General features: G+C 35.3%; 2 protein-coding genes across 11 annotated transcripts in view; both read left to right on the plus strand.

Moving 5' to 3' along the window:
- LOC114162455 overlaps positions 1-2,277 on the plus strand; it is a 5,040-nt gene extending 2,763 nt beyond the window's left edge. For 7 of the 10 annotated variants that reach the window (XR_003599206.1, XR_003599208.1, XR_003599214.1 and 4 more), the window contains exons 6-8: positions 76-219; positions 684-720; positions 820-2,277. The gene's annotated coding sequence lies outside the window, so the exon portion shown is untranslated. Of the gene's footprint in view, positions 1-75; positions 236-683; positions 721-819 lie in introns of all 10 variants that reach the window. The other 3 variants (XR_003599212.1, XR_003599211.1, XR_003599207.1) reach the window with 3 other exon arrangements.
- A 25,656-nt stretch (positions 2,278-27,933) lies between these two features.
- On the plus strand, positions 27,934-28,664 carry LOC114163502. Its single transcript, XM_028047809.1, has 2 exons — positions 27,934-28,101; positions 28,365-28,664. The coding sequence occupies exons 1-2, from the start codon at positions 27,934-27,936 to the stop codon at positions 28,662-28,664; spliced, it is 468 nt and encodes a 155-aa protein (XP_027903610.1).
- The last annotated feature ends 43,425 nt before the right edge of the window (positions 28,665-72,089 follow it).

The raw sequence follows: 72,089 nt of genomic DNA on the forward strand, positions 1-72,089 counted from the left end.
TTATTTTTTCTGTTTTTTTATTCACTTTTATATTTAAAGAATTTTACTAATAGTTGTTTTTTCTTGTCTGTGTAGGCAAACTGGAAATGTATACAAGAATGTGCAAAGGAAGATTGAGAGAGGACTTTCTTTTCCCACATGTATATAAGTAAACAACTTAGTCTGCCATTTCTCTCCACTGGTCTCCACTGGCTAGTGATGAGGCAATGTTGGAAGAAGGTGATATATTCAAAATGTAAGATTAACTTGAATTTGTGATGTGTGGATGGAATATTGGGTTTGTGGTTCATGTGTATTATTTGGAGGAATTTAATTGCTCTCTTATGTTCCTTGTTGATTTTGATCTCTAAATGATGCAAACTATCATGTCATGAGTTATGGATAAACTCCGATAAAGCTTATTTGTCATATTTACACTGATAGAGGTATTTATGGTTCTCACATGGACTTGCCAATTGAATGCATTGCTCATCTTTGGAACTCATCTCGGTTGTAGTGTGTTGTGCATTCTACAATTTTTTTCTGTATGATGAAGAAATCATAGACTATGGATGCATTATTTGAAAGATGCACTATTTGAAAGCTGATTATTATTTATCCATCATATTAGCTTGCTCACCCTTTTCTATTGACAGTAAGCTTGATTCTTGGACTAGTGCTTAATGATTTTATTTGATGGACAGGGATGTTGAAGAATTGGCTGAAGTTGAAGCTAAATTGGTTAATATTTTACCTCTCTTTTTTTGTTTCTTAGTACATCAATCTCAATCTCAATTTCTTTTATTATTTTCATGTGATCCATATTTTATTTTTATCCAGATTTTAATTCAAAAAGGTTGGAAAGCACTTGTGTGGTTCAGATCCGTTCACCTTGACCCTGAAATATATCCTAATCCAAAGAAATTTAACAATTATAGATGGAATGTAAGTTGTCAAGCTTCATGTTTACCTCTTTTGAACTAAGTCATGGATTCTACACTTTTATATGTGCTTTATGGTTTAATTTTGAATTTGGTGATGCTTATTCAAAAAAATAAGACAAAGTGCAGAGTGTGTGATAAGAGGGGCATATTATGTTATTAGCAGGTTAAACATATTTAGGAGCCTTCTCCAGTAATATCTAATAGAATTGCTTTTAGTTATGCTATTTATATGCCTGGTATTCTTGCATTAAGGAAGTAAAAACCTTTGCTTTGTAAGCCTTTTATATGTTTTAGCTTCATAAAATTGAGACAATTGCTGACAGGATACGCATACCATTGATTTTGGATATCAATAAAGTTGTGGCTTAAAATATATATTAGTGACCTCAATCAGTAATTTGGATTATAGTCTCATGTCTAATTACGTAAGAACTTGTATTGGATTTGATAGCTTAGTGGGTTTAAAATTTAATGTCGTATTTTCTCCCTTATTTAGGATTTTTTTGCTATTGGCTCGTTTAATATTCTTTTTGTGATCTTGTGTTAAGATTACATCTTTTGAGTATTAATTAAAAATACCTTTTATATGTATTAAACTCTAACTATTAATTAAAAATATCTTTGATGTCTATGAAACTGTAGTTATAAAATAAAATATAACTTTGACGTTTATAAAATCATAAACATACTTGTGTTTCCTATTTTACATCAGTCTTAAGGTTGTGTTTTGTTGGGTATTTATGATACACCAACTTTACATGCGAAGGAAAAATTATTTCTGAATAAGGATGACAAATATATTTGTAGCTTTTGCTAGAAATATATCTTTGGTGTTTCTTGTACTTTTGAAGGGAATTATTCAAGGTAGTATCCAACACAGTCCTAAGGAACCACAGAGGTTGTGATTCAACATCATACCAAAAAGATTCAACATACTTTAACTACAGAAAGACACACAAAGGAGACATTTGATTGCAAGTGGCTAGTTGTTATGATCCTCAAGGTAGCATCCCCATGGTAGTATCTCTAGCTTTCGGAAATTGAGCAACTCACCATGGATATTCAGATTTTAATTCTGAAGATGTAAGTATTGTCTTTTTATCGAGCTAACAAACTTCAGTTAGTAAATTGGATTAGTTTTCCTAGAGTAGAATTTACTTTTTTTAAAGAATTAATAATAGATTTTGTCCTAGAAGTGAATTTGTAGTTGAGTTTTGGTTTATTTTTTCTTTATTTAGACTTGGTCTTTGCAAGGAATATAGTGGTAAGTAGGGATATTTTAGTGTATGCTAATGGAGACAACTTTATAGTGTGTATTGTACCCTGGTGTTAAGTTTTATCATTGTTGAGTAAATTAAGAGAATAAAGTTACTATATTTGGTGGCAGCTTTTACCATAAAAGATGTTATATTTTGTGGCGATTTTTAACCGTTAAAATATGATGTATTTTGTGACGTTTTTAACCGTCAAAATATGATAGAATATAATTAAAAATTAAACTATATTTGGTAGCAGTTTTTAACATTTTTGTCACTAACAATACCAGTAGTTAGAATATTTTTGTCACAAACAGTTTTTGACATATGTTATTCTGACGGTTTTTTAAACCGTTAGAAATATCATTTATGGCTGTTTTTAACTGCTAAAAATTATAATTTTAACCTCTAAAAATATGTTTTTTTTAGTGATATATATATATATATATATATATATATATATATATATATATATAAAATTTGAGATTCCAATTATTGCATAGTGTCATGCTGTATTAATCAAATTATAAAGATGCAGACAAATTACCCAAAAAAAATACTATATACTATCTATTTTATTATATTATATTATATGTTATCAACAATTTAAATTATATATTTATAATATTATTGATGATATTGTTTATATTTTAAGATTTACTTGATAAATATTGGTAATGACTATGATAAGAACAATTAGTATAAATATATATTTCATCTAAATTTTACTCAAAATTATTATCTTAACGAAAGCTATTAAAAAATTGTTCACAAAAATGTGGAGTCTACAGTTTTTTTTTATAATTTATTTAGTCATATATTTTGTTATGAAAATCTTTAACTAATGACGATAACTATAAATATGATAAAAATATTATTTAATATTATGATATTAAAATACTTATTTTTAGGCAACACTGTTAATATTAAATTAACATGAATTTAAATTTATTTTAAAACTAATATAATAATTTTTTTTTATCTTTTCATTTTGTGAAGTCTTACAATTTAAATAAATATCCTAAAAGTGATTTCATATTTTAAAATTTAAAAAACTATTGTAAAAAAAACTAAATTTATTTGATTTGTGTTTGAAATGTGTAAAATTATAGAAAAAAAGACAAATATATTTTATTTTAATGATTTTTGAGTTTTTATTATAAAGAAGAATGATTCATATTAATAGAAAAATCACTAAAAAAAACAGCTATTATCGATGGTCTAGGTTCGTCAATATCAACACATCCATCGGTAATCTAATTTTTTCGACGAATTTCTGACAAGCCAAAATCCGTCGGTAAAAGGGGCGTAGCTAATATTTACCGACGGATAATGTCCTTCAGTAATTACCGACGATCTTATCCATCGATAATTTTCGAAGGCCTGCATCCATCGATAATGCCATTAGTAATTACCGACGGACACTATCCGTTGGAAACTTCATGATTTTGACGTATCATTTTCTGACGGATTTGGCGACGGAATCATCTGTCGATAATTTCATTAGCATTTTAAAGTGCATTTTGTTTTTGCACAGCTCACAAAATTTATCAAACCTACAATTTCACAAATATAATTAGACTTGCCAATCTTATAATTATATCCCTAGCCAATCCAAATAGGTATCTTATACAGACATCACACACATATATTCTAAGAGTCTACATATGAAAGTGAAATAAAGGTAAACATCTATCAAGAACAATCTCATAGGTTATGTTTAACTAATGTAAAAGCATACATAAGTAACAAACTCAATATAGAAAAAATTCTTAATAATCTACATAATCATATGAATGATTTTCTTCTGCAGAGTCTTCTTGTTGCTTAGTTTGTGTCTAGACTATGGTGGACTGGACTAGAGTGGCCTGGACTAGAGTGGATTGGACCGGAGTGGGCTGGACTACAATGGGTTGTTGTTGGGGCGGTGTTGGGCCGGACTGTTGTTGCTGATACGGTTGTGGGCATCAACAGGTAGAAGGCCATGACAAGATTTTGGGCATCACGGCCTCCTCAGCATTGCTGGAAGAAGATGCTTGTTGTTTGTGGATACCTCTTCCAGCAGTGAAACCTTTGTCAAGTTCTCCAGTGCCATAAAGTCTTCCTTTATTTTTTCCGCCGACAACATCAACCCGGCACTGTGTCTTAATGACGTATTCCTTATCAGCATCATCATTATGCTCTGACGCATCAGCATGAGACCCTTGCTCAGATCTGACTTGTGAGAGTCTAATTGAAAATTCTTGTTGTTAAAGAAAACAATGACAAATTAGTTAAATAAGGTACGACATTTAAGTTTAAAGGAAATAATAAATAGTAAAAGGATTTCCTTACAAGTGTTCTATAAGACCTTTCATCAACAAACTGGCCACATCCCTTGTGAAGATGAGTTTGGTAAAATACCTCATCAATATATGCCTCTCGCCCCACCTCTTTTGCCTTTAACAAAATAAAGAGTTATATATATATACATAAGTTTTAAAAGAAGTAAATTATATCATAATATGAAAATAAAAAGAATTAAGGTTTATACCATACGAAGGGCATGCTCATGAGTGATAATGGAACTACCTGTGTGTAGGGTCCCACCCTTTTCTGAAGCTCTATTCCTCTGGGCTGTAATACATTTATTGCGATAAGAAGGAGAATTCCAATGTTCTAGCAATCGATTCCAGATATGGTCCCCAATCTAATAAGGGCGCTCTTCTGCAATCCGGGCATCTCTAAACATCTCAGATAGCCTATGAGATGCTCTGGTGTGGAATTTTTTTTAATTTGACCTTCGTGCTCAAGTCTCCACTGAACCGACCTCTGTAATAATAAATCAAGTACATATGATCTTAACAACACAATATGCATGGTATTTAAAGTCTAATAGCAATTAACATCTATTTTTCATTTGAAATACATACATAAATATGGAATGAAAATAAGTTTCATGACGTTTTACCTTAAATCGTTGCCAGAAAGGTTCTTTCTCTTCTAGAGGTATGGCTCCCCATGATGGCCAAGGTGATAACGCTGTCGTTAAGCGATCAAATTACCACTACTTAACTTTAGCAACCTCAGTATTGCCAAGTTAAGAGTGAACAAACTAGTTAGGGTTAAGCTAACCTTGAGTCGTCTCTTAATGAATACACAATTGATTTCAAATATTTAAGTTTTATAAAAATCTATCCTAAATGCAATTAAAACTAGTAATTATAAAAATATGGATTTTTGATATGCAAAGAATGAATGTCACATAAATAAAAGATTGTAAACACAGTAATAGAAAATAGGTCAATTCCGCTGCTTTTTCAAAATAGGATTCTTCATCGGTTATCTAGAGATTATTGTTGTTGATTTACAAATCAATCAATGTAAAGTATCAATTCATTTATTGACATTCTCACTTTTAATCAAAGTACAATCTCAATTAAAAGTGAGAATTTTTAGATTATCCATAGTAAATTCAACCAAAGTACAATCTTAATTAAATTTTACTACGCCTAATCATGTATATTCCTTTGTTTCCTTACCACATAGAAAATGTAAGACCCGCGAAAAATTAAACAGTTAATTAAATAATTATTTAATAAGTGCGGGTAATAGAAGCCCTTAAGGGATTTAATGCAGAGATCTATGATGTGAAAAAGTACTAGTTCAAATGGTTGAGAGTACTTAATTGTGTGAGAGGATTTGGGTTTGAGTCTTATGTGTGCCAATTGTGTGTTATTTTAATTTATGCATTGTTTTGGTGATATACTTGAATGCTATACGTGATAATAAAATCCTAAAATTGTAGGAATTATCACAAATATGAATTGGTTGATTTGGTTGTGCACTTGCCTTATGGTTGAAGGGTTGTGGGTTCAAACCTTGTTGAGAATTAATTAACTCTCTTTTTGCCAAATTTTCCTTTGGCATGAATGTGAAAGGGTTTAGAAACCCTAGCAGCCAATAGAGAGACAACTTGAGGGCTGGAAAACACTAGGTTATTATTTAATGATTAGCCTTAATCACCATTTTAATTAATTTTCGTTTAATGGATTTAAGAGGTAATTGAGATAGCATTAGCATTGAGAGAGAGAGAGAGAGAGGAAAATATGTGAAAGTAAGGCCTAGAACCTTCGTGTGAATTCTGGAACGAAGTTGGTTAGAGAATTCAGACTGGTGGGAGAGAAAAAGTGGAGTGGAAACCATTGTTGGGAGTGCAAGCAAAGGACAAGGGTGATTTTGGGTTAGGGACATATGAAGTTCGAAATTGGAGCAAGGAATCTAGGTAAGGGGAGTTGCTTAAAATGTTTTATTCGTACCTAATGTATAATGCTTGATTATGATCATAATTGCATGAAATTCCTCTATTTTCGCTGTTTTTCGTGAAGTTTCTGGATTCCGCCCAGAAACCACCTGACGGTAGGATGTGTGCCGCTAGGCAACTCATCTTCCCTGCCCAGTTTTGTGGGCTCTGCTATGAACCGCCTGGCGGTGGAGGTGAAATTGCCATGCGACTCATGATGATTGTTGCGGTTTTTGTGCAATTTGTGATTTCCTGCGATACTGTGATTCTCCATTTAGAATGGTGTTTCTGTCCATGTGTGTGATGATGTTTAATTATTATTTTTATGATGCTTGGGAAATAAGAATTGGAAATATAATTATGAAGCGAGGGTGTTAGATTGATGAATGAATTGGAATTAAGAACAAATCGAGGTTGAGTTTCGTTTTGGGTTTGAATGAGAATGATGTTGTTATTTTAGGCACTTGTAATTGGAATAATCATGAGCTGTGGTTTTGGGTATGAAATATTGGAGTTGGTAGGCTATGTAGAGTGGTGTCGTGGCATAGAGGAACCTCGTTTTTCCAGGAACTGATGTGCCGCCTGGCGGCCAGTACCATGCCGTCAGGCGATAATAGTGAACCAGCACTATTCTGGAAATTTTGTGTCAGTGACTGCGAGAGATGGTGCTAATGAATCGACTTCAGGGTTGGAGCAAGAAAAAGTTGGAATTGGAGGAATTAAAGAGTAAACTATGATGGAGGTTATTATAATTAGGTACGTGAGGGGTATGATAAAAAGGGTAATGAAGCGTAACTGATAAGGGTTTGTTAGGAATCAATACTCTGGTAAATATGAGGTATAGGAATTTCAGATGTTGATGCAGGTAAATTGGCTATAAAGATAACTGTGAATGTTTAATGATCAATCATGAGACTGTGTGGCTTAGAGTGGAGTAACAAATATTAAAGTAGAGTAGTGGTATTATGCCAAGGGTAAGCTAACGGGTGGTCCAAGTCCTTTTGTTACTGGATTGATGGTGTTATGTTCCAGGATTTAGATAGACAATAGAGAATGAGAAAAAATTGGGAAAATTCCATGCCTTAAAGAGAAGGATTTGGGGTTTTGTTTTGGTGATAGGCAACGAAATCATACATGAAGGGACAAGTTACTAAGAATCAGACCCTAAAGGATAAGCATACAAGTATAACTTTGAAGGTAGTATAAATATGTATGATACTGGGTTGTAGAGGAGCTAACATAGTAGCTGATACACTACTGGTATAGCACTTGGCTGCACGGGTGTGGCCGCCAGGTGAAAGACTACTTGGGATGTGCACTACAACATGAACCGGCTGGCGGCAGGGTGCGCCTCGCCAGGTGATGTTCGTGTAACAGTGGGGCTGGAATAGACGTAGCGTCTGGCGGCACGGAGTGACCCGCCAGGCGGTCTGGGCAGATTTTGCCTGACGACGCTCAGGCCACGCCAGGCGATAGCGTTGTTGTTCATGGCTTGTTGGTGTAATGTTTTAACTCAATGATATTATACTTGGATTGGGAGATGCTGTGCCATGAGCGAGTAGGTTCATGGATGGTGGTTAACATGTGATGATATGAGCGGGGAGGTTCATATCCAGTTACTCTCGCGTGGGGATACGAGCGAGGTAGGTTCGTATGTTCCGTGCTCACGCTTGAGAGATGCTGCGTGCGGTGAGGTACGTGGCTGGTGGATCACATATGTTGGACTACGGACGGGTAGGTCTATAGAGCAGGACTACGAGCGGGGAGGTTCGTAGGGCAGGACTACAAGTGAGGAGGTTCGTCGAGGCAGAACCATGAGCGGCCAGGTTCGTGTGAGCATCATGTTCTCGAGTCCAAGGCTAACCATTTTGTGTGATTTTAAGACTGTGAAGTCTTGGGGTTAAGGTCTTGGCCAAGAACTAAGTAGATTGAATAAGATGGGTGTATGACTTATATTGCATATTTTATATGTTATTTTTATTTTCTCAACTCACCCTTTTTGTTTGTGTATGGTGATGATCGTGTGATTCGTTACACGAGAGTAGATGTTGATACAGGTGATGCTAAGGATGCTCAGGCGACGGAGTGAGGGCTAGCTTGGGAATTAGAGCTAGGAGATTTTCATATATATTTTGTTATGTTTTCGTTTATGAATAAGAATTTTGGAACTTGTAACACTTTTGTTATTTATGTTATCAGTTTTGGTGCGTGTTTTCATATTTTAAATTTTCTCGCGTTTGGAAATTAATAATATTGCGACTTTTGATATTCATTTTTTTCTTTTTATTTATTTATTTAAGTAATATTCCTTAGGAATGTTACAGAAAACTTAATTAATCAAAGTAAAGTCTTGACTAATTTTAGTTAAAGTGATTACCTTTAATCAAAGTACAATCTCAATTATTGGCAAAAACTTATTTAATCAAATGAAAGTTTAAATAAAATCAAAGTAAAGTCTCAATTAAATTTAAAAACCTTTTAAGTCATATGATTAGCATGCGTGTAGATTTAAAATCATTATTTTCTATTCAATTAAGAAGCAAAAGACATAGATAAACAAAAACCACAACAATAATCAAAAGAACAAATAAATTAATTCATCTAACCTCAAAATCCAATTAAGAAATTATAGTGGAATCAACCCTAAAATCTTAGCCCTCCATGGCTTGGATGGAATACATGATAATATGATGAAGGAAAGAAATGTAAAAAGAAAGGAAGAATGAGAGATATGGTGGAGGACGGTATCTGCCAAAACCAAAGAGTTGTTAAGTCTCGCTCTTCTACTCCCTTATGCCTCTTTATATAAGTTTCAATTGGACTTGGACTTTATCTATCGGTTGCTAAAGTCTTTTATCTTTATTTAATTAATTAGCAACTTAATTTCTGTCCAATTTCCAATTTTGTCCAGAATTTTTATCTTTATTTTAACCATTTTTACAATATTGACCAGAATTTTACCAAAGTTGATTGTTGCTTTGACCAATAGACCTATTGACCAGTTTGACTATGTAATAGCAGACTGACACGTGGCAGAGTACTTTCTCTCTCAAAAATTAGGGTTTCTGCAGATGTAATGGAAGAATGAGGCTGACGGTTGTGCGGTGCAGATTTCGACGCGATTGGCGGTGGCGCACTTGCTAGCTCACGGTGCAAATGCAGCAGCGTGAATTCCCGGATTCGTTCTCCATTCTGCATCAGGTCATGTGTTGCTCACAATGCTTTGCAGGTTTGATGGTTTTGGCTCGCGTGGCTGACGGTGGAAGAGCGGCAGCTGCCGGCACGAGTGGTCATGGTGGCACGGTGGCTGAAATTAGGGTTACGGTTTCATTTTGGGAGATGGTGACGTGGCAAACTCCGATTGGTCAATTTGGTGAGTGGAGGACTATGACATGTGTCATCATGTGGTTGGACAAATTTAGAAGGTGAGGATTGCCATATGGCATAATCTGGTTGAGGTGGGTTTAAATGGTAGGAGGGGTGCAACTTAGTAAAAACTAAGGGTGCAGAACATGTTTTTGTGGTCCACTTGCATGAGGAGTGTGTAAATAAAAACTAGGGGTGTATTTAGCTCATAACTATTTCTTTCCGAAATTTGCTTATTTTGGACTTATTTTGTAACTGAGAATATTTCAAATCCACACTTTTAATGACCCATATTAAACTTCAGTTGCATTAACAAACGTTAGAATATCCAATAATATTTTATGCAACTAAAATCAATTTTTACGTCATTTTTAACTTATGTACTCAATAAATCCAATAATCACAAATCCTAATTAAATCAATCCTTAAACACAAAAATTCTATTAAATCCCTAAAGCTGAACATTAAATGAGGGCAAAAATTTGAACTCATCACATAACCACACTTATCCTTTATTCTGAGGTATTTTATTCCATTTCTTCATTGGATTAAAGGAATGAATACAAATGGAAACAAATCAATTGTCTAGAAATCATGTTGTCATCCACATACAAACGGAAAGATTCTATTTTTCACACATGAGTTAATCTTTTGAGTTTACAAGATAATCAAATATGAAAGAGAAACACTCAAGTTAAATGTATATTTTCTCACCAAAATTCGCTCAAGTGTTTTGGTTTGTGTTTCCACTCAAAATACCCATGCAAGTAAGTACTCCCAATGCTTAACAAGACTCTAATATTCACAGCTTTTAGAAAACATGCATTCAAGGATCATGAGGACTTTTCACAAGTTATAACAGGGCCAAGGCAAAGGTAGGAAACTTTTTTAGGATTTTAGTGTTTTTGAAATAGTAAGGTAGAAAGAATTATGGAGCATACTCACCCCCACACTTTATTTCTCAACCAATTTTAACATAATCCACTAGCTCCTTCTTTCTTCCTAAGGTAAGGAAAAACATGGTCTTTTTCTTTTTAAGGTTTAGCAATATGCTAGAAACAAGAAAAATAAGTTTAAAGCTCAAAGGGTTTACAAATGGATCAATGTCATGGTTAGCTTATTTGGCCAAGTAGCTAAAAACAAGAAATGCCTTAGTCATATCAAATCATGCATATTCACCTAGGAATGACACATGGTAGTCCATCCTTTACAATAAAGGTCAAAACTCTTTCACAAAAGTGTGTGGTGTGGAGGTAGGTGGTGTTGGAACCACAGTAGGGTGTGGTGTAGGTACCACAGTAGGGTGTGGTGTAGGAACCACATAAGGGGATGGTGACAGAATGGATGTAGATGGTGTGGTAACCCTAGCAGGGTGTGGTGTGGCTACCGCAACAAGTGATGGTGCCTGAATGGGCGTACTCTGTGGTATTTGGCCAGGAACCCTTATGGTATACTATGGTGGCTGTCTTCTTGGCTTTGTCTTCTTCTTCCCTTTATCAGAACCAGATGGACGTCTAGGTGACATTGCAGCAATCAAACTATATAAAACAACAAAATTGAACATCAAAATATGAACAAGATAGTTATTTTACAATTTAAAATGACAAGTGTAATTTCACATTACCAACCACAAAATAATACTTTTATAAGTGATATATTTAAAGTTTTCTAAAACATAATTAATGAATCTTTGACATAAATTTAACAATTACAACATCTCATAACAACTAAATAATTCAATCATCGTTGTCATCCTCCTCCTCCTCATTTTTGTCATGATCATCATACTCGTCGTCGTTATCATCATCATCATCCTCATCTTCTTCTTCTTCTTCTTCTTCTTCTTCTTCTTCTTCTTGGTCGTCTTCATCTCCTTCGTTGTCTTCTTCTTCTTCTTGTCCATCTTCTTCTTGTATTTCTCCTTCCAATTCTTCAGGAGAACCATCAAAGTCATGCAATGTAGATACACTTTCAACTTCAATTATTTCATGGGCATGTGACATTTCATCAACTTGATAGGGAATATCCTCTTCCACCTCATTTGACTCAATGCGAACCCTAGGCTTAGTTTGTATCGCAACACACCAACCACTTTTATCGATGCTTCGAAATGTTGGAAATGGGACATAGTAAACTTGTCTAACATCATTTGCTAGAATTAATGGATCAAAAGGTCGGTATCTTTTACTCATATCAAGTTCAACAATATTATACCTAGGATTCATCCTTGTACCATCTCTAGAAGGATCAAACCATTCACAATAAAAAACAATTTCTTTCTTTGGAGAAGTACAACTGTTGTACTCTAGCTCAAATATTTTATGAATTATTCCATAAAAATCATCATAACCACCCTCTGTAATGCCCTTGACGTACACACCACAATTAATTGTCTTCTTTCCTTTGGACCATTCATTAGTGTGAAACTTGTACCCATTAACAAAGTACATGTGCCATTCTTTTATGCATCTCATGGGCCAATTTGCCAAATCCCTTAAATCTTGATTTTTAGGACTTAATGGCGCATTATAAACCTACAAATATGCAACAATAAATTGTTACATGAATTTCGATAACAACAATTTGTTTAAGAAACAAGAGCATACATACTTGATGCTTGAACCAGTAAGGAAACTCTGAGTATATTCGAGCAGAAGAAGTTTCTTCATGTACTTGGTTAGCCAGAACGAATGAGGTATTAGATAAGAATACAATTAGTAAGTATATAAATTTCCTGATTAAGGTGCAGAGATTGAGATTAGAACATACTCAAGGTACGATTTAACTTTAGTGCAATTGATTAAAACATGGATGCCTGCGTGACGACCAACTTGTCGAAACATTGATAATGTCGAGTCACATGTTTCATTTTGCCAGTGTGTTTCATTCCTAACATTGCTAGGCGACAAGATGAAGTTCTTGAAATAATGAGAACAAAAATATGTTGTTTCACGATGCAAGTAGGCTGCACAAATTGATCCTTCCACTCTGGCTTTGTTTTTTACAGAACGTTTTGATTCCCCCATAAATCTATAAAAAGAAATGAATAGATTGTGATTTGAAACGAGAATAAAAGTCTAAAACATACAAAGATATAGTAATCATGGTTTATCACCTTTCAAATGGATACATCCACCTATATTGTACTGGCCCACCAAGCCATGCTTCATATGGCAAATGAACAGGGAGATGCTCTATTGAATCAAAGAACCCAAGAGGGAATATTCTTTCCAATTTGCAAAGAATAATTGGAATATTTTCCTCTAACATTTTCAGTGAATGCTCCTTTAGTGTCGTTGTGCACAAGTCTTTGAAAAAATGACTAATTTTTATTAGAGGATTTAACACGTGCATTGGCAATGAGCTGAACGCAACAGGGAGTAATGTCTCCATGAAGACATGGAAATCATGACTTTTCATACCGTGAATACTACCCTTTTTCGATATTAGCACATCTTGCCAAGTTTGAAGAATAACCATTTGGCATTCTTAGTTCCTTGATCCAATGACAAACTATTTTAGATTCATCTTTTGTGAAGGTGTAATTTGCTTTTGGTTTGAGCAACCACCCGTTAGATTGTGGCTTCAATTGCAAGTCTTTTCAACCACAATATAAAGATAAATCTTTTCTTGCCTTGTCATTATCTTTGGTCTTGCCACTAACATTCATCACGGTGTTGAAGATGTTGTCAAAGAAATTTTTTCTATATGCATGACATCGAGATTATGTCTTAGCAAGTTATCTTTCCAGTATGGAAGATCCCAAAATATGCTTCTTTTGGTCCAATTATGCCACTCTCCATACCCATCTATCCTTGTCACACCATTTTCAGTCACTTTTGGATAATCTTTGATTCTTCTCCAAACTTGTGATGGGGTCAACCTAGGAGGTGGCCTATTCATTTCAACTTCTCCTTTGCGAAATTCCTTTTTGTTTCTCCTAAATGGATGGTCAGTGGCCAAGAACCTCCGATGGCAATCAAACCAACAGCTTTTCCGACCATAATTCAATGTGAATGTCTTAGTGTGCTCCATGCAATGCGGACAAGCTAATCTACCATGTGTGCTCCAACCAGATAACATTCCATATGCAAGGAAGTCATTAATAGTCCACATCAAAGTTGCCCTCATAAGGAAATTTTGCTTCCTTGAAACATCATACGTTCAAATACCATTCCACAACTTATTCAAATCATCAATCAAAGACTCCAAATAAACATATATGGATGCCTTTGGATTAGATGAACCTAGTATTAGACATGTTAAAAATATGAAAGGCTTTGTCATACACATCTCAGGTGGAAGATTGCATGGAGTAATAATCACGGGCCAACAAGAATATGGTGAAGACGACACCTGGATGTATGGATTAAATCCATCCGAACATAGACCAAATTAAACGTTACGAGGATCACTGGCGAAGGATTCACGCTTTCGATCGAAGTGCTTCCAAGCTTCACCGTCATATTTGGTGCTAGATATTGTTATACTATTACCATATAATATATTTATTTAATTTTTTATCTTTAAAAATATAATCTAAAATTTTTAATGTTTTCATAAAATATAAATATTGATTTGAAATCAGTTTTAAAATATTTACAAGAATTTGTATGTTTTTTTCTTCAAAATTTCAACAATTTATATAGAGAATATATTTCAACCGAATCTTATCCAAAATTATTACTGTAAAAATTTATTAGAAAAAAAGACTTTTTTCATAGATATAGATACATTTTCAATTAGATACATTCTTTAAAGAATGATGTTAAAAGAAAATAATTTTAAAATACTACATACAATGTAAAAGAAATAAGGAACTCGTACCAATTTTTATTTTTTTTTTGGATTGAAATCTTTCAGATTTAAACATTTTTAACTTTTTTTTTAATTTAAAAATATGGTGCAGAATTTTAAGAATTTATTTATTTAAATTCATATGTTAACGTATTATTTTTATATTATCATATTATTTATATATATATATATATATATATATAATAATTATAAAAAATAATTTTGTATCGTATTTTATATATATATATAGATAAATAGATAAATTTGTAAATATGAAAATAAATATTAATCAAAGATACAAATTTAAAGAAATTGAAGATTATAGATACTATAATTAAGAAAACTATGATTCGATATTTCAGCATATCACCTTTGTGTTCATCATATAACAAATAAGGAATATTTCCAATTTAAAATCATTATAAATTAATCTTTTAAAAGTTTAAAAATATAATGAGGATTTTAAAATTTAGTTATTTAAATTCATATGTTTTCTTGTTATCCTTTCATTATTAAACACTAAAAAGATAACATTTATCAGATAATTGTGTATTATATATATATATATATATATATATATATATATATATATATATATATATATATATATATATATTTTGATAAAAATATCATTATCATGTATCGATATATCTATGTATATTTTCTAAATATGAAAATAATAAATATTTATTTTTAATAGATAAAAGATAAAATATTAGAGATATTATAAATAAAATTAAAGATTCAAAAATGCTATAAAAGTAGATTTGTTAAGGTATATTTGTATATTTTTTTGCTCTTCATCTTTCCTTCATACATTTGTGACTTTTCTTCGGTTAGTATCTTCACAATGAATTTGTCTTGTGACAACTTCTTTGAAATATTCTCTATATTACCTGTAAAAGCCATATACAAATTCATGTCTACATGCATGATATTGTCAAAGTTTCTAAAAGAAACTTATTTTGCATCCAAACAAGCTCGACATGCATTCTTGAGGGATGACACTTGTTTTTTCATCCAGCTAGAAACTCCTATTGAAGTAACTCGATGGTGCAATCTCCTAATTGAATTTCATCCCTTACCTGGAGAAGAATCATCATCTGAGGTGTCTAAAAATGTTCTAGCATATTTTTTCAAGCGGGTCAAGATTTTATGTTCAAGCAACGATTTAGTTCTTTGTTTTGTGGCTAGTGAGAATGAAGTAAACTTTTATATCATCAACCCAACAACACAATCTTGCTCACCTATTCCAACTCCTGACCACATTCAAAATAGCAGTTTTTATGATCATAAGATTGGTTTTCTTTGCGAATTAGATGGTAATTTTATGATATATCACTTTATTGATAATTTAGTTGAGTGGTCTTCTTATTTTGACTGCAAAGTATACAAGGATGGAGTGTGGAAAGGAAAAGAAGGATTTTTCAGTGGTAGTAGAAATTTAAGATTTGACATGCTTGTGCATCACAGAGGAGCTATTCATTTCATATCAGATTGTTCTGCTTACTTAACAAGAAACAACCCATATTTCAGACCTTACATTATGTCATACAATTTTGAGGATGGAAAATCAAGAATGTTAAGGGTACCCAATGTAAGGCCCATGAAAATTAATTAATTAAATATTTAATTAATTAATAAATGCGGGTAGAAAGCGCCTTTATGGCATTCATTAATGTTTAATGTGACGTGGAAAAGTGCTAGCTCAAATGGTTGAGAGTAATTTGATTGTGGGAGAGGATTTGGGTTCGAGTCCTATGTATGCCAATTATGTGTTGTTGTTTTATTATTGATTTTAAAGATATATATGATGATGTGATTTGGCATAGTGGTTGTGCTTTGGCCTTATGAGTGGAAGGTCGTGGGTTCAAACCTTGTTGGGCATAAAGAAGGCTTTATTTTTGCTAATTCTAGCTTTGAGTGGAGTTGAAAGAGCAAAGGTAAGAGAGGGAGGAGTAGCCAAAGGGCTGAAAAACCTTAGTTAACATTGAATAAGAAATTAAAAATATAATTAAGGCCATTTTCGTTTTACCCTTTTAGACCCTTAATTAAGACATCTATAAAAGGCCATTTTAAGGGAAAAGAAGGGTTTTTGGCAATGCTGATAATTGGGTTTTGAGAGGAGCACGAATTTGAGAGTGAGAGTGGGGTTGTGAGTGTACAAGGGCTGGACCAAAAGGGAGAGCGCGAATCAAGGATTTCATCTTCTCAAATTTTTGATCACTAACTCCAGGTTAGGGGAGCTGTCTTTATGTGTTGTGTATTAGTTGATAATTGTGTTATGATTCTGAATTATTGCTTCTTGATTGAATTCTGAATGGTGTCAATTTTCACATTCTATGTGCTGTGATTATAAAATGGAGGTATATGGAATTTGGACGTTTGTTTATGTATGCGGAATAGGTTGTGGGATGAAGGTTTGGATACTTTTAGTCTTATATTCGCAATTGGTGGTATAGGTGGTTGGAATGGATGATTCTGAATGACAATTACCATTATAATCACGATGGTATCGATTGACTGGTTTGTGGTACAATTTTGGGCATGGAGTAACCTGGTTTTGGGTAAAAGGCGTGTGTGACAGTGAGGGGACTCTGCAAGTCTCGCTCAAGCGAGTCTACCTCGTCTAGGCGAGAGTTGCAGAACCTCACGTCTGGTTTGGGTCGCGTTGCTCGCCCAGGCGACCTTGGTTTGGTGTTGAGCGACTTAGTCTCGCTCAGGCGAGGGACAACTCGCCTAAGCGAGGTCGCGAGGAAACTTGAGCGCTTTTGAGTGCGATATCTCGCCCAGGCGAGAAGTATTGGTATTTTGAGCGACTCTGTCTCGCTCAGGCGAGAGACATTCGCCTGAGCGAGGTCGCGATGTGATAAGACATGGTTAAGTGGTTCCTCGTCTAAGCGAGGGGAGGTTGTTGCTTTGAGCGATGGTGCAACTCGCCCAGGCGAGGGAATCTCGCCTAAGCGAGATAACGTGTAATTGTGGTTGTTTAAAGCTCGCCCAAGCAAGGCGAACTCGCCTAAGCGAAGTAGAGGGCTTAGCTTGGGTGAGGGGTTCCTTTTCTAGGCGAGTTCATGTGAACTGTTGTATTTCTATGTGTTTGTGAGTGTGTTTTGGTTGTTTACCATAAGGATAGATTGTATATGCATGTGGTGTGATGTATGGGCTTGAAGGACTAAGTCCATTAGGGGTCTGGGATGTGCTCGGTGCTTGGACACATGATGGGCATGAAACTGGTTGAGTTCCCGTCGGATACTAATGGGTAAGGAGTCCTTAGTATGGTGATTGCATGTGTCGGGCGCACGATGGGCAAGGAACTGTGATGTTCCCGTCGGCTACTATTGGGCGAGGAGTCCATAGTATGGTAATTGTGTGCGTGCCAGGGTCCAAGTGTGAGACTTGGATGTTTATACTACAGGCGAAAAGTCTGTAGGGCAGGACTATGAGCGGGATAGGCTCATAGGGTTGGACCACGAATGAGTCAGTTTCGTGGGAGCACAGGGAAGTCCCAAGACCTAATTCATGCATATGACTCATGAAGGACTATGAGGTCATGGTTGGGTGATTTGGAATTATGAGTTTGTACTTATATTGTTTTGGGTGGGGAAGCATATTTATTTCACATATATCTATTTATGTTTTATTGTGCATAGCTCACCCTATCTGTGTGTGTATGGCGATGATCGGATAATTTGTTCTTTGGGAGCAGATGATGTGACAGGTGAGCCAGGAGCTGCTTAGAGACGGAGAGCATGGGCCACTTGGGATTTTGAAAGAAACTCTACTATTTTGCTTTTGATGTAAATATTTTCTAAATGTTACATTTTAATATCATTTGTAAATAACGCTATGGTACATTCGGATTATGTATGGTACTAATTATGGTTTTAAATTTCCCGTGTTTTTGGGAAATGGTTTATATTAAATGTGGAATTTATTGAAAATTTCGTTTTTATTTATTTATTATCAAGTAATATTCCTTAGGGATGTTACACCCAAAGAAGCAAGAAAGGGTTCTCATGACAAAAGCTGTGAGATGAGAATTTTTAAATGGGGAAAAACCATTGATTCAGATCAATCCATTTGTTTGGTGAGATTACGAAAGGGAGTATTTACTGTATGGGTTTTGAGAAAGTATGAATCAAGTTTGTGGAGAAAGATTTTAAAGATAAGAGTGAAGGCAATGGGAGTGTTAGAGAATGATCCTTCTCAAATAGTAGTAAAAAATTTTATTATATTAAATGGAGAACTTTTGGTGTTTAGTACCCAAAAGAAGATTTACCTCTATGGTTTGAGTGATAACAAAATTCATAAATTTTGGGATTATGAATGTGAATTCAACTTTCTGCGCTTCACTCCTTACATAGATACCTTGCGCACATGTGATATTGGAACAAGAAATATATCTCTACCTATACATGACTAACAATTTTAGTATTTTTTCATTAATAATTTCACTTTATTATGTATAACTTCTATTATTTTAATTTTGATTCCTATTATAGTTCATATTGACTCCTATTACTATTTAAGCCCATGCATGTAGAAGACATTTGATTTCAAGGTAGTTTACTTGATTTCAAGGTAGCAATTATATACAGCAATTGGTATTTGCTATAATCATACTTCAATCATATATATTCAAACAACAAAAACAAATTACAATGAAAGCTACATACCAAAAATAGCAGAAAAGGGTTGAGGTTGAGTCAAAGAAGAAGGAACTACAAAAGAAGATAGTTAATGTACCTGCAAAACAAGAAGCCATTTAGAAAGTTGACTAAGCTTTGACTTAAATGCAAGTGCAAACTGATGGAGAATGTTTAGGGTGCTTTAATACACGTATTCTAATTAACAAAAGAAAGGTGGAGAAAAGATCACAACTCAGAATTAACAAGGTAATTCGAGTTTGCCTAGTCAAAACCTAAAAAATGAACTAGAAATTGGCCAAAATGAGCTAAGCCTACCAAATTAGCAAAGGAATTGTTAAGCAATGATGCAAACACAATCTAATTAGTATAAGAATGATGAAAACTAAGGCCAAAGTAAGGAATAACATGGAACACGAAAATTCATATGTGGAGGCTAACTTGTGTGACTTAGTTTATGCATAGGTAGTCTACCACTCACAACTTAGTTAATGTTTTTCTCATTTAATTAGAGTGACTAACTTTATGGCTTAGTTTGATGCAGAAATAGTGATCCCATGGCAGAAAATGCAGCTGAAACAGTGGCTAAAATAAGCACTAAATTGGATGAAAAGTTGCTAAGTTGACCATGAGTTGACTTTTTGCATTTTTGCTCTAATATGATATCTATGAAAACTGGTAAAAACAGCACCAAGAACCTACTCAACAAACTTAAAATGACAAAAGGAACCTAAGAAATAACTCAAAACTAAAATCCTTTCTAAAACTCAAACTTTCACTACCTAAAACCTCTGAAAAGACACTAAAACTAGGCTAAAAACTATGGTTATGCTAAATCATGGGTAGAAGTTGATAGAAACTACCTAGACAAGGCTAAAAGGACTTAAGAAAACTTAATCCTAACTCACAAACTGTCTCCTAAAAGATTTACACAAAATCACTACCTAGAACCAAGACTACTCTACTAAATTAAGTCTTTTCTATGTGCATGTACTACCCTAACCTATGCAACTTTAATCTAACTATCCATACAAGTTTCTAATGCCAAAATATGACTACAAAACAGCTCACATGACTAAAAATAACAACATCTCAAAATCTAAGTCCTTAAGACCTAAAACTACCACTAAACTATGCTAAAACTGTGAAAATTTAGAAATTAAGTACACTAGTGCATATAACTCTTATAAAACTACTTGGACAAGTTCTAACTAAGAAAAGAAAGGTGGAGAAAAGATCACAACTTAGAATTAACAAGGTAATTCGAGTTTGCCTTGTCAAAACCCAAAAAATGAACTAGAAATTGGCCAAAATGAGCTAAGACTACCAAATTAGCAAAGGAATTGTTAAGCAATGATGCAAACACATTCTAATTAGTATAAGAATGATAAAAAGTAAGGCCAAAGTGAGGAATAACATGGAAAACGAAAATTCATATGTGGAGGCTAACTTGTGTGACTTAGTTTATGCATAAGTAGTCTACACTCATAACATAAGCAGTTCAAAATACATGCATCTATATAGAGATGATGTTGCTTCTCAAATGGTTCCACTAACTCATGTGGTGTAGTGAAGGCAAGTAAATGTGAAAATATCAGCATTTGTTTGTGAGTTGTGAAAATGGACATGGTTGTTTTGTTGGGAAAACAAAAGGGTGAAGGTGAGTAAGAGTGATTATGGATAAGAGAGAGTGGGTGGGACCAACATGAAAAGTTCCACATAAACACAAGACATGAGAATCCTATATAGGACTAAAATAAAATTTGGAAACTGCATAGGTCGTTTTCTGCAGCAAATTATTATGGGTGTGTGCAAAAAGAACCAAAACACAAAACACTAGAAAGTGATCTTTTTGTCCAAATCAACCACATGCCATGATAAAAGTTAAACCTTATTAGGCTAATGCAGCAATAATGAAAACAAGCCAAAGTTGGCGTCTCCAAGTCAAGTACAACTACACTTTTGTGTTTTCCTTTCCATTTCTATTATTTCAATCTCATTTGCTTCACATTCTTATTATTATAGGTATTTAATTTTCAGGTTTAAGAGATATGTTTTTGATACAAATAATTATCATAAAATTAAGCTTCTAATCACAGCAGCAACATGCTCTATCACATTCAATTCAATTCAAATGCTTCAAATCACAATAACAACATGCTCTATCACATTCAATTCAATTCAGATGCATTGTAGTAGGAAGAAAAATTAAAGGAAAACGGGTACCTCCACGACAGCCCAGTAGCACCAAACCCTCACGGTCAGAGTCCCTCAACGGCTGGAGCACCTCAACGGCCGGAGCAGCACCAAACACAACACCCTCCTTCCACAACAACCCCTTCACCGTAGAAACCCCCCACTCACGTAGAAGCCCAATTCGAATTCCTCTTGCCACAAAAATGGAAGCAACTATCAACACAAAAATGACCGGTAAGGATGAATTAAAAGGTTGAATGATTGCTCGAACAACAAAACCCTTACCCGAACAATGTTACCAGAAACTGAGTTTTGAGTTTCGCAATGGGGGAAGGCCAGCGACAGCGATACTGGAAAGAGGTCGTCACGATGCCGATTGGGAGTGGCACGACAGCGGAAGTGGCAGCAACAATGGGTGGCGACAATGGCTGCGGCTACGGTGATGCCCTTGAAGGAGAAGAACTGCGTTTTGCAATGGGATAGGCCAGCGACAACGCTACCGAAAGGAGGCCGTCACGGCGGCGATTGGGAGTGGCGGAGGTAGCGGCAGTGGCAGCAGCAACAGGCGACAACAGGGGCGGCGATTTTGGTTGTGATGGTTTGGAGAAGAAGAAGTGAGTTTCGCGATGGGGGGAATGGGTTCAATATGTTTTTTTTTAAGTTTAATCCGCGAACTTACTAACGGATCAATCCGTCGGCCAACCGTCGGTAATTGTCTGGTCACCTTACAGACGGATAAATCTGTCACCAAATCTCCCATGTGTTATTACCGACAGATAAGTCCGTCGTCAGATGTTTCTTGTGTTATTACCGTTGGAAATATCCGTAAGTATTTTTCCCGCTCTAGATCCGTCGCTAAATCATAGTTACCAACGACTCTTCGTCCCTCGGTATTAGTCTGTCGTTAATTAGTAGATTTCTTGTAGTGAATAATTGAAGATTAAATCTTTTGATTTAATTAATTTTATTTCTATTAATTTTAACTCTTATTATTTACAAATTTCCTTTCAACTAACTTGCTAATTTTAAAATTTGGTAATTATTATAATAATCATAATTATGAATATATTTTATCTTAAATTTATTCAAAGTTACTATTTTATCAAAATTAGTGAAAATGAATAAAATTCAAAAGTTATTTCAAAATTTTCATCTTTATGTTAAATTATTGATTTAATTTTCACCCTTCTTTGATGACTTTGATAAAAAAAAAAGTAACAGCCCATAAATATAGATCAAACTAATATTTCATAAGTTATTTCATTTTGATTTTAAGCAAAATTAACTCGGCTCTTAATTAGGAAACATGCATAATATAGCTTTAGCGTTCACTACAAAATGTGAATACATTCTTTCGCTTTAAAGTTCAAAATATAATGATAACATGACCATATAACATGATCACTTTCTTGACTTAGTTAATATATTTTAATTACCTTTAACTCTTTTATCGTTGAGGGTGTAAACTTTTTTAACATTTTATTTTTACATTTGAAATTTATATTTCTTTGTATTAAAAATATTAAGTTATTAATTATTTTTAACACATTAATAAATATTTTTATTTTTTTATTTTAGTTATATATATATATATATATATATATATATATATTTTAAATTTATTGTTCAAGGTCTACTTTTTATTAATCATTTTTTTTACATTTCGAATATGTATTTCTTTGTATTAAAAATACTGAGTTATTAATTATTTTTCTATTTTTTTAAAACATTTATAAATTTTTTATTTTTTAATTTTAGTTTTTATAATTTTTGTGTTTTTGTTAATTAATTGTTTTAAGTTTTGTATGATTATGTTATGTCATATTATTGTATTATTACAGGTGATCATAATTATGGAAGATTTTTATTTGAGTTTTTTGGATTCTCAAATAAATTCGAGTTTGGTATCAGAATTTTCTTCTTTCATTAATGATATATGTGAAGAAGATTATATATCTAACTTTAGAACTGATGAGATTTTCTCCACACATACAGATTTAATTAAGTGTGTTTGCTTTTTATCTTGGTTTTGTTGTTATTATTCTAAGATGTGATAAATATAATGCACAATCCGAAAGAAAGACGTATGTATTATCAGGATGTGAAAGGTGTGGAAAATATAGGAAATACAAATCTGATGCAGAGCCTAGTATATTTGGCACAAGAAAATGCAAGTGCCAGTTAAATTGAGAGGCAAACCTAATTATAAAGGGGAGGGGGTGTTGAAGGTAATAAGTGGTTACCATAATCATGATTTCTCACGTACTCTAGTTGGTCATCCATTTACTAGTACGTTAAAGTCCAGTAAACATTTGTTGTTTGTTAATATTACTAAAAGTCAAGTAAAACCGACAAATATACTCCTTACTCTCAAAGAAAATAATAACTGTAATGTGACCACTATGAAGGAAGTATACAATGTAAGATACATGTATAAACAATCATTGAGAGGTTTGAGGACTGAGTTACAACAATTGATGATGATGTTAGAACATGATCAATATATCCATTTTAGTAGATGTGTAGATGAATCTAAGGTGGTAAGTGACTTCTTCTGGACACATCTTGATGTCGTGAAGTTGTTAAATGCTTTTAATATTGTTTCTTAATGGTTAGCACATGCAAAACCAACAAATATCGGTTGCCACTGCTTGAGATTGTTGGTGTGACATCAATAGGGTTAACTTTCTCAGTTGCGTTTGCACTTTTATGAACAGAAGGACAAAATAATTTCACTTGGGCTCTAACTTTACATTAAGGCCTCCTTTGTTTTCTTCTTTGGTGGCCTTATAATAATTCTTTTGTCCGATTGATAATGTAGATTTTTACCATTATCTTGGCTATCTTTTGCTAATAGAATGAACTCCTTTTGAGCTTTTAACCCACTTAATCCTCACTTTTCCTTTGCTTTTGTGAATAAATACAATATGGGTTACATAGATCTAAATATACCACTAATCCCCATTTTTTGTGTCCAATTTAAAGATAAGAAGCTTTTGTCTCAAGCCAAAGAAGTTGTTAACTAGAGAAGAAAGAAGAGAAAAACCAAATTGAAGATATGAACCTTGCATATAGTGCTGAGGGCCAGAAAATCAAGGCTCAATGCCAATCGTCTCGCTATTTCCAGCATGAGTGCCAGAAGCCAGCGTTGAGCACTGATTGGCTCGCAAAGTTGGACGCTGAGCTTTGTAGGGACAGCATTGAGCGACACTTATGCCGATGTGGCAAAATTTAACCTATTTCTTCTAGATTCTCGATGGGAAGGCATCTTTGGACGTGGAAGGCGAAAAAGAACACGTTTTGGAGAGCTTGGAGGTTTGTTAGGGATTGTGGGAATAACTCCTTGTTCCTCTTTATATCTCTTTTCCCTTCCATTCTTCTATTTGTAAGCTTGAGCTTTCCATGACAATGGAGAGCTAAACCCATTTTTGTTGGGGTTAGATGTAGCCACTGAACTCTTGTGTAAATGCAATATTTTGAATATATAAATGTCTCTTTCATTGAATGTTAGTCTTCTTATTTCTTTACTTAATGTTTGCATTGATTTGGCAATCCATTGCATGATATTTGGTTCATTGGGTGTGGAAATATCTTTTCACTACTGCAAGGAAGGGAAATGAGAGCGGTTATTTCCAGCTTTTGGCTTTGGGTCTGCAAACTGAGGCATATACGGCCGAGGTAAAAAGGTAGTACTTTATGCCTCAGTTACAAACACGAGGCATATTGAATATTTACTGCCTTAGGTCTATTTTAACCGCGGCAGAAAGATACATTTACTGCCTCGGGTCTGTTTCAACCGAGGCATATGACCATTTAATAAAAAAGAAAAATTTGAATAAAAAATAATTTTTGTGTCAATTAGAAAATTAAGTGCAAAAAGCGGTAAAAATGGGTGACAGGAGAAAGAAGCAACGTCGTCTGCAGGACTCGTCAACCTCCTCATCCTCTTCGTCGTCATCGGACTCAGATCGCTCTTCGTGGCGGCAGCGACGGCGTCGCGAGAAGGAGCGACACAGAAGGAGCGGAGAGAAGGAGGAGCGAAGGAGAAAGAGTAGAGACAGAGAGAGAGGAGAAAGAGGAAGGGGTTCCATGATTCCGATGACTCCTCCAACGCTTCGGAGGATGAAGACGAACAACCTAGGGTTCTGCCTGAAACTGTGGTAGTTGAAATGATGAGAGTTCCCCAACGTAGGCAACGATGAAAACTCAACAACATACATAAAAAAATGCAAAAAAAAAGTGATAAAGCTGAATCAAAAACGAAAAAAACAAAAAATGAACTGTACAAAGGGGCGAGATTCACGCCAGCAACGAAGGAGCAACAAGAACGGCCAATTTGATGGCCAATCGGTGCGGTGGAGGCGCAAAACAATGGTGGCAGAACAGCGTGGAGGCACAGGCAACGCTGATTTTTTAAGGTAGAAGATGCATCTATAGTGCAGCGGATTTGGGTTTTTAAAACCTAACTGGACTTACTGCCTTGGTTGATTCGAAACCGAGGCGTATACTCAAGCAAAAAAAAAAATCAGCCATGTGGAAAATTCTGGCACTGATAGGCCTTGGGTGAAACAACCCGCTGCAGTAAACCATTATATGCCTCGGTTCAGTGGGACCCGAGGCATAAAACTGCCCAATTATTTTCGAATTTAAAAAAAATGGGAAAGTGTAAGTTTCTGGCAGCATTACTGCCTCGGTTGAATTTATAATTGAGGCATAAACTTTCATAGGCCTCGGTTGTTTGGTTAACCGAGGCATACAAGTTGTTTGAAATCACAAAAATGCCACCGCATCCTTATCTACCTCGTTTGCACGAGAACCGAGGCATATAGGGCGTTGTTTAAACATGAAACTGCACTAGTGTTTGAAACCTTGATTTGGATTAAGAAAACTCAATGGAGCTTGCATTTAGGGATGGGGCTTAACTCGTTGGTTGTCTTAAACCCTAGTGGAAAAAGCGGGTTTGCTTATTAAGAGTTCAAGGGATTGATTCTTAATAAGGAAATTTAGGCTCATTCCACTATGGAATTAGGGTTTGAGTAGATTTTTAGGTTGACATTAGCATATTGAAGTAGAGGATGTAAAATTGTATTTGCATGAGAGCGAAGTAGGTGAATTCTAACTCAAGCAATATCAATTCATATCATTTCTAATCTTTTCCATTCACTAAGTGCCTTTAATCTCCAAAGTTCAATTTTAATCATTTATGCAAAATTTACTTTCTTACATGAAACTCAAAATTATTGATTCATTCTTTAGTTTAAATTAGTTATTAATTGCACTATTGATTAGTATTACATGAGTCTCTTGGGAAACAATATTCCGGTCTTACCGATTACTACTTGCACGACTTGGTACTCTTGAGGAGTCTTAACAAGTTTTTGGCGTCGTTATCGAGGACTTGTGTCTAATACTGACTTTTGTGTGATTTTTGACTTATTTAGACTTAATTCTTTTGTTCATATTTACTATTTTTGTTTATTTAGATATGCACGTTATTTGGGCTAACTTGTAGTTGAAGCTTGTCTTTGTTTTGTTCTATAGTGTATGTAGGGTAGGATCCGTACAAGGAGGATTTTGTCCTTAGAACCACTTCTTGTTGATCCCGAGACAGAGAAAACTGCCCATAAAAATAATAGTACCACAAGGAGACGACAAGCTCAAGCATAACAAGTTGCCCCTCACTCTTCAGTTTTAAACACTCTTCAGTCTACTTCTCAAAATTTTGATTCATCTTTAGATGAAGAAAGGGTTGAAAATCCTCATGGTGATGGTAGAGGTCGTGAAAGACACACTTTCGAAGATTATGCAACATTCACATGCCATATCAACTTCAATTGTATTGCTCGACAAATAGTCAATAGCACCAATATAGAGATGAAGTCGACTCTTATTCACCTAGTTCAGAGTAATCAGTTCAATGACTTGTCTCATGAAAATCCATACACTCATCTGACCACATTCTTAAAGATTTGCAACACTGTGAAGATCCATCAAGTTCTCGATGAAGCCATACGCCCGAGTCTCTTCCCATTCTCAATAGCAGGACCTGCTAAAGCTTGGCTAAATTTCTTTCTTGAGAATTGCCTCACTAAATGGGATGATATGGTTGCAAAGTTCTTGAGCAAATATTTTCCCTAGTCCAAGGTCAACAAAGGAAACCAGGGAACTATAATCAAGGATGGAGACCTCACCAAAACTTGGGCCAAGCAGGACCTTTCAATAGACTCCCACATCAACAAACTTACCAACACCCTTCTTTGTCTATTAGAACATCCAAGCTTGAAGACATGATGTAGCAACTCATGCAAATGTCAATTCAAAATTAAAAGAACACTGATGCATCAATTAAAAACTTGGAGGTGCAAGTAGGGCAATTAGCCAAGCAAGTGGCGAATCAACAAAGCAGTTCATTTTCCGCCAACACTAAAGCCAACCCAAAAGAGCAATGCAAGACGTTGGTCACAATGAGTGGTAACGAAGTGGGGTTGAATGTTAAAGGAAGTGATGAGACCAAAGCCAAGCCCAAGGATAGAGGAGAAGACAAAGATGATAAAGAGATAGATGAAGAAATTGTTTTAGAGGAGGAAGAGAATAAAAGTGAAAACAAAGAAAAAGAGAAAAATAAAGAAGTGGTAACAAGCTTGTGAAAACTCTCTGATACTCTCTCAAGCCTTCAAAGAAAGAAAAAGAAAGGAAATTTGCAAGGTTCCTATACATCTTCAAGAGGTTGCAAATTAGTATTCCCTTCTTGAAAGCCTTGGAGCAAATGTCGACCTATGCAAAGTTTATGAAGGAGATCCTCACAAAGAAAAGAAGATTTATAGAAGAGGAAACCATAGAGCTATAAGCAGGATGTAGTGCCATCTTTTAGAAAATGTTGCCTCCAAAATTGCAGGATCCTGCCAGTTTTACACTTCTAGTCACAATTGGGAGCCTAATTGTGGGGAAGGCCTTACTTGATTTGGGGGCTAGCATCAACTTGATACCTCTGTCTATGCTCAAGAAGATTGGGGAGTTGGAAATTAAGCCTACTCGGGTTACATTGCAATTGGCGGATAGGTCAATCAAGTATCTTCATGGAGTAGTGGAGGACGTGTTGGTAAAAGTCGATAAATTCCTATTTCTAGTTGATTTTGTCATAATGGAAATGGAGGAGGATATTGAAGTCCCTCTCGTATTGGGGAGGCCATTATGAAGACTGTGAGAGTGTTAATTGATATTGATGATGGCAAACTCAAGGTGAGAGTTCAAGATGAAGAAGTGGACTTCAATGTTTTTGAAGCCATATCTCACCCCAAGGATGTTGGAGGTTGCTTTAGAATTGACATGCTTGATGAAGTACTAATGAGCTCCAAGAAAGTTCTACACACCTCATCTCCTCTAGAGAAAGCTCTAATTGATGCATTTGAGACTCTCAATGATGAGTAAATAAGGCAAATAAACTTGTGCCCGTGGGTATCACCAAACTCGTCCCTGTTTTGACGGGGAATCCTTGCATTGACTGGGTATGGATATGGGTAATACCCGAAGTTTTCAACTAGAAATAGGAATGGGGATGAAGATATAGATATCCCTGCCCAAATACCCGTCACCGTTCAAATTACTAAAATATCTTTAATTTATTAGGTAATCTTATATAATATTTACACATATACATATAATATATATAAATAATAATAAATGTATATATATATACAAAATAAAATATAATATATATATATATATATATATATATATATAATATAGGGTTAAGTATGTTTTTAGTCCCTAAACTTTGACTCAAAATTGAAATTCGTCCCTGGTCAAAACTTTGATAAACTTTGGTCCTTAAACTTTAAAAATGAATGAATATAGTTCTTTTAACTCAATTTTGTTAACTTTTTTTCAACATGTGGAATGTGTTTCATGTTAATATTGGAGTTGTTTACGCCGTTTGACACATTCTCGACTCAATATTTATTGAGAAATGTGTTCGAAACCTAAAAAAAAGTTAACAAAATTGGGTTAGGAGGACTATATTAATTCATTTTTAAAGTTTAGGGACCAAAATTTATCAAAGTATCGACCAGGGACGAATTCCAATTTTGTGTCAAAGTTCAGGGACTAAAAACATACTAATATACATAATAATAATAAATAAATAAATATAAATAAAATTATATATATGTATATATTATATTATATTATATTATATTATATTATATTATATGTATATGTTATATTATTATGTATATATATTATATGTATATTATATATATATATATATATATATATATATATATATATATATATATATATATATATATATATATATAAACATAACCTATTTTTTACTCTGAATTTTTTGTTATATACTTTTTCTTACTCTCTCAATTGTATGGCTTGTTTTTCAAGATTTAATTTTGAAGGTAATTTTTCTTCTTCTTATTACATAATTTTTTCTTTCGTATGTGGTTATGTTCAAATAGGTGTTCCTCAATTTTATTTTATCAAATAATTATTAGGTCACACATTTGATTATCTTTACTCCTTATAATATATATATTTTCATTGAAATGTTTGACTCTTAATTTGTAGCTCTTCTTTTTGTTACTTTGGTTATTCACTTTTTCTTGCTCTCTTGTAATTTTTTAGCTTGTTCTTTAAGGTTTAAGCATATCTTCAAGGTACTTTTCCTTTTATCACAATCTTATTATACATTTTTTCCTTTTTGTTATATTCAAATGGATATTCTCAATTTCATTGAATCAAATTTGGATCACACATTTACCTATCTTTACTCCTTTATAATATTTTTATTTTTTGTTTATTTTTGTTTCATGAGAATTTTTTACTCTCAATTGCATGAACCCTTAATTTAATTCAAGATCAAAAGATGAAGAATCTATGTTTAAATTTGAATTATTATTAATTTAATTTTGTTATTTGTGCTATTTCGTTTAAGTGGTATAATATAATTTTTTAATAGTATAAAAAATATTTGAAATATTTTTAAACTTGATTATTGGTTTTCCTTTTATATTTTGTTAAAAAAGAAATTAACCTTTTTACTTTGTCTGATTTTTTTTTGTGTTACCTATGTTAGTTTCTAGAGAAAATGAGCATAGGAGATAAGGATTTGCAAGTACCAAGTCCACCACAATGTTCACAAGAACCAACTCCCTTTCAAAGTTCCAATGATGACAGTCAATCTCCACTGAATCCATCTACGCAAATACTTTCAGAAGTACATGATGAAATACATTCAATAACACAAGCAGAGCTTGAGAAAAGGAAGTTGAAAAGTATTGTGTGGCAACACTTTGTAAAGATAAAAGTTGATGGAAAATACAAAGTTAAATGTAACTATTGCAAGAAACTACCTAGTGGAGAAATAAAGAATGGAACAAGGCACTTGCACCATCATCTAGACATATGTATTCAAAATAAGGCTTTAACAAAGGGAAAAGGGGGACAAAAAACACTTTTTTTCTAAGATTATAAGTGACAAAAAGGAGTTGGCTTGTGGAGCTTATAATGGAGAAAATGCTAAAAGGGAACTTGCTACAATGATTATATTTCATGAATATCCATTGTCAATAGTGGACCATATTGGTTTTATTAGATTCATGACAACAATTCAACCAATATTTTAACTTTCTTCACGAAATACGATAAAGAAGGACATACTCAATATCTATGAACATGAAAAACAAGTTGTTATAAAGTTTATAGATACAAATAAAGGAAGAATAGTAATTACATCGGATATGTGGACTGCAAGCAATCAAAAGAAAAGGTATATGTCTATCATAACTCACTATATTGATGACAATTGGACCTTGCAAAATATGATTTTGAGGTACACCTTTTTAAATTTATATGTTTTCCAATAATTTTTTTATGCACCTTTAGAAAGAGTATATGTCTTACAAAATATTGCTTAATTGATTTTGCAATGTATTAGTTGATTGTTTGCTCGATTGGAATGTTGATACAAAATTGTCTATTATCACTTTGGACAACTATAACACAAATGAAAACATGATTGAAAAAATAAGGATAAGTTGAAGTTGGACACACTCATTAAGAAAAGGTCTTTGCTTCATATGCATTATTCAGCATATATCCTTAATTTGATTGTGAAAGAAGGGCTAGCCGTTATAAAAGAAGGGGTGGAAAAAATTCGAGAAAGTGTAGCATATTGGACAAAAACTCCTAAAAGAATGGAAAATTTTGAGGAAACAGCTAGACAATTATGAATTTCTTTGACTAAAAAGTTAAGTTTGGATTGCCCAACTAGATGGAATTCTACTTACAAGATGCTTGATATTACCATATGTTATAAGGATGTGTTTTTTAGGTTAAAGCAACATAAAGCTCAATATACTTCTTTACCGACTCATATGTAGTGGGAATTTGCAAAGGATGTTTGTCGAAGGCTAAAGTTATTTAATGACATCACAAAAATCATTTCTAGCTCCACATACCCAACTACAAACATCTTTTTCCCAAAGATTTGTGAGATCAAGCTTGCAATAAATGATTGGGTTAAATCTCCTGAGATAACAATTAAAAATATGGCAATACAAATGTTAAAGAAATTTGAAAGTTATTGGAGTGTTATTCATGATATATTGTGATAAATTGGCAATTGCTTCAGTTTTAGATCCAAGGTACAAGATGGACATGTCAGAATATTATTTTTATAAATTGTATAGTATTGATTTTGATCTAAAAAAAACTTAGTAGGATTCGTCAAATGTGTTATGATTTGGTTTTGGAATATCAATCAAAAGAGAATGAAACTTTTTCATATAGAGCTACATCGTTGGAGTTGGGAAAGGTTGTTAATAATGATGCAAATGAATTTTTAGAGTTTATGGCAAAAAAAAAATCTAGAACTATAGTTATGAAAACAAAGTTGGATTATTACTTGGAAGAAGATAATTTGCCAGTTACACAAGAATTTGATATCCTATCATGGTGGAAAACAAATGGGTTAAAGTTTCCAACCCTTCAAGCAATTGCAAGGGATGTTTTAGCTATTCCAATAACAATTGTAGCTTATGAATCTGCTTTTAGTACTAGTGGTCAGAAATTAACTTCTCACCTTAGTCGACTTCATCATATTACTATAGAGCATTTGATGTGTACAAGAAGTTGGATACGAAACTCAAACCATCTAGGTAAGTTACTCAAATTTATTAATATTTGTTGTTAGTATTTTTTTTATGAATTCTCATTTAATATTCAACATTTGGTGGTTGTAGGTGTTAAAAAATTTAAAGTAAAAGATGTTCTCATGAGTGAAAATGAATCTGATGAAGAAGGTACATTATATTCTAATAATTAAAATTTTCAATTTCAATTATTATATCATATCTAATTTTTCATTTTTTTCTATGTGTAGGTGGATCGAATGCAAATGAAACCATTAATCGTTTGTAAAATTAAGAAATATTTTGGTTATTATTAAATTTTAGTAATGTGTAATTGTTTAGCTTTTATATAATTATTTGAATTTTCTCTAGTTGTTATTTGATACTTTAATTTGAGATTTATACTACTATAATATTTTTCTTAATATTTGACATCATGAAAAGAAAAAAAAGAGTATGTTATTTTAAAATTGAATATTTTGATAGTATCATGATTCTGTTGGTGTGAATTTTAAAATTTTTTATAAAAATTATTGAATTGATATTTGGAATAGTAAAAAAATGGGCGTGGGTATAAGTATAAGAATATACCCGTTACCCGGTGGGGATGAGGATGGGTCAAAAATTGTATACCCATTGGGTTTGGGGATGTGGATAGGGATGAATTTTTATTATGGAGATGGGGATGGGATCATGATACATGTACCAGCCTCGCCCCGCCCTGTTGCCATCCCTAATGATGAGTAGGAGAAAGAGATTGATGAGTGCTTTGCCAATCTTAACGCCTTGAAGTGAATATTGAAGATTTGAAGGTTGAGAATGAAGTCAATGAGGCAAAAGTTAAGTTGAAGATGTTGCCCCCACACTTGAAGTATACGTTTCTTGAAAGGCGTAACAATAGACCTCTGATAATCGATAATTCCTTATCACCCTTAGAAGAAGAAAAGTTGATTGAGGTGTTAAAAGTCAATTCAGAAGCCATTGGTTGGTCTATAATTGATTCGAAGGGAGTCAGTCCCTCCTACTATATGCACAGAATATTCATGGATGAGGATTTCAAGACAGTGGCACAACCTCAAAGAAGACTGAATCCTGTGATGAAGGAGGGGGTGAGAAAGGAGGTTCTGAAGCTTTTAGTTGCTGGAATTATCTACCATATCTCGAATAGTGCATGGGTGAGTCTGGTGCAAGTGGTTCCCAAGAAGGACAACATGATAGTGATTTGTAATGGCAAAAATGAGTTGATACCCACACGGACCGTGACCGGCTAGCAGATGTGCATAGACTACAGGAAGTTGAACAAGGCCACAAGGAAGGATCACTTCCTTTTTCCTTTCATGGATTATATGTTAGCGAGATTGATGGGCCAAGCTTTCTATTACGTTTTGGATGGCTATTCGGGTTATAACCAGATAGTGGTGGACCCTAAAGACCAAGAGAAGAGCGCTTTCACTTGCCCTTTTGGTATCTATTCCTATAGAAAGATGCCATTTGGGCTTTGCAATGCACCAACCACATTTCAATGATGCATGTTGGCTATTTTCTCTGACCTTGTGGAGAAGTGCATAGAAGTTTTCATGGATGCCTTCTCTGTATTTGGAAGCTCATTTAACCTATGCTTGGCAAATCTGGAAGTTATGCTCAAGAGATGTGTTGAAACCAATCTCATTCTTAATTGGGAGAAATGCCATTTCATGGTGACTGAAGGGATTGTCTTGGGCCACAAAATATCTTCCAAGGGGATTTAAGTGGACAAAGCAAATGTGGATGTTATTGAGAAACTCCCACCACCAACAAATGTGAAGGGAATCCATAGCTTTCTTGGACATGTAGGCTTTTACTGACGCATCATCAAGGATTTCTCAAAGATACCCTAAGGCATTGAGCAACTTGTTCAATAAAGATACTTCCTTTAATTCTGATGTAGAATGTTTAAATGCTTTCAATCATTTGAAAACCACCTTAGTCTCCACACCCATAATCACCACACCTAATTGGGAACTTGATTTTGAACTTATGTGTGATGCAAGTGATTATGCGATTGGAGCTATTTTGGCGCAAAGAAAGAACAAGATTTTTCATTCCATACACTATGCTATTAAAGTCCTCAATGAACATCAAGTGAATTATGCAACTATTGAAAAAGAGTTACTAGCAATAGTGTATTGTGTTCTTATCTGATTGGCACTAAAGTTGTGGTTTACACTAACAATGCTGCAATAAAATACTTGCTCACTAAACCTGATTTTAAACCTAGACTCATTAGGTAGATTTTGTTGTTGGAGGAATTTGATTTTGAGATTAAAGACAAGAAGGGTTCTGAAAATCAAGTGTCAGACCATTTGTCAAGACCGGCGAATAAAGAGTTGACCACACTAGAGAAAGAAGTGTTAGAATAATTGCCAGATGAAAAGTTACTCTTAGTGTCTAATAGACCTTGGTTTGCAGAAATGGCAAACTTTAAGGCTACTGGAGTTATTCTTGAGGATATGAGTTAGCATTAGTAGTAGAAGTTGTTTAGGGAAGCAAAACATTATCTGTGGGATGATCCTCACCTTTTATAGATTGGGGCATACAATTTGTTGAGGAGATGTGTCTCTGAAAAGAAGGCACGAAGTATCTTGTGGCATTGCCACAATTCACCCTATGGAGGACACTACAGTGGAAAAAGAACAATTGTAAAGTTCTACAATCCCGGTTCTATTGGCTGAGCATTTTCAAGGATTCACATGCACATGTAAAACATTGGGACAAATGCCAAAGAACATGGATTATCTCCCAAAGAAATGAAATGAATTTGGAGAACATACTGGAGGTTGAAGTGTTCGACTGCTGGGCTATTGATTTCATTGGCCCCTTGCCTTCCTCATTTTCCAAGGAGTATATCTTGTTGGTTGTTGATTATATCTCTAAATGGGTGGAAGTTGTGGCCACCCCCACTAATGATACCAAGACAATCATCAAATTTCTTAAGAAGAACATATTTTCCAGATTTGGTATCCCAAGAGTCTTAATAAGTGATGGAGGTTCTCACTTTTGCAACGCTCAATTGAAGAAAGTCTTGGAGCACTACAATGTCAGACATAAAGTTGCTTCTCCCTACCATCCTTAGTCAAATGGATAAGTAGAGGTGTCAAATAGAGAAATTAAGATGATCATTGAGAAGATAACTTCTTCCTCAAGAAATGATTGGTCTATGAAGTTAGAGGACGCTCTTTGGACCTATCGGACTACATTCAAGACTCTAATTTGGTTGACTCCATTCCAATTTGTATATGGGAAGGCTTGTCATCTCCCGGTGGAGTTGGAGCACAAGGCCTATTGGGCCATGAAGTTCTTAAACTTTGATCCATCCTTGTTAGGGGAGAAGAGGATGTTGCAACTACATGAGTTGGGAGAAATGCGACTCAATGCTTATGAGTCATCCAAGAGCTATAAAGAGAAAGTAAAGGCATATCATTATAGGAAATTGGTGAAAAGAGATTTCAAATTCCATCAACAAATGCTCTTGTTTAACTCAAGGTTCAAACTATTTTTAGGGAAGCTGAAATCCAAGTGGTTAGGCCTATTTACCATCAAAGAGGTGAAATCTTATAGGGCAATTGAAATTGAAGACCCATCCTCATAAAGGATTTGAATAGTGAATGGCCAAAGGCTCAAGCCTTATTCGGGTGGTGAAGTTTTGAGGATGACTATTGTCATGCACCTTAGTGAAGCTTAGAATCTTACACGTCAGGCTCGTGACGTTAAACAAGCACTTCCTGGTGTCAACACCCAATTTCGTCCGGCTAAATAAATAATAGAATAAATAATAATATTTTGTTGTCTCAAAAAAGGGTATAAAAAAATAAAAAAAATAATAAATAAGTTTTCTCTTTGGATTTTTTTGCTTTGTCTAAATAATAATAATAACAGAATAATAATAATAAATAAATAAATAAATAAATAAAAAGAAAAAAACTTTGTTTTAATCTTGTATGTATTTTCTTTTGAGGCTTTGTTTCTATTTTAGCCCAAAATACTCTGTACACCCACACCATTTTTTTCTTGCAACTAATGGTAGCCCAACACTTAATTCTCGCACCTCCACTCTATGCTTTGTCGTTTCTGCTCCAGATTAAGAAGTTAGTCTAATAATTAGAAATAGAATATGTTCTAATATTTAGAATTATTTACTCTGATTTTGTGCTCTGATTTTTATGACACATTTTTTTACAGATAGAGAAAGTAGTAATATAATTCAAAACAATGTCTCTTTTACTAATTAAAATTAATTTTGCTGATCACGTTTGATTTTGTGCTCTGTTTTCTATATGATTTGATTCTCATTTTGTAATAATTTTAAGACCAGTTCTTGCCTTTTAAAACTCGTTGTAATTAAAGTAGACCTTTATTACGAGATTACATTAGATTTATAATGTTGTGTATATAAACCCATCAGAAAAAAGAAGAAGAGATGATTTTTTTCTCTCTCAACAATTTCTAGAGCCCTCTCTCACTCTAAGCACACATTCTCTAATGTCATGCTTTTTGGGGTTCATTAGTTTTATAATTAAGGTTTTGTTGATTGCTTTGGGTTGTGAACATTGTTGCATGAATAAGTGAGAGATATCATGTTTTGACATTGTATGAATATGTTGTGCCATATTTTTTTCATGTTAAGGGTTGTAAAAAATTTTCATATTAAAATAATATGTTTAATCCCTAACGTTATTTTCTTATCTTTTATTTATTTATTTTCCTAATGTTTTCATAAATTGTGGATATGAAATAGTCAAATTTTGTTGGGTATCAATGTCTTATTTCGAAAGTTTTTTTTAAAAGGAAGTAATAACAAATAAATAATTTAAATACCCTTTTAACTTTTAAAATGTATAAGTGCTCGTGTGACCGTTCGCATCGACTTAGTACTTAATACCTTCGCTTTTCTATAAGATTGCTAAAAAAAATACAAAATTTTCAAATATTAAAAAAGAGTGATATCAACATCTTCGAACAAATTGTTTCAAAAATTCTTTTTCATAAAGAACTACGTGACCCTGATTCTCCATTATGAATGGAGATACGTAGGAGCAAGGAGTAATCCTTGTCGGGCCCAAAAAACAAAAAAAAAAATTTGTTTCCTTTGTTTTTCTTTGTCATCTTTATTTATTTATTTATTTATTTTTATTATTGTTAATTTATTAATTTATTAATTTTTATTTTGTTTTATTTATTTATATTTTATTTATTTATTTTATTTTATTTCTTTTTTTAAATAAATATTTAAAGGAGACCACATAAATTTGTATTTTAATTAAAGGTGCCGTCTTAAGGATGGGCGTTGTAGGGTGCTAACACCTTCCCTACGCGTAATTAACTCCCGTACCCCTAATCTCTGTTTTCGTAGACCTTGCTTTTTTTTTTATGGTTTTCCATAGTTTCCTATAATAACTATGGTGGTGACTCCAAACTCTGTTTTTACAAAATTTGTTTTTTTGGTTCGTCATCCCGTCGTGATTTCGGTTGTGACAGATGGCGACTCCACTGGGGACTTTAGAGAGTTAGGCCATTTAATTAAATATATAAAATTGATGTAGTTGTTTCAAATTTTTTTGTTGTTTTTTTATTAATTTTTTTATTGTTTTTTTTCTCTCTTTTCATTTTCATTCTTTTTTCGTCTTATATTTATTTGTTTTATTTTATTTTATTTTATTTCTCATTATTTATTATTATTGTGTATATTTTTTTAATTTTGGTTTTTTTTATTTTATTTATTGTTCATATTACTTTATTCTTATGCTTGAATTTTTGAATCCTAGGATAGATGACTTTATTATATATATATTTGTCTGTTTTTTTTTCTCTGTTTGTTTGCAGGAAGGGGTTTGGGTATGCATTATCCTCCCTTCACACACACACTATGTGCATGACATGAGTGGGGCCCTATACCCGGGTCTGAGTAACTTTAGAAGTAGAGGGGATTGTGTAGCAGTGTCACAGTGGATGTACTTCCCAAGTTGTCATTGTGAGAACCCCAGCTAGAGTTTGTTTGCTTCATTGGTACTCCCACCTCTTGTTGTTTACCAACTGTCGTGGGAAATGCCATGAAGTGGGCCATAGCTCTAGTGACCTTGATATTTAGGTATTAGGAAACCATCCTGGTAAGCGCATGTATTTTACCTTAGATCCATTAGGCGCCAAACCTTTGTTATGGCACAAAGGGAGATATACACTTTTTTTTTATTATTCCTTGGTTTTTTATTTTTATTTTTATTTTATTTTATTTATTTATTTATTCTCTTTCCTTTTGATTTTTGAATTAGTAATAAAATCATGCATAACATATTATTGCATCCATGTATTTATCATGTCATCATCATATTTATTTAATTTTAGGTTCGAAATTATAAAGTTGTGATTAAGTTTAAATAGAAAAGGCAAATTAACATGGAATTTAGAGTAGGGGGAAGTTAGATTTTGATATTTTGAAGAAGAAATTATCCTTTAGGATTGTAGAAAGTAATTTGAGTAATTTGAGAACATGATAACTAGGGTTAGAGATTAAGTTTTCTTTCTAACACATTGATTTATGAGCTTTTTAGAGGGTGGGTTTGTCTGGACTCTTTTCCATGTCAATTTCTATTACTCATAACTTTATAATTTCTTAATAAAATAAACGATTTGCATTATGTTTTTCCTTCCTTTTCTTTTTCTTATCTTTTTTTTTGTTTAATAAAAATAATAGAGCAAATATAATAAAAACAAATACGGCAAGGCCAAGGCACCCTTACAGGACGCGAGCAAATAATAAAAACATGGAGGACTGGGAAACTGTACAAGAGACAATAAAAGCAGATATCAATCAGTTAAAGGATCAAGTAGGTCAAATCTTGGAGGCCTTGAAGTCCTTAAGGGTTTCAGGAGAAGCTTCATCAGCAAAGGGTGAGAAAAGCACTTACGACGCTCCTTTTGCTTTTTCAACGTACGGATTGCCATCGAGTTACACCCCACCTGTTGGAGATTATTCAGAGGCTGAACATGCTTCCTTCTCATTCCCAATCAATACTCCAAGAAATGAAGTGACTACCTTTGCAGAACCACGAGTGACTGTAATACCCAAGCCTTTAAACACATTTGTCGATGATGACTCTTTAGGCAAGATTACACCACACCCTACTATGCAAGCCGTATCCGTTGATGTTGAGGGAACCAAAACTAAGTTGGAAATTTTAGAAGAATGACTACGAGCTATTGAGGGAGGTGGAAACTATGGGTTTGGCGATATTGCCGGTTTAAGCCTAGTTCGTGATGTCAAAATACCTCACAAGTTTAAAGTTTCGGAGTTTGAAAAGTACAAGGGTACCACATGCCTTAAAAGCCATCTAACCATGTATTGTCGAAAGATGGCTGCCTATGCTTATGATGACAAATTGCTAATCCACTTCTTCCAAGACAGTTTGGCTGGGGCAGCATTGAGTTGGTATACCCACTTGGAGGCATCTCGCATTCGCTCTTGGATGAATTTGGTAGATGCTTTTTTGAAACAGTACAAGTATAACATGGATATTGCACAAGATCGATTGCAATTGCAAAACATGGCCAAAAAGGATGCTGAATCATTTAAGGAGTATGCACAACGATGGAGAGAGCTTGCTTCTCAAGTGGAACCTCCTCTTCATGATAAGGAAATGGTGGCAATGTTTGTGAGCACGTTACAACCACCATTCTATGAACACATGGTAGGGAATGTATCTTCAATTTTCGCTGATATCATCATCATAGGTGAAAGGACAGAGATTGGGCTGAAAAATGGAAAAATTGTATATAGCCCACTAGCGACTACAACTCCTAAAAAGCCTGATTTTAGTCTTGGGAAGAAGACTGAAGTAGAGGTGCACGCAGCATCAACAATACCTAAGTGGGAAAACAGACTCTTGCTTACCAAGCACAATCTCCACAACATGGATCCTATCAATCAGAACACAATAACACTTGGAAAACTGAGGTTAACACAAATCCCAACCAGTCTTTGGGGCAAATCACTAGTTCTAGAAGGAATCAAGAAAAGAATTATATTCATTTCACTCCTATTCATGTGACTTACACGGAGTTATTGTCGGATCTACTCCGTAATGCTTTGGTAGCTATCTGCCCGATGAAGCCTTTGGAGCCACCATACCCTAAGTATTTTGATGTAAATGCCACATGTGATTATCACGGGGGAGCCATTGGTCACTCTACTGAGAAATGTTTGTCTTACAAACACAAAGTGCAAGCTTTAATCGACTCAGGGTGGTTAAAATTTCAAGAGAATAAACCCAACATTAAGGTCAATCCCCTCTCTGGGCATGATAATGCTTCAATAAATGCTATTGATGTCGAGGGACACCAGTTGGTGAAGAATGTGAGCGAAATTAAGAGTTCACGCAGGTTTATTTTTGAGACACTACTAACAGTAGGATTATTGGAAGGTGAATATAACTTAAGGGATGCATGCGGGTTCCATCCAGGTGCTGAACATTCCATCGAGGCATGCAAAAAGTTTGAAAATTTTCAACAAAAATTGATCGACAAGAACTTCGTGCAAGTATGTTGTGGGGACAAAGATGACAAGAGGAGGCTGGTAGAAGAAAAGAATGAGCTAGGCCTAGCTTGCATAGAAGGACGAAAATGAAAGAAAGGGAAGATTTGCATCAGTGACATCAAAGAGAGCTTCCGTAGTGTTAGATGGATTAACGCTTGTCAGATATCACCCATCGAGGATGGAAATGGATTGGAAAGCTTAGACTTTGTGCGGTCCTGTCCTCCAGACATATAGTTGAATAATTGAGAGATAACGAATTACCCGTGATGTTTAATTTGAAGAAAATGTAATTCTTTTAGTTTATCCGGAGGGACTTTACGAGATGACTTACTTATTTTATGCTTAGTGTGACAATACAAGACATTTATAATTTGTTTTTGATCGTTTTTGTTTTATTTATTCGTTTTATAAACTTAAATGATGCAAATATGATGGTGAATGTTTTAAAAATATTAATGTCGATATTCCTAATTTTGAGCACTCTGTTGATAATATGAAAGATGATAATGAGGATGACTGAGAACCTTCTCCTTACTATCTAAAGATGAATGGGGCAATTGAGGCTGCTAATAAAAATATAAAGAAGATTATATAAAAGATGTTGGTCATGTATAAGGATTGGCATGAGATGCTTCCTTTTGCTTTGCATGGATATTGTACGTCAATACATACTTCAATTGGGGCAACACCTTTCTCTCTAGTATATGGGATGGAAGCAAGCAGTACTCCTCTTTGAGGTAAAAATCTCATCCTTGCGAGTATTAATGGAAACCCAATTAGAAGAAGCAGAATGGGTTCAAGCTAGACTTGACCAACTTAACCTCATTGTGGAAAAAAGGTTAACTACGGTGTGTCACAGACAATTATACCAAAGAAGAATGAAAAAACCTTTGGCAAAAAGATGCATCTCAGAGAGTTCCATGAAGGCGATCTGGTTTTGAAAAAATCTTACCTATACAAAGGGACCATAGAGGCAAATGGACTCCAAATTTTGAAGGCCTGTATGTGGTGAAGAAAGCATTCTCTGGTGGGGCACTAATTCTCATAAGGATGGATGGGGAGGAGTTACCATTGCCAGTCAACTCTGATGCGGTTAAAAAAAATTTATACATGATGATTCCATAATAGAGGATGCAACTAAGGATATCGACATTGTTTTCAAGATTTTTGAAAGATTTTTGCCGCCTAGGTGAGAGATGTTGTGTTGAGCGAAGAGAGGTCTCGCCCAAGCGAGATGTGCTCGCCTATGCGAGACTTCGTACGTAACTTTGGTACACTAGTGCAGGAAGGCCTTTTGGCAGCGGTTATTTTTCATATTTTGCACCGGTTCCCGGACCGAGACATATTGGAGCGAGGCCAAAAGAGGATAGCCTTTGGCCTCGGTTGTACACCGAAGCCATAGAGTCCCTCTTCTGCCTCGGTTGTTAGGTCTAACCGAAGCCATATGTGGTCACATTTATACATTTTAAAAAAATTCGCTCACGTTTTGGCCTCGGTTTTAGTATGACCCGAGGCCATATGTCCCTTTTTGGCTTCGGTTTGCGTAGTACCCGAGGCCATATGTCACCATTCTCAACCCATTCTCAACCCATGCCTCTTCCATCTCTACCAAACCATCAATGCCCTCCAAAATCCTCTCTGGAACGCTTCGGCCTAACCAGAATCTCCGGAACACGGAACAGCTATCTATGGTTGCAGTGTGAACCAAGCTTGTGTCTCCCTTCAAAGACGCAATCTTTGCTGTCTTCTGGGAAAGAGACAAAGGAATGGGATGTTGGGTAGCGCTCCAGACTGTGAAAGAGTGAAGGGTCCAAAGGGTGGGTGGGAGAGAACCACTGAAAAATGGAGGTGGAGGATACGCGTGGTGGCGTTGCTGTGGGACCCAGTGGTCGTGGAGTGCGGCGGAGGGGGTGGTGGTGAAAGGAGACGCGCACCAACCATGGCAGCTTCACGCACATGGACCAGCACCGCATCTGCACTGCATTCATCAACACAGATCGCGTCCATGGCAGCAACACTCTCCATCTTCTGCAACAGCGAACACGAATCCCATTGCTGCACCTGCACCTCAACATTGCGCAGCCGTGAAACGAGAAGAAACACCAACACGCACCAGATTCCATCACCTTCATTGCAGCACTTCGCTGAAAAACATGAATCAGTCGCGGCACCAGCAACCATGGCATCCTTCAACCACTGAAAAATGGAGGTGGGGGATACGCGTGGTGGCGTTGCTGTGGGACCCAGTGGTCGTGGAGTGCGGCGGAGGGGGTGGTGGTGAAGACGCCGTGAGGTTTGTCGTGATCGCTGACGGTTGGTCCTCGGGGTGCGGGTGGTCGTGGCGCGTTCGAAATGGTCGTGAAGACGCCGCACGTTCGACATGATCTGCGACGAGCTCGACGCGGTGGTGACGAAGAAAAACACGATGCTCCGCGACGCGAGGAAGAAATGGAGGATAGCAATGCGCCGCGAGGAAGAAATGGGGTTCAGTTTTGAGCCCTAATTAAATTATATGGCCTCGGTCCCTTAACACCCGAGGCCTAACATCTCTTTTGGCACCGGCTTTTTCCCAACCGAAGCCTATAAGTCAAAACGAGAATGGCATTTTTGAAATTTTTGGCAACCTTTTTGGCTTCGGGCCTTCTTAACCGAGGCCTAACACCCCTTTTGGCACCGGGTTTTTTGTAACCGAGGCCTATAACTGCTTTTGGCTTCGGGTTTTAAGTGAACCGAGGCATAAAAGTTGTCTGTAATTGCAAAATTGCCACTACGCCATTATAGGCTTCGGTTTCTTGCCAACCGAGACCTATAAGGCGAGGTAAAAATGCAATTCTGTACTAGTGGTAGCACGCTCGCTCAAGCGAGGAAGCTTAGCTTGAGCGAGACAGGCCTGGTCGCTTAAGCTAAGGCTTCTTGCCCAAGCGAGTTTAGTGCAGCTTGTGTGTATTATTTGTATGCTTTGATGTAAATGTGGATCAGGAGATGTTGTGCCATGAGCGGGTAGGTTCATGGCTGGTGTTTGGCATGTGATGGTATGAGTGGGGAGGTTCATACTCGATTACTCTCCTGTGGAGATACGAGCGAGGTAGGTTTGTATGTTCCGTGCTCACAATTGAGAGATGATGCGTGTAGGGAGGTACGTAGCTGGTGGATCACATGTGTTGGACTACAGGCGGGTAGGTCCGTAGAATAGGACTACGAGCGGGGAGGTTCGTAGAGGCAAGACCACAAACGGGCAGGTTCGTGTGAGCATCATGAATCTTGAGTCCATGGCTAACCCTGTTGCATGTTAGAGGTTGAAAAGCCTTGGGTTGTGTTATGAATGTAAACAAGGTCTAATTATGATAATATGATTGGGTGTTTTATATTATTTCAGTTATTTGATTGCTTATATTGTCGAACTCACCCTTTATGTTTGTGTTTGCCGATGATCGTGTATTTCTTTACACGAGAGCAGTTGATGATACAGGTGATGCTGCTAACACTTGAGACAAAGAGAGGGCTATACTGGGGATTTTGAGTTAGGGAATTCTTAGGATTTTCATTATTTTGGTAGATTTTGGAAATTGTAATAAAAGTACTATGTAGTTTTCTTTAAATTATGGCGCTATTATTACTGTGTTAAAATTTTTCCCGCGTTGTGAGAGTAACAAAGTGCGACATTTGAACTTATTTAATTTTATTTATATACTAATTTATTTTAATCAAGTAATTTCCAGTAGGGATGTTACACGTCGTACTTGCCACAACACGCACACTCACACCGGCAACACTCGCCAACCTGAGCCACAACTCAAGAGTTCCTCGAATACACTAATGATGCAGACATCGCCTGGCGGAACCACCTTCACCGCTAAGCGCACGCATTCCAAGAGCCCATTGTTTTCATTGCTATCGCCTGGCGGTCCAGACTTTGTCGCTTGGCGCTACACCAGTACTCACGTAGTACTGGTTTCTTAACCATCCATAACCTTTTTAGGTCCCTACCACGTACTGAAACCTTGCCTTTACTTTCTAAGTTAAGTAGTCATATCTTAGTATATGCTCACAATTCACCTCCACAAGCTACTACCTATTTTTGCTAAGCCACTCATACCAATACCCTATGGACTTGCACATATGAGAATCTCATGCTAGCATCATGTGTCCATAGATGCTCCAACTTTCAATATAATTGTATTGTTCTCAATTATAACTCCAAGTCTTGGTAGTTGGACTAACTGGTATCAATCCTCCCATTTGTTTCTCTTACCATACCAATCTTAGACCACTTACCCTACTCACCATGTCTTGTAGAGTCACCTTGTGTCCTTGGCATATTTATAAAATTATAAATAAATAATTAAAATTAAAAAACAAATTTAAATAAATTGGATGTCGACATCCACAACCAATATAACAAATGCACAAAAACGAACAATGGATGTTAACATCCGTAAACCAAAACAACATACCGGATGTCGACATCCACAAGAGGAAAATTGCAAAAGAAAAAGAGTTACTGGATGTTGACACCTGCAAACCGAATTAACATACTAGATGTCAACATCCGCAAGAGGAGATAAATACAAAAAATGGGTTACCAGATGTCGAAATCCGCAAACCAAATCCACACCCCGGAAGTCGACATTTGTAAGAGTAAAAATCCAAAAAAAATTACTGGATGTTGACATCCGCGAACCAAATCAACATACCGGATGTCGACATCCGTAAGAGTTACATTCGACATCTGTTTCAGTTAAATGGCGTGCCAAATGTCGACATCGTAAACCAAAATCACAAACTGGATGTCAACATTTGTAAGAGGAGAAAAAAATTGCATACAACGGATGTCGACATCCGGTAGCTCCAAAAAAATATTAAATAGTGCTCAAGGAATTAAAACAGCGAGCAATGAGTGTTATTTTGTATTGTGGGTCTCATGTATACTAGTAGTGTAGAGGCAAAAAACATATAAGTAATCCTTAAGATGAAATATAATACAAATTACAAATAAAAAAATTACTTAACTTAAGGGGGTTGTGTTAACCTTGTAGATGTAGAGAAGAATGGCTCAGGGATATGGAGTGCTAGGTTGGATGTGGAGAGAAGAGAAAATCTTGACCAAATGTGGAGAGAACGAGACTTGTAGATGTAAGTTCTTGTGGCACAACACCAACTAAGTCAAATTAAGGGTGCGTTGGGGCATTAAATGTGATGACCGAGCCTCAGCGAATCTTCGGCAGAAACTGCTCGCGAGGCCGTGAATCGTTAATCGTCTGGTGGAAAACCACTAAACAGGCAACGGAAGACTGAGTTCCAATGGGGAACTCTCACTGAATTGGTAACCCAACGAGATTAAAAACCTAATCTAGGGTTAGGGTTGAGCTGAGACGAAAGGGGAAATTTATCACTCTCATTCATCAACGCTGTCTTACAATAAGGTTGGCTTGCCTTTTATAGCTGAAGGTAACCAGAAAAGGAGAAGAAGAAGAAATGTCGTCTAACAGATTTTCCTAACGGCAAAGATGTGAGGTTAACCCTAAGTGATTAGTGTGGAATGCGTGAAGCGGTGGAGAACTCTAGCGAATAAAGGCTCTCGAAGATGCAGAAGGCAGGAACGTGTGATGCTGAAGTGAGGTGGAAAACTTGATGGTGTTTGCGACACGCGGAAACTGTAAAAGGGGTTGGCCTTCATAAAGGAGAAAGGCAGCTAGGGCTGCACGTTGGGTGTGTTAGTGACAAAGGGTTATTGTACGAAGAAACCCTAGCAACAGCTCTCGCGTGATGCGTGATTTCTGAAAGTAATTGGGTTGCCTGAAGTGGGTATCTCGGTCCATGTGTATGTGCGTTGTCGTGTATTGGTGGCAATGGGCTGATTTGAGTTGAAGCCCACTTGCTTGCTTCGTGCTCCAGCATCAGACCCAGCAGCTCCCCTTTCTTCATTCCATGCTATGTGACGCATAACAGATGGTGGTAACGTGAAGAAATTGGGCTTCTTGGCCCAATACGTTGACAAATGAAGGTCTGCATGCTCTTCCATATCAACGATGTTGGTTTTGAAATATTCTTGACACAAGAAGACAATTAAAGATATCACAAGAAAAATGGCCCAATAAAGGTGTAAGGCCCAAAAACAATTATTTATCTAAAAAAATATAAAAGAAATTTAAAAGAAATTAAAAGAAATGGGCCTAGCCAATGGCCCAAGCCATGAAGCCTTAGGGTGACATTCATCATCCCCTCCCTCTTTAAGAGGATCTGTCCTCAGATCTAGAAGGTTGATTAAGGCCCATAGCATTAAAAACTGGATTCCTCCTGGATCAAAAATATATCTACAGTAGTCATCGAATAAGATTTCATTAAAATTTTGGATGCCATGCAGAGTATATTTTGTGAAGATACATGAAGATGGGCTTTTATGTTTAAAAACATTTTCAATGAAGCCCATTTCACAAAAATATTTATTTTCCCATTGACTTAATTGTAACCTAAAAGGTAACTCTAAATCAAAGGTTAATTTTTTCAAATCTTTTGAGGAATATGGAATGATTGGTGAAGGTGCAAAAACAATTTTAGGGAGAACTAAGACAAAAGAATTAATGACAAATGAAGGAGAGTTTAAGAATTGGATTACTCCCTTGTTTATGCAAGAAATTGTAGGATGTTGTATATCTACTTCTCTAACCATGATTTCTTTTCTCTCAATCTCTTCCTCTTTTCTTTTAAACTCTTTCTCTTGTCTTACTCTCTCTTTTTCTTCAAATTCTTTTCTCTCTTTTTCCTCCTTCTCTTTTCTTTGATGTTCCTCTTCTTCTCTCAATTCTTGTTCAAATTTCTCTCTTTCTTTTTGCTCTCTTCTCTGAATTCTTAATCTTTCTTTTTCCTCTAACTCCCTCATCTCTCTTAGAAGTTTTGTGAGTTTTTCCTCCTTCCTTCTTGCTATCTCTATTTTTTTTCTCTATCTCACGATCTAAATCAAAGAAAGGTGGTATGAATGTTCTTCTCATGCATGCTCTCAACTCACTCCAATTTTGAATGGGAGATTTTCTTCCTTTTTGCACTCTAGACTGCCTATAATCCCACTACTCTTTTGCATGTCCTACAACACTAGAAATGCACAAAGTAAGAAAATAGTATTTACTATGTCTAAGATGGAATGAATGCACCAAATCATCTATTTCCCTCTCCCAAGATATGTATGATAATGCACTTATGTCCTCACCAAAGAAAGGGAATGTACTCTCATGTGTATGATGCATTTTATCCTCACAATGACTACCTAAATGCAATTCACTGTACGAATGAAAACTCATTTTGCCAAAAACACTTATCAAACAATTTTTTCACAAAGAAACTTTAGGAATTTCTAAAGAGAAAATAATGGAAAAAATTTCTAGAGATACTCCCAAGAAAGGGAGGTGAGTCACATGGACAAGCTCAGGAACCAAGCCTTTCCTAGCCAAAGATCTCTAAATTTCTTTCACAAAATTTCTCAAGAAAAATTCCAAGGAAAACAGATTGTAAGAAACAAGTTGACAAAGTGTGTGAACAAAGTGAAATCTAAAGACCAAAAGAAGGTCAACTAGGTGGTAAACAAATGGCACCTAGATATCACGGGACCTAAAACAGAAATACAATCATACAAATCACACAAAACAGAACCTGGACATTGAAAACATAAAACATAAAGACTGAAAACATAAACTAGACGAAAAATCCTAAGTGAAGATACAAGTGACCTTTGGAACCCCTTGAACTTCACACTAAACACGCTTAAACTATTACAATTAAATGCTAAGGATGGGATTGCTCTAAATCATTTTCCCACCTGAGCCAAATGAACAAAAACAAGACAGAAAACTTAGAAGGAATTGCACAAAGTCCGTGATACTGCAAAGAGAAAACAGAAACTAAAACTAGTGTGGCTAGTGTGCTGTCTTAATGTAGCACTCTCACTCAAGCCCAAATTTTTTCTTTGTTTCTCTCGGTTCAGCCACAAAATGGATGCTCTCACGTGTTTGCACTCCTTCTTTAAGTCGCAGCTCACTGCACAAGTCCTCTCGGAATGCTATCTCAATGTCTTTTCCCACAATTCATCCTGCAGCTCTACCTTCAAGAGAAAGGTAATCACCTAAAAAGTTGCCAAAGCAATGAGTTTCTTGCCAACTGAAGTAAAATCACTCACGGTCTTCCACATAAGAATAACAAAGCAGAAAATCAAGAAAAGCTCAAATGGAAGAATTGGACAACATCAAGTGAAGGATTGAATGACAAACTCAATGGAATAAGCAAACAAGACAAGTAAGAAAAAAAGGCAAAGCAATAAAGGATAGCACACAAAAGAGAACCTAAGGAATGTGTCTAGAACAAGATTAACAAAACTAAAATCAAAAAGACACAAAACAAGTTGAATCAAGAGCACATGCAAATTGACATTTAAGAGGACAGTAGCAAATATGGGACTTTGGTGCACGCTGTTTTACTCAAATCAGAGGTTCAAACATTCACTTTGCATACCCTAAGTACTTTTCATATATTTTTCATATTTCAATTTCAGTGGATTTCTTTCTTTGGATTTTAATTCTCAAATATCTTAATCAACAACGCACAACAGTTTGAAAAGGCTACTTCCAATTCATAATCAACGCATATGACAGAGACAAGTGATCCAACTAAAAAAAATTGAAAGACAAACAAAGAAACAAAGGAAGCATCATTGACAACATAGCAAACTATAGAAAAACAGAGGTAGTTTCAAACTGAGAGAAAGGAGCAGATACTGTGATAAAAAAAATTTCAAAACTGCACCAACAGCAACTAAATGGCCAGGCACTGATTCAAAAAGCTAGAATGCACAAAAATAAGGTGCTGAAACAACCTATGCAATCCTAGATCAAAGCATGAGTTTCCACTTATATATGCTGATACAAATCAGATAACACAGGGGTGGCTTACTCAGTAGGTGCTTTGATCAGGAGCAATCCTTGGCCAGCAGATTCAAAGTGCAACACAACAACACAACTCAAAAGCACAGATAGCCATTGATCATAAAAAATGAGTGCAAAATCAACAAGCAATGACAACTCGGACAAACACAAACTCAGCACGATTGAAACACGAATCAGTGAAAACTGAAACACTGCAGAATATTACTATTGATCTAGTAGCAATATGTGAACTCCACAAGACACCAGAATGGAAACTAAGCATGTGATAGACAAAACAATGACTGAAACTGAGGCAAAATAGTGACAATACGCAAATTAGGCAACATCTATGGAATCAGTGACATAGAAAACAAACTAAACAAAACCTAAGACAAAAACACGAGATTATACAATTTAAAGCTAGCTAATAAAAACTGAAATTAAACCTACTTGACATACATTGAATGGCAGAATCAGAAAGTTATGATAGTGCATCACGGTATTGATTCAGAAAATAAGAACAAGTATGCGTAAATAAATTTCAGTAGAGAATTTTCAGCACACAGATTCGAGATCAGAGACGCAAAAACTCAATCAAGCAAGAACAAGACAGAATCGAACAGAAAAAGAAGAAATAAGAACAGAGATACTCATCTTTGAAGACCTTCATGCTCTAAGCTTGAAATCGGAGCTTTGATTACCACATGATGAGCAAGCCTCAGCAAATCTTCGGCGCAAACTCCTTGTGAGGCCATGAATCGTCAGTCGTTCGGTGGAAAACCACCAAACAGGCAGCGAAAGATTGAGTTCCAATGGGGAAATCTCACTAAATTGGTAATGCGACGAGGTTAAAAACCTAATCTAAGGTTAGGGTTGAGTTGAGACGAAAGGGGAAATTTATCACTCTCATTCATCAAAGCTGTCTTACAATAAGGTTGGCTTGCCTTTTATAGCTGAAGGCAACCGGGAAAGGAGAAGAAGAAGAAATGTCGTCTAACAGATTTTCCTAACGGCAAAGATATGAGGTTAACCCTGAGTGATTGGTGTGGAATGCGTGAAGCGGTGGAGAACCCTAGCGAATAAAGGCTCTCGAAGATGTAGAAGGCAGGAACGTGTGATGCTGAAGTGAGGTGGAAAACTTGATGGTGTTTGTGAGACGCGGAAACTGTAAAAGGGGTTGGCCTTCATAAAGGAGGAAGGCAACTAGGGCTGCACGTTGGGTGTGTTGGTGACAAAGGGTTGTTGTACGAAGAAACCCTAGCAACAGCTCTCGCGTGATGCGTGATTTCTGAAAGTAATTGGGTTGCCTGAAGCGGGTATCTCGGTCCATGTGTAGGTGCGTTGCCGTGTATTGGTGGCAATGGGCTGATTTGAGTTGAAGCCCACTTGCTTACTTCGTGCTCCAGCATCAGACCCAGCAGCTCCCCTTTCTTCATTCCATGCTATGTGACGCATAACAGATGGTGGTAACGTGAAGAAATTGGGCTTCTTGGCCCAATACGTTGACAAATGAAGGTTCGCATGCTCTTCCATATCAACGATGTTGGTTTTGAAATATTCTTGACACAAGAAGACAATTAAAGATATCACAAGAAAAATGGGCCAATAAAGGTGTAAAGCCCAAAAACAATTATTTATCTAAAAAAAATATAAAAGAAATTTAAAAGAAATTAAAAGAAATAGGCCTAGCGAATGGCCCAAGCCATGAAGCCTTAGGGTGATATTCATCAAAATGGGAAAGAGAAAAAATTGTTTTTATTTTTACTAAGAGGCAAACTTGAAATTACAAAATGTATTTGGGGTATTGGAAAAGTTATTAGAGGTGCAGGGAGAAATCCCCTTTTGAATTTGGATCTAGCTTTTGAAATTGGATCCATTCAAGCCTAATTCAAAAGCCAAGGCCAAGAATATTGCTAGTTTTTCCATGCTTTACACATTTAGCACATGGTGCAAATAAGGGAAGCATGAGATGCCACATGGCAATGATCCATGAATGTGAATCTAGGAAGTTAGATCTAGATCTAGCATTTACATTTCATTTCAAGTAGCACTTAGCTTGCATTTAGGAGCTTGATTTCTACTATAGATGAAGGTCTCCCCCTTTTTGTAAAACATTTTTGAATATGCAAATTTATGATGTTGAGATTACTCCACTCACTTTCTGAGAGTCACCTAGCTAGAGTATGCTTTAGAATCTCCTCTAGCCTTCCTCCTCTAGAGTTAGTCTCACCTCTCTAGAGTTTATCCACCACCATTCAATTTGCGACCATCAAAGCTTCCAATTACGGGTGGCAATGCGGGTCAGCCTGACCCATTTAGGCCCGCTTTGCACTTGTAGAATGCAGGCTAGGTTGGCTCGTCCCGCATAAGTGTAGGCCCATACACCCTTCGAGTCGGCCCATTTTTTTTAAAAAAAAATCTTATGATAAAACTTTTAATGTTCAACAAATTGGGAATCTTTAACAAGTTCACAAAAGTAAGCAAAGACTTTGGGGAGTTGAATGATAAATTGAAAATTCAACATGTTCATCATATTCATGTTCGTACTTTGACATACATGATGTATTCTTCAAATTTTAGCACATTCAAAAATACATAACACTTGTCTTTTTCACTTATTCAAGAATTTGGAATATTCATGCATAAGTTCACCCCTACTTCCAACCTTCATTTGCTATCGTTCAAACACTCTATGAAGTCTCCTTATTCTAGCTAACATGTCCAAAAAAAATTCATCACAAACTGATTTATAAGTAGTGAAAATTGAAATGAATCATTTCAACTTTTTTATTTTTTATTCAATTTCTTTAGCTAAATAATCGCTTAGTCCCAAAGTAAAAGATCCAATTTTTATCTACTTTTTACTATAGTAATTATTGCCTCTAGATTATTTTTGTATGAGTTAATCCTTTGTTATTACATTTTTAACCCTATTATTTATTTTTATAATCTTTCCTAGCTTTATTAATTAAATTACACTAATTAGCTATAAATTATGTGCATTTTTACTGGTACTTTTTAATGAGTTCTTTAACTTAAAAGAAAAAAAATCTTAAAAATCATTAAAGAGATTTTATGTAACACAGTTTCTTCAACTAAGGATTTTTTTTTCATGTAGGAAACCTTTTTTCCATGTACAACATAGAAATTTTCAAATAAAATTTTAAAAAGTTAAGCAAAATTGATATGAAGCATGATTAAAAAAATAAAAATAATATTGAAGTATGATTTTCTTAGATTTTTTTTACGTAAAATTGAATTTGTATTCCTTAAAGACGAAATAACATTGTAAAAATCACACCAAAAAAAAACATACTTTAATGACTAAAAGATGGTTTGATTTGAAAAAGACTTGTAATGAATTTCTATTGCAGCGTGAATTAAAATTATTAATATTTATGACTTAGTTATTTTAATGAGATGAAGAAAATGTCATGGTCACATTTTTAAAAATAAAAAAAGATAACTAGAAAAATGTCACAATCAATAAATAATTTTTCCTCCAATCAAAACGTATTGAAATCATTCTATACGACTTTAGTTAAAGTTAAAATACAATATTATATGTATAACTTAGTCTAAAAATAGAAAAAACAAAGTTAAAACTAATAAAAATTGTATTTTGTATCGTCCCATCTAATTTTACAAACCTATTAAATCAGACATTTCATATTGATTAGTTCATATTAGGTGACAAAATAGTATACAGAACTTTAGTGCAATCATCCAAAAATAAATAAATCATATTGATATAGTATATAAAAGGAAACTTCTAAATTATAAAGAGTTTTTTCAAAACTAAACACATAAGCAAGGAATGTTATCCTAAAGGATTATACTTCAAACTCTTTAGTGGAGCACCCACTCCTATATCATCCTTTATTTACATTCATAAGGTGATCATTACAAAAGAAAGAAGACAATCACAACAAAACACACAAGAGTAAGTTAGTTGAAAAAAATATAACATACACCCATTTTTATCATAACCATTTAGTCAACACAGTAAACACAAAGACAACCATCACACAATATCATACATACAATACGACTTTTCTATACTTAATTTATTTGGATAAGTGAAACCGAGTAGAACATATGAAGTTATGCACTTGTGGTGGTGGAACAACTCGCGCACCCAAGCTACCACACACAAGATTAATCCGTTATACAATCATAAAACCCCAAAGTCATCCTCATGACAAGACCTCCTGCCACTCTCTTCACCTAATCATTCTCCTCTACATGAGTACAAATGATTAGTAGCGTTCAAGATAGCTTCACACGATGAAACAATTTTTTTCCTCAATGTACATCATAAAACCATACATTTAATGGGATTCCCTCCTTGGGAATGCCTCAAGTTCATTGAATCATATCATCGTTACTGTAAGATCCGTGAAAATTAATTAATTAATTAATTAATTAATGCGGGTAGTGGGAGCCTTTATGACATTAAATATTGATTGATGTGACGTGAAAAAGTATTAGCTCAATTGGTTGAGAGTACTTGATTGTGTGAAAGGACTTGGATTTAAGTCCTATGTATGCCAATTGTGTGTTATTTATTTGTTATTATTTTTAAATATATGTTGATCATGATTGAAAAATGATATAATCATTAAATTATATTAGTCATCATGCTGGAGAACTCAAATTAAACTTTATTTTTGCTAAACTTAGTTTTGGCTTGAATATGAAAGGGTAGATGAAACCCTAGTGGCCAAGGAGGGCTGGAAAACCAATTAACCTTAGATTAATGGTAGTTTTCGTTTTGCACCATTAAACCCACATTAAGACAACATTTAGTGGCCAATTAAGGAGAAAGAGAGAGGTTTTTGTGGCTGACATTGTTCGATAGGCAGAGAAATATAAAAATCAGTGTGAATTGAGAGTGTGAGAAGAGCCAAGGAAGGTCATTGGTGATCAAGGGAGAATTTTCAAGTGCCAGAGTTTAAGCTAAGGAATCCAGGTTAGAGGAGTTTTACACGTTAAAATTTTACGATTAAGTCTGATTAGCATGTTAAATTTAGTATGATTATACCTGAAATTTTATTCCATTATGTTAGTATTTCTGGAAATTTCTAGAAACTATATGGCCAGTGATGAACTGCCGCCAGACGATTGTTTCCTTTCTAGGCCCTTGTGGGTTCATGTAGAGGAACCGTCTGCCAAAAATTATCGTTAATAGACTGTTTGACCAACATTGACTCGCCCTTGCCAAGAGTTGACTGGTTGACCAGTCTTAACTCTTTGATAGTCCATTGAGAGACTACCACGTGTTAGGGTAGTCTCAAGAATTAGGGTTTCCCATGTGCTCCTTCCATGTTTGACGGTTGCTGTAATGATGGCAGAGCGGACTGTCATAGGTGATTTCCGACAACATGTCGACAAGAAGACGCCAGTTCGAGGTTGTTCGATATGCACAATAGAACGGAAATGTTGAATGACGATTGTAGCAACATTTGAGAAGGTGCATATCCGTGAGTGGTTGCGTGAAAGTGACGGGATTGTCATGGTGGCTGCGGAAATGACGGAGGTGTTAGACCACGAGCTGAACGGGGAAGATGGTGAGGTGGCGCGGCGGGACGAGGTGAGTTGTAGCGGCGTTGCGTGGCTGTTGCGGGGTACGCAAATGGGGCTGCAATGGCGGATTTCCGGCAGCGTGACAATGCGGAGAAGACGAGGCACGGCGAAGACGGTGGCCTGAGGTTGACAATGCGGTGGTTTTGTGAATTGTGGAGGCTGGTTCGAGCTGGTGCACATTGTGCTGCAGGGGTGGTTCCAGCAACGCAGCTACGAAGATGGTGACTGCGTTTCTGACATGAAGGACTTTGGTGGCTGTTGTTCCGACGAGTGATGGCGTGGAGGAGGTCGTTCGATGGGGGTAAAGTGCGACGTCAGGTGCGGCGACTGTAGCATGGTGAGGGTGAGAGAGGAGGAAAAATTAGGGTTAGGGTTTTAGTTGTGTGAAGGAGAGAGAGTGATGAGGTGTCATTCCATGATTGGTTATTTTAGTGAGTGGAGGATTGAGGACGTGACAAACTTTAATTGGGTATTTTAGTAAGTGGAGGATTGTCACATGGCGTAATCTGGTTGAGTGGAGGTTAAGTGATATTAGGGGTGCAAATTAGTAAAAAGAAGCGGTGTAGAACAGAGTCAGAAGACCCAATTCCAAAAGGGGTGTGGAAAATAAAAACTAGAGGTGCATTTAGCTCCAGAAATATTCCTTTTCAGAATTAAATGGCTAAATTGCAGAAGGGGGTGTGAAAATGAAAATTGGAGGTGCATTTAGCTCTAGAAATATCCCTTTTTCAGAAATTATGACCCAATTGTAGAAAGAGGTGTAAAAACGAAAACTAGAGGTGCATTTAGCTCTAGAAATATTCCTTTTCAGAAATAGATAGCCCAATTGCAGAAGGGGTTGTGAAAAAAGAAAACTGGGGATGCATTTAGCACGTAAACTATTCCTCTCCAAAATTATGATTTTGGGACTTATTTTATGACTTGAAATATTCACAATTTATACTCTTAAGGACCTAAATTAAATTACAATTGCATTATTAAACTCAAGAATATCCAATAATATAGTATGAAACTAAATACAATTCTTAAGAGCAAAAATGATATTAAATCCCCAAAATTTAAACATTTGGTATCAGAGCAAAGGTTTTCAAAATGATTTTTTGGGTCTAAGGGGAGTGAGCTTGTCGTGTTACGCTTGTGCGATTGTTTGCTTTGTTTTGTGTTAATTTTGGCTTGTATAGTCATAACTAAAGCTATGTAGTTTGGATAGTTGAAATATATGGCGCGCACAAGCTATGGCCAACAGAAGGAGAAGGAATAACGCTGGAGCTGATGATATTGCTCAGGCGATTCATCGCATGGTGGACGCGATGCAGCCCATTGCAACACCACCCAGGGCCATAGTTGCATCTACTCAGCCTGTATCTTTGGAGGATTTCATGAAACATAGGCCGACCAAGTTCTCTGGCAAGGCCATTCCTGATGAGGCAAATGCCTGGCTGCGAGAGTGCGAGAAGATTTATAGAGTTCTAGAATGAACTGATGCACAGAGGTTGTCGTTTGTCACTTTCCTCCTGGTGGCAGACGCTGAGTACTGGTGGTAGGTAATGCAGCAACTGATGCAGACTTGTGAAGAGCAGGTGACCTGGGTTACCTTTAGAATGAGGTTCCTGGAGAAATATTTCCCAAACAGCGCGAGGCATGAGCAGGAGGCAGAGTTTCTTACACTCCAGCAGGGAACCATGACCGTGCAAGCCTAAACTGATAGGTTTGAGTATCTGGCATTTTTCTACTCGTTAGTAGTCACTGAGGAGTGGAGGTGCAAGAAGTTCGAGGGCAAACTTAAACACGAGCTACGCAGATTCTTAGTACCACTCAGAATAAGGGAATTTCTAGGTTTGGTCGAGCAGCCCAAAATAGTTGAGCAGCTGAAGATGGGGCCAGCAGAGTGGCTCAACAGCAAAAGTCTGCTCCAGACTCCAGGTCACAGAAGAAACCATATAGCAAACCACAGACTCCGTCCAGGAAACTGTAGTGTTTTAACTGTGGTGGGGAGCATCTTAGGAGGGATTGCCCAAAACCCTCTGGCAGCTCAGGTGTCAGTAGTAGCACTGACAAGTGCTACATGGGTGATCAGACGGGACATTATGCCCGACATTGCCTTAACAAGAAAATCGCTGGTGGTGCGCTAGCTAAGAAACCTGTTGGAGAGTGACCTAGAGCATTAGGGCGTGTGTTTGCACTGACGACCACCGAGGCGACTCAGTCAGGTAACCTGGTGTAGAATACTTGCTTTTTGGTAACAGTGTGGTTGTGCTGTATGACTCAGAAGCTACCCATTCATTTTTATCCAATGAATGTTTGAGGAAGCTCGGACTTATGATGCGAGAATTGGGGTGCGAGTTAATAGTTATGACACCAGCGTCTGGCGAGGTATCCACCAGCTCTATTTGTGTGGGATGCCCTATGGAAGTGGCAGGTCGCAGGTTCAAGGTGAATCTCACTAGAAGATGTAGAACATGAATAACATGGTTGTGGTCATGTGATATGGACTCAAAGAAGGGAATTCTTGTGGGGTGATTGTATGATATATTTATATATAAGTGTTTTGTAAATGTATATAGATTTATAGGTTTATTCTGCTAAGCTCACCCTATCTGCTTGTGTTTGGCGATGATCATGTGCTCGGTACACGTGAGGCTTAATGACGGAGCGGGGATAGCTTGGGATATTTCAACATGGATTTATATTTTGTGATTTTAAATCAGTTGTAAAATTTTATGTTATCAGACTTCAATTTTATAATGGATGAATACTCGTTTTGGATTTCAGTTATTGCTATCGTGAAATAAAGTTTTAAATTTCCCGCGTCTTTGGGAAATGGTGTTTTATTAAATGATGAGTATTTAGTATTTTTTCATTTTATTATTTAAATCCGTAATATCTTGACAGGATGTTACAGTTACATGAAAATTCGTAATACATTATTAATATAACCAATAACATCACATAATCATGAAAAAGAACCCACAAAAGATGCAGAACAGAATGATGCCCAACAACATCAGAGGTGATCCCAACACTAGCCATCTAGGGGCTTGGCGCCAAGTGAGTCATGCTAGCACCTAACGAGAGAAGACCTCTGGATGAAATTAGAGATTGGCGCCTAGTGGCATAGGGTGGCCCCAACATCACAAAGTCAGTAAGCTCACTAACTTTGGTTTTGCCTAGCGGAGCACGAGCTCTCCCAATGAGTACTATGTCAGAGGACCTTTGTCAAAGTGGTACACAACGATGCCATATTGTGCTCAATCCTCTTGAGCGAAAATGCTCCCGTAATTGGAAATTGAACTGGCGCCCCTTGTTGTTGCCCAACTGGTGGAGCCCATTGCATGAAGATGAAGAAGAGAACTCCATGGATGAGTGATGATTGGCGGAAGCTACGTGAAAGATGAGGGATGATCTCGGCAATGTGAGTGAAAGGTGAGAAATGGATTCTATCTTAAAGAAGATAGAGGAAGGTGGCTAGAGGAGATGTTTCCATCCTCTAGCTCAATTAACACTCAAAAGACAATAGGAGTGGAGTTTTCTCAACACTAGGCATCTATTGCTTAAAAGTTCAAGAGTGATTACAATAGCCTAAATTTAGGCTTTTATATGAAAGTAAATACACACAAGCACTCTTAGCCCTTGGATGAGAAAGGCATTCAATCTTGGTCGTGGAAGATAGTTTGGAGAAGGAGCAATGCTCACGGCCATTGGATGATGCCTTGGAAAAGGAGGAAACATTCCTAACCCTTGGATGCATTGGATTCGTGAGGTGTAGGAAGGAATGTTGACTTCCACTTAGCCCACCTTGGACCTTTGGTAGCTCACGGCCAAATCTCCTATTGGGCTTAGTCAAGCCCAATTTTAGCAATTCAACTACACATTGTTTGACTTATTATTCTAGAAAACAAGGCCTAAACAATGGGCCAATATTATTGCTATTCTACTGCTCTTTCATACACCTCTTCAAATATTCACATCTTCTTTGGCCCGTGTGAAGAGTGTGAGAAGCGTATGTGGGTTTGGGCCATCTTGGATGAAGCCCAATTGGATCTTTTTAAGCATGCCCCTTGTTATTGGGCCTCTTGATGGGCTTGGACTTGAAAGTGTACCTTGGCTTGATGATAGGCTTGTTGGGGTCACATCATCCCCTCCCCCTTGAAGAGGATTTGCCCTGAAATCCTAATGGTCATCCTCATCATTAATAGTACTTGTAAAAGGAACTAAGTTAGTAACGTTAAAAGTTGGATGCACACCATATTCAAGAGAAAGATCTAATTGATAAGCATTATTGTTGATCTTCTTAATAACTTGGAATGCACTATTACCATGAAGACTAAGTTTGGATTTTAGCAATTGAGGAAATATTTCCTTCCTTAGGTGTAGCCAAACTAAGTCTCCTTCATTAAAGGACCGAACCCTCTTACCTTTATTTTTAGAATGGGCAATTTTTTCCATTTGGGCTTGAATTTGACCTTTAACCTTCTCATATAAATCTCTTATAAATTTATACTTAGAAACCCCTTCTTTATGAACAAAGTCAAAAGAAGTTGGAAGAGGCAATAAACCTAATGGTGTAAGAGGGTTAAAGCCATAAACAACCTCAAAAGGGAGAGTTTGGTGGTGTTATGGACCACTCGATTGTATGCGAACTCAATATGGGGAAGATACTCATCCCAAGATCTATGGTTCCCCTTAAGCACAACCCTAAGCAAAGCACATGGGCTTCTCACACTCACTCTAATTGAAAGCAAATGATGGCATTTATCCATCTCTAAATCAACTTCTTTTGCTTCAGACACATCTACACTTGGCATGTCTATTAATTCACCATGCCATATCCACTTTGTGTAGCTGTTTAAGAAACCATCACAAAGAACATGCTCCTGAATAACGTCAGTTGGTAGTTTTCTCTCATTCAAACAATTAACACACGGGCAGTAGAATTTTCCATTATTATTCGGAACATTCATATTTGCAAATTCAAGAAATTCTTCTACTCCATTCTCATATTCATTTGTTGTGCATAAAAATTTATCCAACTCTGATCCATCGTTGTGTGTATAAATTAACACCATTGCTTTTGGTTAGAGCTTAGAAACAGCCAAACACGTAGTCCAATCTGTGAACTCAACACTACCACCATTTAATATAACATAACTCATTTGACTTTGGAATAGTTCACACAAAGGAATTCTAAGCAACAAAAATTCTATGAACACAAGCTATATAACTCACTAATGAAGATAGAACAAAAGAATCTCTCAAACAGTTCAACAACAGTTTTTATTGATAGTAGAAATCATAATTCCACAACTAAAATTTAATTAAGATGCAAGAATTTGGAGATACTAATTTATGCAACTGAAATTAATTTATGGACAATGTTTTAATTTTATAGTAGATAAAAATTAACCTCAATCTTAAAAATAAAGATGCCAAAGAGGGTTAAATGACTTGAATCAACTGTAAGCACAAATAACAAATGAATACTCAAGTTTAAATAGGAGCAAGAAAGTACAGAGACAAAATTCGTGAAGGGATTAAATGAACTAAACAATGGGTTGGAAAAAACAGTTACACAGGCTTTTCATGAACTGAAATCAACAAGACAAGAGAAAAAAGGTAAACTTGGTCAGGAGCGAACAAGGGGCAAATCTGACACCAATGGCAATTGACTGGGATAGAAGATTTTGCATACTGCTTGGAAATTGAATGGTGGAACACGTGCTCTAAATATTTGAATTGGAAACATAAAAATGTTGGTATCATGCAGCGGAATGTTTAAGTGTTTGGACAAAAACCAAGAGGGGGTGAATTGGTTTTTGGTAATAAAATTAATACTTTAAAATTTTTCCAAAATTTTATCAATTAAATCAAATATTAATTTCTTTAAATTGAATAGTAGATAAAATAAAGAGATGGAGAAGAAGATTGAACACAAGTATTTATACTGGTTCGGATCAAAAGACCCTACGTCTAGTTGTTAATCTCTCAAAAATGAGAGTAACTAAATCACTAACAAATAACGGATTACAATCAGATAATAAAAGAGTAAGGAAAGAAAACACCTCTCTTGAACACACAAGAGATGAACACCTTTCTCTGAATCACACAAAGAACCTTGACCTTAGCTTTCCTAGCAACAACAACAGCACTCAATCTCCTAGAACACCTCTCAGGAAAAGTTATCGCTCTACCCACACTAGGTTTTTCAAAGCTTCTTTTGAGAACACTCAGAGAACTCTCTTGCAGTCACAACACTAGCACTCTAGCTTCTAAAAAAGGTGAGTGAGAAGTAACAGTGATGTTCCTTAAATAAGGGTTCCAAAAATTAGGTTAAAAAGCTGAACAGTCGCGCCCAACTGACCAGGATAATTGATTATCATTAGTGATAATCGATTATTCCAATGTGTTTTATGAAAAACAAATTTTTGAACAGATAATCGATTATAAAAGGTGATAATCGATTATTCTAGTGCTTTCTTGAAAAAATTGGTTCAGCTCAGGATAATCGATTATCCTAAGTGATAATCGATTATCACTTTGATTTTTCGTGAAATACCAGAATTTTCTTGTGCAATATTGATTCTAACTATTCTAATTACACTTTACAAGATAGCTTTAAACACAACAACACATGTTCTTCATATTGACTTCCAGATGGCTTTCAGGCTTCTTTTATCATCATCAAAATCTTGCTTCAGCATTTAGACTTGTATTGCTTTTGCCAACAATCTCCCCCTTTTTGATGATGATCAAAATAATATGTTTAAAGTATCTGCAATCAAAATACCTTACAAGTAGATTTGTTAGTAGCACTGTTCGGTTTAAACTTTTAAACTTTTTCTCCCCCTGTTTTGATCATATGAAAAAAAGTTTTAATAGAGAAGCTCCCCCTCAATTAGACAATTGTAAAGAATAACAATAAAAATAGACTTTTATTAAGAAATAATAAAACTGGAAAACATTTTACAATAGCAATAAAAAAAAATAACTATGATGTAGACCTTTAAAAGTCTTGACTCATGTCATCAGCTTCATCATATTTATCAAACTTATGTTCTAAATTAGAAATCCTAGAATCTAGTCCTCTAATTAAGCCAATGACTTCTTCATGTCGGTGAGCGGAGAGAAGAAAGAATTCTTCAAGTCTCTGGTTTAGGTTTAAAATGTGATCCTCTAAAGAAGAGGATGAGCCACCAACACCACTAGATGATCCAATATTTGTGTCACCAAGAGGAATAGGAGCAGTAGGAGGATTCTCTTCTTCTTCATTGTCCGAGGAAGGCATATCATCCTTGTGAATGTAGGTATTCCCAAAAGGAATAAATTTCATCTGCTTCAAGGAGTTTTTTGCAATTTTTTTTGCCTCTGTGGTGTTATGAGATTGTTCATCAGAGACATTTACCCATTTGTACTCACAAATATGAGAGATGAGCAAGGAATACGGGAGTGGATATTGAGGCAATCTCTTGGCTTTGAGCATGGTGGCAAGAATGATGCTTGGCCAATGGATAGGAATGTGGTTGAGCATAGCATAGATGATCATAAGATCTGCTTCACTGCACTATGCGTGATTTGTACCACGTGGACATAAAATCCAAGCAATAAGATAGTGAAGTAGACGCTCATCAACTTTGAGAGGTCCTGCTAGCAATTGGCGGCCTATTTCTTGATCCGGTCGTCGCATAAAGGATCTATAAGCGAATATTCTGTTGAACCCTTCAATGCCAGCAGTGAGGATTGGAGATGTACCATCATAAATGGGAAATTGAGCAACATTTTCCCAAATATCATCATCCAGAATAATGTCAACACCTTTCACCTTTGTAAAACCCACTCCATCTCTGAATTTGTAATTGAAGTAGAAGGCTCATACCAAATCGAGGTAGTAGGTGCCTTGCATCTCTGTGAAGAATTTGACCCCTTGTTCAGCAAGAAAAACAGGAATTATGAAATGACGATTGACAAACCATTGAGACTGGATGAATTTCAGAGTGATAAGGGGCTTGTCTTTCCATAATGTGATGAATTCAGATCTTCTATCTTCATCTGAAATCCATCCTTCAATGGAGGCAGTCCTAGGTGTAGTTGAGGGTTGAGGGGCACGAGATGCAGTCCTTCTGCGGGTAGGAATCTTCCTACGAGAGGGTTCAGCCATTGTTGAGGTAAAAGAGAGGGAAGCTTTCAAAGTTTTTTGAGAATTTTGAGAAAATGAGATGTTTTTGAGTTTTGAATGAGAAAAGAGTGTTCTAGCGACCAAAATGGCTGATATTTATAGAGAAGTGTCTCCAACGGCCATATACACGCATTTTAATGCAAAGCTAGCCGTTGCAACGGCTAGTTTTTGAATTTATTTGGTCCAACGACGTGTAATAATCGATTATCAGAAGGTGATAATCGATTATTGTTTCAAAAACTGGGTAAAATATGAATCCTGACGAGCTGATAATCGATTATTCTAAGTGATAATCGATTATTCCAGAGAGTTTTTGATTTTTGGCTGAGAATTAAGGATAATCGATTATTGACACGTATAATCGATTATTCCAGAATGTTTTTGAATTTTTAAGGGTGGCTGATAATCGATTATTGACACTTATAATCGATTATTGACGCTATTTTTCGGATTTTTAAGGAAATTGAGTTTTTGGCAATTTAAGAGATCTCTAATATGCCTAAGTCTCTTCTTAGTTCATAAAATATATCTTTAGCTAAAGGTTTGGTAAAGATATCAGCTAATTGATGCTTTGTATCTACATATTATATCTCACAATTCCCTTTATTTATGTGATCTCTTAGGAAATGATGCCTTATTTCAATGTGCTTTGTCCTATAGTGCATTATGGGATTTTTGGTTAAGTTAATAACACTGGTATTATCACATTTCAGAGGTATATGATTTAGAAAGATATTATAGTCTTCTAATTGTTGTTTCATCTAAAGAATTTGAGCACAATAGTTTCCAGCTGTTATGTATTCAGCCTCTGTAGTTGACAAAGCCACACAATCTTGTTTCTTAGAGTGCCAAGAGACTAATGAACTTCCTAAGCGGTGACAAGTATCACTGGTACTTTTTCTATCTATTTTACAACCACCATAATCAACATCTAAATAGCCTATCAAATTAGGAGATGCTTCTGAAGGATACCAAAGTCCAAAACATGCAGTTCATTTTAAGTATTTTAAAATTCTTTTCACAGCAATAAGATGTGATTCTTTTGGATTGGCTTGAAAACGAGCACACACACATACATATTGCATAATGTCAAGCCTACTTGTAGTAAGATACAACAAAGAACCTATCATGCCTCTAAACATAGTCTGATTTACCTCTATTCCTGATTCATCTTTGTCTAAGTAGCAGGAGGTTCCCATAGGAGTACTTGCTTCCTTAGCAGTATCCATTCCAAATTTCTTAAGTACTTCTTTACAGTACTTAGATTGAGAAATAAAAGTTCCATTTTCCATTTGCTTAATTTGTAGACCCAAAAAGAATGTCAATTCTCCCATCATTGACATTTCAAATTCTCTCTGCATTATGCTTGCAAAGCCTTTACATAGTGAACTATCAGTAGACCCAAATATTATGTCATCTACATAAATCTGAACTAGCAAAATATGCTCATTTACTCTTTTAATAAACAGAGTTGAATCAATTTTACCTCTTTCAAAATCATTTTCTAACAAAAATGTACTTAATCGTTCATACCAAGATCTAGGTGCTTGTTTTAATCCATACAATACTTTCTTTAATTTATAAATGTGATTAGGAAACTTATAGTCTTCAAAGCCAGGTGGTTGTTCAACATACACATTTTCTTTTATAAATCCATTTAGGAAAGCACTTTTGACATCCATCTGATATAGTTTAAATTTCATGAGAGAAGCATAGGCAAGAAGTAAACGTATAGCTTCTAACCTGGCAACTGGAGCATATGTCTCATCATAGTCTATACCTTCTTCTTGTCTGTATCCCTTTGCTACAAGTCTGGCTTTGTTTTTAGTGATGTTTCCATCTTCATCCAGCTTGTTTCTGAACACCCATTTTGTTCCTATGACTTGGTGTGAATCATCCCTAGGAATGATTTCCCAAACTTCATTCCTTTCAAATTGATTCAGCTCTTCTTGCATTGCTATACACCATTAATCATCTTGAAGAGCTTCTTCTACACTTTTGGGTTCTATCTGTGAAACAAAAGCAACAGTCATACAGAAATTTGACATATTTCTAGTAATTACTCCCTTTGATATATCTCCAATGACATTTTCCAGAGACAATCCTCCAGGTGATTTCCAGCTTTTGGCAAGATCTTCAGGTTCAGTCAATGGATTTTCATTTAGATACATCTCATCAAGAGCTTCTTTAAAATATTCTTCATCACCTGCATTTGTTTTATTTGACTCAAGAGGGTTCTCCTCAAGGTCCATAATTTCATCAAAAACAACATGCACAGATTCTTCCACATTCAAGGTTCTTCTATTGAAAATTTTATAGGCTTTACTAGTTAACGAATATCCTAGGAAAATAGCTTCATCGGCTTTAGAGTCAAATTTACCTAAATTTTCTTTTCCGTTGTTTAGAACAAAGCATTTGCATCCAAATATTTTTAAATGTGCTACATTTGGCTTTCTTCCTTTAAACAATTCATAGGGGCTAATTTTTAAAATTGGTCTAATGAGCATTCTATTTAATACATAACATGTTGTGCTCACAGCATCAACCCAAAAATATTTAGGCATATCATATTCGTTCAACATTTTGCGAGCTAATTCTTCTAAAGATCTATTTTTCCTTTCTACAACTCCATTTTGTTGAGGAGTTCTAGGTGCAGAAAAATTATGCATAATTTCGTTTTCTTCACAAAAGTTTTCAAACAATTCATTTTGAAATTCTCCACCATGATCACTTCTCAAAACTTTAATTTTCAAATCTTTTTCATTTTGAATTACTTTTGCAAATTTCTTAAAAGCTTTAAATACCTCATCTTTTAGTGTGACAAAGAAGGTCCATGTATATCTTGAGTAATCATCAACAATAACAAGAGCATAATAATTTCCTCAAAACTTTTTGTCCTTGAAGGACCAAACAAATCCATATGCAAAAGTTCTAAAGGTTTTGATGTAGAAATCACATTTTTTGAATGAAATGAAGATTTTACTTGTTTTCCTTTTTGACATGCATCATATAGTTTATCTTTTTCAAACTTTATTTTTGGCAATCCAATTACTAATTCTTTAGAAATTAATTTGTTTAATTGTTGCATGTGAATATGAGCAGCTCGTTTATGCGACAACCAAGGATTTTCTTCTTTAACAACCAAACAAGTTATATCACTAGATGATGCAGTATCAAGATCAATCAAGTAAATGTTATTGTGTCTCATACCTTTTAAGGTTACTTCTTTGGAGTCCTTTATCACATAATTGGTTTATACTGAGAAGATTGTGTTTTAGTCCTTCCACATACAATACATCCTTGATCTCCAAAGTATTTCCTCCACCCACATCACCCGTTCCAAGTATTTTTCCCTTGTTGTTGTCCCCATAAGTGACAAATCCTTGTTCCTTTCTTTTAAAGTTCTTAAACTTCTTTTTGTCTTCAGTCATGTGTCTTGAACAACCACTGTCAAGATACCACATTGATCTTCTGGATTTAGAAGTCATTTGCAAAATAAGGAAACAATTCATTTAGGTCCCCAACAACTTGTTTGGGTCCTTGGGGTTAGAAAAAAAATATCTACTTATGAACAGGCACCCAGTGATACTTCCCATTAGGAACACCAAAATGTTTAATATTGCATTTATTTGAAGTATGACCCTTTTTCATGCAATAAAAACATGTAGCAGTACATGCATATGTATTCATAGAATGATATGTTCCTTTTTCTACCCAAACTCTACGAGTTTTTTTAGCTTTATTTTTTAAATTATGATTATGAGCATGCTTGGTCTTATTTGGATATTTCTTGAGATCAAACTTTTCACAGTTTTTATTTTCTAAGGCATCTTCAAGATGTTTTTCCAAAATACATATATCAAACATATAACTTTTACATGAAGCACATTCAACAGTTTCTTTTTCTTTATTTTCTAATATTGAAATTTTATTTTTCAAAAATTCTTCTTCAAGAGAGATTTTTTGAATTTACTTTGTAAATCTTTAAAATCAGATTTTAACTTTTTATGAGCAGTATCCAATTTACTACATTTAACAAGTAATTGTTGAAAAGCATCATACAAATCATCATAGTCATTTTCATAACAAGTAGAATTTACCTCACTATCAGAATCATCATGATTAGCCATCAAACATAGATTTGCTTCTTCATTTTCAGAATCGCTAGAATTTGATGAGCTTGAGGCATTGTCTTCCCATGCTATGTATGCCTTTTTTTTAAAGAATTTTCTGCCCTTCTTTTCTTCACTTTTCTTTGAATTTGGGCAATCAACCTTGACGTGTCCATATTCTCCACATCCGTAGCATTTGAAATTTGAGGATGATCCTTGACTATCCTTCTTGTTGTTCTTGAATTGATTTTTACCTTTGGCCTTCATGAATTTTGTAAACTTCTTAATCATAAGACTAAGATTTTCATCATCATTTGAATATTCTTCTTCCTTTTGCTTTTTGCCTTTAACCACTCCAAATTTAAAGGCTATGTTCTTCTTTCTTCCAATATCTTCTTCTTCATTTAGTCTGCCCAGTTCAAACTCATGTTCTCTCAGCTTTCCAAATAGAGCCGCCATCGTCATTGTCGCAAGATTTTGTGACTCCGTGATGGCTGTCACCTTCGGCTGCCAAGTCCTGTTCAAAGATTTAAGAAATTTTATATTTAATTCATCAATGTCAAAAGTTTTACCTAGACTTGTGAGATGATTGACGATATGTGTGAATCGTTTCTGCACATCGTAGATAATTTCTCCTTATTGCATCCGAAACATTTCGTATTCTTGGATCAATGAGTTCTTGCGTTCCCTTTTCGCATCGTCTATTCCTTCATGGGTCACACGCAATATTTCCCACATATCTTGTGCACTGGTGCAGACTGAGATCCTGTAAAACTCATCTAGAGTTAAGGCAGATGAAATTATATTTCTAGCTTTTACATCATATTGGGCTCGTCTATTTTCGTCTGCTGTCCATTGCGAGAATGGCTTTGGTTCCTGCACATCATTTACAATATTAACAGGAACAAATGGACCATTTAAAACAGCATCCCAAATACCTCTATCTATAGATTCTAGAAAAATTTGCATCCTAACTTTCCAGAGAGGATAATTTTCACCAGTAAATAGAGGAGGTCTGTTGATAGACGCACCATCAGCAAAGGTTTGATTCTGTCCAACAATTTTCGAAAATTTGAATAACTACCAAAGCAAGCTCTGATACCAATTGTTGGTATCACGCAGTGGAATGTTTAAGTGTTTGGACAAAAACCAAGAGGGGGTGAATTGGATTTTGGTAATAAAATTAATACTTTAAAATTTTTCCAAAATTTTATCAATTAAATCAAATATTAATTTCTTTAAACTGAATAGTAGATAAAATAAAGAGATAGAGAAGAAGATTGAACACAAGTATTTATACTGGTTCGGATCAAAAGACCTTACGTCCAGTTGTTAATCTCTCAAAAACGAGATTAACTAAATCACTAACAAATAACGGATTACAATCAGATAATAAAAGAGTAAAGAAAGAAAACACCTCTCTTGAACACACAAGAGATGAACACCTTTCTCTGAATCACACAGAGAACCTTGACCTTAGCTTTCCTTAGCTTCTCCACCATTGCTTCACCCCTCAATGAACTTCTTAAGAAAGACATATCTTTTGAGTGGGGTGAAAGACAACAAAAGGCTTTTGATGATATCAAGACTAGGCTAACCCAAGCTCCCATTCTTGCTCTTCCAAATTTTGAGAAAACTTTTGAGCTAGAATGTGATGCTTCTGGGGTGGGAATAGGTGCGGTTTTGTTACAAGAAGGCCATCCAATTGCCTATTTTAGTGAAAAACTAAATGGTCCTTCTCGTAACTATCCCACCTAGGACAAAGAGCTATATGCTCTTGTGCGAGCTCTTCATACTTGGGAACATTATCTTGTGACAAAAGAGTTTATTATCCATAGTGATCATGAAACTCTCAAGTATTTGAAGAGCCAACACAAATTGAATAAAAGGCATGCAAAGTGGGTTGAGTACTTGGAACAATTCCCTTATGTTATCAAGTACAAGAAAGGGAAAGCTAATGTGGTGGCTGATGCACTATCAAGGAGATATACTCTCTTAGCCAAGCTTGGGTCCCAAATTCTTGGATTTGACAACATATGTGAATTGTATATTCATGATCCCTTCTTTGCTACCATTTATTATGATTGTCTCACTAAGTCCCAAGGCGGCTTTTATCTCTCAAATGGATATCTTTTCAAAGAAGGCCGCCTATGTATTCCTCTGGGTTCTCATAGAAAACTTTTGATCAAAGAAATGCATGAGGGGGGACTTATGGGTCACTTTGGGGTCGCCAAAACTTTGGCCATGCTTAAAGAGAAATTCTTTTGGCCCCATATGAAAAGGGAAATACAAAACCATTGCGCTAGTTGTTTGAATTGTTTGCATGCTAAGTCTAGCGCAATGCCTGCAGGGATGTATACCAGAATTTTCTTGTGCAATATTGATTCTAACTATTCTAATTACACTTTACAAGATAGCTTTAAACACAACAACACATGTTCTTCATATTGACTTCCAGATGGCTTTCAGGCTTCTTTTATCATCATCAAAATCTTACTTCAGCATTTAGACTTGTATTGCTTTTGCCAACAAAAAACACACGAGAATTGTGAAATTTCACAACAAATTTTACGAGAAATTGAACAATTAAGCAATTTATAATAGGAATAATGAGAACCAAAAACTAACCTTGGTCGTTTTCACTCCAACATCAATCACACTTAACTCCTACAAAGGAATAAATCTATCAATTTCACTCATTCAACAAAACAAGAGTAATGTGTAGTTAGGGTCCAAATGCTGACCTTAAAATGGAGAAAGCATATAAGAGATGGACAGTGAGGGCGACACAGACTAGGAGACCAGGTATTTCGACAACGAAGATAACACAATGCAACAATGATGCTAGCAGACGAAAAGCACAAAAACAACACGCGACCATGACGAGGAGACTTCGTACGGTGACGGTGACTTCGCACGGTGATGGCGACGGTGACTTCGCACGGTGACGGTGACTGTTGGGAAGCGGGAGCGACAAAGCAATGAACTATGTTGGAAGAAGAACCGTGTTAAGGAAAGGGAATGAACGAAAGAAATGGGAAATGGGAAACATATTGTGCCGGTTACAAGGTCAACAAGTATAATATCTCTTTTAAAAATTAAAAAAGAATAATATATATATATATATATATATATATACGAAATTTATACCAATTCTAATTATAACCGGTATAAAAAGTCTGTTTTAATATTACAAAAATGCCACCGCATTAATTTTTATACCGGTTGAAATTATAATTGGCATAAAAGATCTCACATTAGTTACAAAATTGTCATCCGCCTCTTGTTTTATACCTGGTGGATTTGAACAGGTATAATAATGTAGGTATAAAAAGCTTATTTGCACTTTTTAAATGTTTATTTACTTCAATCTTTTAAATTCTAATAAATCTCTTTTTTATACACTAATAAAAGTTATAATACATCATTTGATCAAAATGATACAAAGAACAAATAATAATCATAATAAAAGTTTAAAATAAATTATAATTGTTTACATTTTATATTATAATACCAAATAAAATTTCATGAGAACCAACACATTTATTAAATTTACAAACATTAATGAAACTTACTTGATAAAATTTAAAAATATTTTTTAAAAAATATAAAAGGAAAACAAATATTCAAATTAAAATATATTTTAAATGTTTGTTTACTTCAATCTTTTAAATTTTAATAAATCTTTTTTTATACACTAATAAAAGTTATAATACATCATTAGATCAAAATGATACAAATAACAAATAATAATCACAATAAAAGTTTAAAATAAATTATAATTGTTTACATTTTAGATTATAATATCAAATAAAATTTCATGAGAACCAACACATTTATTAAATTTGCAAACATTTATGAAACCTAGTTGATAAATTTAAAATTTTATACCTGGTGGATTTGAACAGGTATAATAATGTAGGTATAAAAAGCTTATTTGCACTTTTTAAATGTTTATTTACTTCAATCTTTTAAATTCTAATAAATCTCTTTTTTATACACTAATAAAAGTTATAATACATCATTTGATCAAAATGATACAAAGAACAAATAATAATCATAATAAAAGTTTAAAATAAATTATAATTGTTTACATTTTATATTATAATACCAAATAAAATTTCATGAGAACCAAC

The sequence above is a fragment of the Vigna unguiculata genome, chromosome 9 (assembly GCF_004118075.2).
Source record: "Vigna unguiculata cultivar IT97K-499-35 chromosome 9, ASM411807v1, whole genome shotgun sequence".
Lineage (NCBI taxonomy): Eukaryota > Viridiplantae > Streptophyta > Magnoliopsida > Fabales > Fabaceae > Vigna > Vigna unguiculata.

Coding starts and splice junctions, on each gene's coding strand:
- LOC114163502 (XM_028047809.1), top strand. CDS start 27,934: ATGAGTGGTAACGAAGTGGGGTTGAATGTTAAAGGAAGTGATGAGACC. Junction 28,102..28,364: donor AAGAGAAAAATAAAGAAGTG/GTAACAAGCTTG, acceptor CCAAAATTGCAG/GATCCTGCCAGTTTTACACT.